This window comes from Osmerus eperlanus, chromosome 1 (assembly GCF_963692335.1).
Source record: "Osmerus eperlanus chromosome 1, fOsmEpe2.1, whole genome shotgun sequence".
Lineage (NCBI taxonomy): Eukaryota > Metazoa > Chordata > Actinopteri > Osmeriformes > Osmeridae > Osmerus > Osmerus eperlanus.
The window spans coordinates 11,767,603-11,838,430 of record NC_085018.1 but is presented as its reverse complement, the minus strand read 5'-3'; the positions used below and the strand labels follow the sequence as shown (position 1 = coordinate 11,838,430).

The 70,828-nt window shown below is 45.1% G+C and overlaps 3 protein-coding genes across 9 annotated transcripts; 1 reads left to right on the top strand and 2 right to left on the bottom strand.

The window, feature by feature from the left end:
• Window positions 1-25,342: 25,342 nt before the first annotated feature.
• On the bottom strand, window positions 25,343-36,294 carry tfap2c (transcription factor AP-2 gamma (activating enhancer binding protein 2 gamma)). Of its 5 annotated transcripts, none has more exons than XM_062460058.1 (8): window positions 36,148-36,294; window positions 32,240-32,701; window positions 31,980-32,031; window positions 30,668-30,751; window positions 29,824-30,046; window positions 28,305-28,423; window positions 27,087-27,228; window positions 25,343-26,918 (listed from the first exon to the last, which is right to left on the bottom strand). In XM_062460058.1, exons 1-8 carry the CDS (start codon window positions 36,175-36,177, stop codon window positions 26,627-26,629), a joined length of 1,404 nt encoding a protein of 467 aa, XP_062316042.1. In that variant the 5' UTR covers window positions 36,178-36,294; the 3' UTR covers window positions 25,343-26,626. The 5 variants fall into 5 exon arrangements, with proteins under 5 accessions (XP_062316042.1, XP_062316020.1, XP_062316031.1 ...); XM_062460036.1 differs by lacking the exon at window positions 36,148-36,294 and adding an exon at window positions 33,611-34,025; XM_062460047.1 differs by lacking the exon at window positions 36,148-36,294 and adding an exon at window positions 33,611-34,025 and having other exon boundaries at window positions 30,680-30,751.
• Window positions 36,295-37,103: 809 nt separating this feature from the next.
• rtf2 (replication termination factor 2) lies at window positions 37,104-54,594 on the bottom strand. The gene is made up of 9 exons (XM_062460095.1): window positions 54,431-54,594; window positions 53,984-54,078; window positions 53,691-53,784; window positions 53,381-53,520; window positions 52,443-52,521; window positions 42,089-42,199; window positions 41,920-41,974; window positions 38,303-38,380; window positions 37,104-38,090 (listed from the first exon to the last, which is right to left on the bottom strand). The coding sequence occupies exons 1-9, from the start codon at window positions 54,497-54,499 to the stop codon at window positions 37,897-37,899; spliced, it is 915 nt and encodes a 304-aa protein (XP_062316079.1). The 5' UTR covers window positions 54,500-54,594; the 3' UTR covers window positions 37,104-37,896.
• Window positions 43,383-48,887, top strand: gcnt7 (glucosaminyl (N-acetyl) transferase family member 7). Of its 3 annotated transcripts, XR_009929988.1 has the most exons (6): window positions 43,383-43,651; window positions 44,677-44,924; window positions 45,097-45,853; window positions 46,164-46,259; window positions 47,813-48,129; window positions 48,161-48,887. XR_009929988.1 is itself a non-coding variant. In XM_062460010.1 (5 exons), the coding sequence occupies exons 2-5, from the start codon at window positions 44,715-44,717 to the stop codon at window positions 48,061-48,063; spliced, it is 1,314 nt and encodes a 437-aa protein (XP_062315994.1). In that variant the 5' UTR covers window positions 43,383-43,651; window positions 44,677-44,714; the 3' UTR covers window positions 48,064-48,887. The 3 variants fall into 3 exon arrangements, 2 of the variants coding, with proteins under 2 accessions (XP_062315994.1, XP_062316007.1); XM_062460010.1 differs by having other exon boundaries at window positions 47,813-48,887; XM_062460023.1 differs by lacking the exon at window positions 43,383-43,651 and having other exon boundaries at window positions 44,755-44,935; window positions 47,813-48,887.
• Window positions 54,595-70,828: the final 16,234 nt, after the last annotated feature.

Here is a 70,828-nt window from a genome sequence, read left to right as displayed (position 1 = left end):
AGCAATTCAAATTAGCAGTGATAAGAAAAGAGCACAGTAGCTTCCTGCTAGGGTTGAGAGCTGAGAGTAGACATGGCCCCGTGCTACCATTAATTGACGAAGCAGTCCTAATGAATGGGGCAGATCGACGCCAAAGGCTTCGACAACAATTACCATTGCTACAAACTGAAGCTCTCTTGGGTTCGTGGGTCTGGATGTACATTTACATTTAGTCATTTAGCAGACGCTCTTATCCAGAGCGACTTACAGTAAGTACAGGGACATTCTCCCTGAGGCAAGTAGGGTGAAGTGCCTTGCCCAAGGACACAACGTCAGTTGGCATGACCGGGATGTACTGCAGGCCGTGTTGACAACCCAGTGAAGTCACGTTGAACGAAAGCCATCGGTAGCATAGCTCATCGTTGTTATCATTGGCCTGTCTGAAGTCTGTTCTAAATCTAGCCCAAGTGAACTTGTTAGACATTGAGAAAAGGGTTCTTAGTCAGTTCGTATTGTTTTGCTTCCTCTCCCCTCAGTCCACAGGATGACTCATACTACTAACACTCAGTGACAGACCGTCCTCTCATTAAACGCAGGGTTTTGCATGAAAACATGTAATCGTTGATGATCAGCCAGCTCTGAGTGGCATGTCAAACTGTGAGTTTAAACAGAAGACCTTTATGGGAATGTTATTCCTGACTGACGGTCTTCCATCAGTTGAGGTTAAAAGAGTGGGTTACAACTCGAAGAACTTCTCAAATGTTTTGAGGAAATGCTCGGCTGGGGGTCCGACCTCGTTGTTGTGTCATTTGCCTCAAAAGACACGTGATCATTTGCAACTTCGGTTATTATATTTGCTTAGTATTTTGCTTCTGGCTTTAGTTCCATGAAGTTGGAACCTGTTCAGCTTTGTCGTAGAAAGGTTTCCTGCCACCCCTCTTTTGCTAGCAGTAGTTAGTCAGTGTGGTCTGAGAACACTTTCAGTTTGTGTGCTTTGTGGAGCGTAACAAACACAGCAGAGGATTCCTTCAGTGTGATCTCCCTCAGGCCCCCTGCCAAAGCACCAGGGCAGGTTACACACTTTGCCTGCCTGTAATTCCCAGTGACAGCGTCAATGCTGGGGGCCAGACCTGTAACCCTGTATGCAACGTTAACAAACAGGCCCTGGGAGGTAGAAATCCCACAACCCCCTTCTCCATCTCCTCCTCTTCTCCCTCCTCCTCCTCTCTCCACCCTTTGACCTCCACCGCCCTCTCATCTCCCCAGAGACGGCAGCTGTGAAGTGATCCAGGGTCCTTGTTCAGATCCGAGACCTTGTCATCCACCCGGCCTCCCCACCATAGTATGTCAGTGCGCTGTGTTCACTGTCCAAAGGTATTTCAAGACACCTGAACTTGTAACAAGAGATCTCCTCTTGTTTATGTTTTTTTTGTTTTGTTCTGGCTACTCTATCTGTCGCTGCACATATACAGAGCTCTGGGCTAGAGAATCATGTCAGCGGTTCATTATTGTCCGTGGGCGTCATACTCATGGTTGCATTGTGTTCTCAGTTTACCATGAAGGTACATCGGTGTTGTGTGGAAACTATGCGCTAATTATTGTGTCTGGAAATTTGGAGGAAGAATGTGTGTCCTTTGGGCAGTGAGCAGTTGCCTGTCGAGAGTCATGTTGTTCTGTGAATCAGCCTACCTGCGCACTGTGGTTGACCCTGTGACTGCCTGCTGTAGGCCGTGTCCTAGTCAACGCGGCAACGAGAATGCAGAGGCACAGTTCACTTTCTTTTTTTTAAACAGCGGGAGTGTGAGTCAAAGCCTGACACTCTTACTTCTCTGACACTAAACAGCATTTTTTGTTTTCGATTCATGAAAAGAAATGCCATCAACCACACCTCCTAGCCTTGTTAAGTTAGCGCCAACAGTACATTCCACCCTCTCTAAGCCGTCTTCTACATATTTTAAGGAAACTACTTATCTGAACCACCCGAGGACACTGGGAGGTTGTTGATGTCACAGATGAATATGCAAATCTCATCCAATGTCATATCACCAGTAAATCAAGGGAAAGACAGCGAGGAAGTCATCAGTGTTGCTTAGTGGCACTGAGAACATACGTTTTGTCATTGACCAAGTCTGGAGGATAGGATTTGATCTAGAATGTTCTACAGGAGCCTTAGATAGTCCGAGCATTCTTTTTCAGTCGTAGATGTGCTGGGCTGTCTGGCAGGCTGCTGCAGGTTGTTAGTGGTCAGTTTCAGTGGTTTCTGAATAACAACACGCAACTCCCTATTTCCATGAAAGTTTAACTGCAAAGTGACATCTATTGAGAGACCGGCTGAAAGAGGGAGAGAATGCTCTCTTAATAATCATATATCAGTAATGTATACAGTGCATCATATCATACAGACATACTGTACATCACCATACATGTCTGTATATATACATATACACACACACACACATATATATACACACACACATATATATATATATATATTATATATATATATTATACACACACATATATATATATATACAAGGATATATAGAGCTTATACTCTTTTCTCAATGAGTGTCACTCTGCGACTAGTATGAAATTAGAAAGAAAGAGAGCTGGGTTGCATACAGTATTCACCACCCCACCATCATTAGTGACCCAGTTCTCGTCTCCAGACTAGGCTCCCTTCAGGTCCTTGCTGTTCCATGTGCCTCTGCTAGACACAGAGATCCCCTTTCGGGCGTGACACCACAGATGACCTCACTCTTTCTTCCCTGTGGGAGTTGACCTCTGACCTGGAACTGAAAATAGGCCCCATTAATGACAGATCCTGATAGAGCACAGTTGAGCATATCAGCAGGTTTGGGCATGCTGATGGAGGGACAGACAAGTTTGTCAGTACCGGTTATGTAGAGCACCGCAACTTTATTATTAGGAACGCACTGTGAGTAATGGTTGATTTATTTGTCTACTTAATTTTCCTAGGTGAAGCAAGACGAAGATGAGTTGTTCAGTTGGATGAGATCCAGTCCACTGAGACAGGAAACCTTCTGAGAGAGGACTGTGTGTGTATGTTGACGATCAAAAGAAAGAACATCCAGTCTTCATAGACACTAGAGATTTGTCCAGCTCTATCATTCTTTTGATTTACAGCATTATAAAGTATTGGAAGAAAGCTGACTTTTCTTGGTTTTGTCTTACAAATATAGTTGTGTACAACAAATGAGGTTGAATGGGATTTGTTCTCGGCTGAGGGTAAGTGAGTTGTGGTGTAAATAAGGATCAAGTGGTTTTACTGTATGTTGTGATTTAGACAGCTTGGGCTTCCACTCTTGTAAAGTCTTTAGACTTGACTTGTTAACACACTGGAGTGAGAGTAGAGCTCCAGAACGATCTCTCCTCATTCACAAGCATGTGTTCAGGCACATACACTCACCAAGCTCTCTCTCTCTCTCCGTGGATGGAAGCAATTAAGGGAGAACAAAGCAACAACAAAAAAGCAACAAAAAAAGTGGAGAGGAAATGTTGAAAATACAAGTTTAGTAAATTACCTCATAAACACCAACCCTCCCCCCATTCAGTTTGTGCCCCTAACCACTACGGCCATAGTCTGTAGACACACACACAGGCAGACACACACTGTCTATCCCTCTCTTTTCTCCCCCCTCTTTCTCTCCCTCCCCCCATCTCTCTCTCACCCCACATGTCCTGCTTAGCTACTCATTCACTTCATCTGGAGTTCATATGGGTTCCATTCCCCCCCCCCCCCACTGCCAGCCCAAAACTATTTCTTTTTCAATTTCCAGGGGAAGTTGTTAACTGTTTCTGAACCAAACAGAGCTTTTTCTCTTTATTCTTTGCCTGCTCTCTCTCCCTGCTTTCTCCCTGCTTTCTCCCTGCTTTCTCACTGCGCTCTCTCTCTCTCTCTCTCTCTCTCTCTCTCTCTCTCTCTCTCTCTCTCCCTGCTTTCTTCCTGCTTTCTTCCTGCTTTCTCACTGCGCTCTCTCTCTCTCTCTCTCTCTCTCTCTCTCTCTCTCTCTCTCTCTCTCCTCTCTCTCTCTCTCTCTCTCTCTCTCTCTCTCTCTCTCTCCCTGCTTCTCACTCTCTCTCTCTCTCTCTCTCTCTCTCTCTCTCTCTCTCTCTCTCTCTCTCTCTCTCTCTCTCTCTCTCTCTCTCTCTCTCTCTCTCTCTCTCTCTCTCTCTCTCTCTCTCTCTCTCTCTCTCTCTGTCTCTGTCTCTTCCTGTCTCTCTCTATTTCTCTTTAGTTCACTTTCTTTGTATTTCTCTGTCCCTCTTTCCCTGCTCTCTCTCTCTCTCTCTCTCTCTCTCTTTCTCTCTCTCTGTCTCTCTCTCTTTCCATGCTTCAAATGACTTACTATCAACACTTGTGTTTCAACACTCAATAAACTTCATAGGGATATCTAATAGGCAAACTGATCACATGTTTCGAATGTACGCAATGTTAAGTGGTATGTATAAACAACTTGTTCTTCACACAGTCCCATACATGCTCACACACACAAACTGGCTCAAGCTGCACACACACACACACACACATCCTCTTTGTCTTTAGTATGCAACCATGCGGGCAGTAGCCACAGGCTACAGAAGCATGCTCATCTGAAAGATGTACGCAGGCCAAGCAGACTTTCCCAGCCCCACCCCTCCATCTCTCCATCCCTCCATGCCTGATTCCTTCACTCCTCTCCCACAGCCTGCTCTATGCCCCCTAACCTTGCTACGAGTACAGAGCAGAGAAAGAGGACTCTAACCCCCCCCACCCCCGTCCCAAGTGGAGGAGAGGCGAGGCTGGAGGTGGCGAATAGCAGGTCCTCAGAGTAACCCGTGGTGACAGGTGTCAGGGAGTCTCATGGGCAGACCTGTGACGAGTGTCCTGCTCACTTACAATCCACAGTTTGGCGCTTTTCACAAGTCACGAACTGATGAGTGCCAAAGAGGTGGTACGAGGCTTTGCCCTCACTCTAACACAAACACACACACATACGCACACACACACACACACTCACATCCTCCCTCAAGCCTGGCACTCCACACACGCCCGCTGCCAGGCCAGCTTAGCGTAGTCCAGGAGGGCTCCTCTGTCTCAGGGCTGAGGCACAGAACACAAAGCCGATAGGCCGTTACGCAGTTGGTAAATTATATCTGCCGCGAGAGATGAGAGAGAAAGAGAGAGAGAACTCACCAGGACATCTCTGTTGTTTCCCGTGAAGCACAAAGGCCGCCTCGCCGGCTCACACTCTGCACGTCTCGTTCGTGCACTGGGAACACGCCGAAGCATCCATTACATCATTTGTTGCTTCTAAACGCATGTACGCGACCGGTTCTAGCCTCTCTGAATATGTACAAACGGCTCTGTGAACCAAACTAATTGCAGACATGGTTTCTTGTTGCCACTGGTTGAAGTGCCAGGGCTTGGAAATTACATGATGTCATGGTGGATTTTTGTCATCTTGGAACTACTGGCCCCTTCATTCAGTTTTTTAACACTTTCAGCCTTGGATGTCTCATGAATGTGAATGGAATTTTATGAATTTAAGTGAAATTCCCTTGAACCATCCCTGGGGTATCATGATTGTTTTTTGGGGTCTCTCAAATTAATGCTACAATCTGGCGTAAATGTACCATGTCTTCAGTTTTGGACAGACCAAGCTTTTGAAAGAGCAAAGTAATAGAGCTAGGATGGCTGAAGAGATCCGATACTGAGGTGTTCATTCACTTTCCATGTTTTCTTTCTCCAGCACAGCCATGCAATTGACTCACCCGAAACGGGGTGACAATGTCCCCTCTCTCCGCTCCAACCCTTGAGAGCTCAGAAAGCAAAATCCTCAACGACCTCAGGCCTATTCATCACGCTCTTCTGTCCCCCCATGAGAGAATTCCGCTGAACTTGACCCTGGGTCATGTCACCTATTCTACGGCAACGGGTGGAGCTGGCCCCGGGGCTCCCTGGGAGTGCCCCCTCCTCCCTGGTCTCCTGCGGGCTGCCTTCTGATGATGCCAGCCCAGTGGGGAGCGGCGGGGAGCAGCCAGGGAGGAGCCGTCATTAGATCACAGCAATTACAGCATTTCCATGTAAGTGGGTCCTCAGCAGGCTTCCACATACTCATCAAGACCTCTTTTATACCTCCACCAGGCAGTCAAGACCCCCTTTATACCTCAAAGCAGGCAGACCTGGGCTATAGGCAGCTAATGAGAGCAGCCTCCGTCCCTCTATTCAACAAGCAGTCTGCCTATTCAGCCAGCTCTCTATAAACTCCCTGTATTCACTGTGGGCCAAGCCTGCAGTGTTAGCGCCAAACTGGCTTCTCTGTACCCACCTCCCGCCATCCTCCTGCCCTCCCAGCCCAGCCCCACCTTTTCACACCGAGCCGGGCTCAAAGGGAGGCCAGGAGGGGGTGTACAAAAGAGCTGTGTTTGTTTAACATCTCTTTAAAGAGGAATACTTGTCAAATGTGGGCTGGATCTCCACTCCTCAACCTCAGCTCTCCTGCTGCAGCTGAAGCCTCTGTGGAAACAGCACTGCCCGTTCATTCCCACATTAGAAGTCCTTTAAGGGTTAATACACATCTACTCTTTTTTATTGTTTTATTTGGAAATTCGTTTTCATTTAATCCTGGTGTTAAAATATTGGTGTTAAGTTAAAAAAAAGTGGTAAATACATGATGAAATTATTCTATGTGTTACTATCCTTGAAATGTAAAGCAGTTATCAATTGTCTTAAATAAATTGCACAATTAGTAGCCTAGTATTCAAACCATTTATTTTATTATCATGTCAGGAGTAGACTAATAACCAATGTCAAAGTAAAGAATATACACCTTAGAATTTCAATACGTGATCAAAACAAGCCAGCATGGAAAATAAGAATTAAGTTTCTTATCCTTTTTTTTATCAAGTATACGTGGACTAACTAGGACGACTCCTTTCACTTCTCAATCTGCAGAACATTTCTGTTGGTTTCTAAGAATAGCTAACCGACCTAATACAGTCAGTGACATTTTCACCATTCACTGAATACAATTAAATTATGTCTCACCAAAATGCCAAACATTTACAGGCCTCTTTACATAACGCACCAGGACACGGTAACATATTACAGCTTGTTCATGCAACCGCGCTAAAGTTTTCTGTTCATGAAAAGGTATTGGCAAAATTAGCAGTAGACCTATTTCGATCAAATACAATGTTCTCAGCATTATTAGAAAGGTGTTGTGTTAGTCAGTACAATAATACGTTTACAACCCAACGAAGTTCAATTCTATTAGGCTACAATTTTAATATGTAAAAATGTGTGTGAATGAATCAGACAAAGGTTTTCTTACTGCATGTGTGCCTTCCCCATTAAGTAGGCTATTTTCAGGATACTGATGGAAGTTATAATTTATAGTCTTATTTTGCATGCAAAATAATCGAGGCATTTTATGGTTAATTCATTTTACAACGTCAACGCATCTGTCGCGTTCGTCAAGAACAAGCTTTTTTTCTGGACTTGACATGCTTTGATCTCTAACAGCTAGAGCAAGAAAAGGGGACACAACGAATTAGGTTAATTTGCATTAATAATCAGTGGATATTTATCGACTTAATGAGGTTCATATCGACGATCTCAGTTTTAATTGAAACCAAGTGTTCATTGTTTCAAACTAATTAGGCCCAACTATTTAACTCGTCTGCATAAAAAAAAAGAATAGAGAAACGAATGTTAGTCCAATCATCTCAATTACGAGATTAAATAACGAAATATATGATCATACTTTATTATTTCATTATTTTTTATAAAATGTAAATTATTGTAAACTATGACATTTCGGATTAAGGTTTGCGTTTGATGACAAGCTGTATCATGCTGTCCTGTAAACAACTGCTTGACGCTCAAAGAGGACATTTGCATTTATGCAGATTAAATTAATCTGTTGATCTCCTTGTCTAACTGATGTAGAAGGCAGCATCGTGTGTGGATATTACGTCTGTATGCATGAGGACGGGTTAATTAGTGATACTTCGCCTAGGATTCCCTAAAGGTCATACTTAGCCAAAGGCTTGAATACATTCCATATTCTTGACATGCTACAAAGTGACAAGTGCAGTGACAAAATTCCTTCTTGTTTTTTTATGATAAAAAAATAATTAAGATCTTAAACTCTCCAAAAGGAAAAAAAAAATCATTATAATTGTTTCGAGAAGGAATGATTCACTGCTTTTTCATCATCACTCATTTTGCTTAACCCATTTGTATTAAAGGGTTTTCTTGATGTCCTCCCCAGTCACAGAACCCTGCTTAGTTTTGGATTGTAGTTTTTGAATAATTTCACTGCAATCACTTTTGTGGTTAGGGTTACTATTTTGTTTTAATGTATTTGTGTGAATTGTCTTTCTTTGTATACATCTTTTGACTTCCAACACCTATTCTAATGATCATTAGTAAGATGACCTTCAGATCTGTCAACACATTGCAGCATTTTGCTGTCTTTGCCTAGGACAACAGTCTACAAATAATTGATGTGCATAAATGATATGCATTCTTTCAGTTATAGCAAACTGCCAAACTGGCAGGCAGGCAGGCAGGCAGGCAGGCAGGCAGGCAGGCAGGCAGGCAGGCAGACAGTCTTTAAGCTCTGCAGGCTTTCTGACAGGCCACAGAACATATGAACCCTCCTGACCAGGCTGTTCTCAACAGCCAGTGATGTAATTCTCTGTTCGGATGCCTTGTGTTCTTTCCTTCCTCTGTAATACATCTTCCATGGTCTGCTCTTTATGGCCACATGATTGCTTCTAAAGACCTGTGACAGACAAACGCTTCCAAAGTAAATGGCCCGTTCTTTTACAAGTATACTGCCTCTATTGTGCTGTGTTCTTCATCTGTATTTGCTCCAGATAATGTTGTTTTTGTTGTCGTCAAAGTGGGTGACACAGTGTGAGCATCAGATAGAAGATACGTTGGCTCAGGAATGGCCTGAGATGATATCCTGCATAAAAAGTGACCGAAATAACATGAGGTAGCCAAACTGAAAACAGATTTTTCCATCTTGTTCATCGCATTTGTATTCTAACCGGAATGGATCGAGGCATGAAAGGCCACTGCTGTCTCTGAAAAGTGTGGTGCCTGACAAGCAAGAAGTAAGGCGTTGATGCAGCGATGTGAAGAGATCAGGGTCCTCCCTGTTTACTTACGCCCCCCCCCCCCCCCCTCCCCTACCCCACTTCCACTGACGCTGTTTACAAGAGTGAAATTGACAGTTTGGACAGGCGGGTGCTGCTGGTGGCGTCATATCAGGTTGTCACCAGAACATTAGGAACAGGGCAGGGGAGGACTGTCAGGGATGTGGGGGTGGTGATGGGGGCTGGTGGGGGGCGAGGGGCTTGGGGCTAGTGTGTGTGTGTGTGTGTGTGTGTGTGGGGGGGGTGGGAGGGGCGGGGGGGGCGGCGTCATTAGAACCAGATGAAGGTGATTGACTGTCTTTCCTCTATTCTGGGGAAGGCATTTCTACTCCCGGTCTTGCTGTCAGTTTCGTTACAAAATATCAAGTCAGAAGCAGTCGTCTTCAGACATATCTATTTGGTAAACTTATGTTCCATGACTTCCAATCCAGAGGGTTTGAAGATACAGATAAAAGACCTTCGCTGCCTACATGGATTTGAATGACGAAATACGGCACAATACTGCCACAGACTGTCGGCTGTTTTTCTTTTTCAATTTATCCAACAAGAACAGAAGCTGCAGAAATCCCTCTCAAGATGACCGGGTGCTTGGACTGACCAAAGCTCGAGGAGCTGATCAGCAACGTGCACTTCTAATTATTGTCTTTACCATCTGAGAGAAAACAAAGAGATCTCAATCAACCGTTGTTGATGTTTGTCTTGCGTGAAAAAAAACCCCGAAACTAAACAGAGAGCCAAAAGATGGGGTCAGGAGATATGGTTAGCTGAGTTGACCTCTGGGCACAAACATCCAGGGTTCAAAATAATTGTGAGGGGTGGGGTGTATGTGTGTGTAGGTTCCTGTTTTGTGTCCAGTCTTTGTCTTGTCCTTACCCTTGTTACCATGTATGTTCCTGTTTCAAGAATAAACCCTTTGTTTGACGCAATGCCTGGCCACTCTCCTGGGTTTGGGTCCTACCCCACCACTCCACATAACAACAGTAGCTGGTAGAAGTAAGTCAGGCTGCTAGTCCACTGAAGTCATTCACAGTGCAGCACACAAACTTTACTGACAGAAGAGCAGCTTTCTTGAAGGCATGGAATGCTCTGCATTTTGTGAACAACAGGCTTTTAACGCAACCATTTCTGAACACTGTACGCCATGAATTCGTTCTCAGGTTTTTGCCCGGTGCCTAGTGCCCACTACCCAAAGACTGTGGATTAAGTGATTTGGGTTGCTTTGTGGTGCATTTGAATGAGGTGAGCCACATTCCTCCCACCCAACCAAACCACTGGCTTTCACTGCACCACGGAAAAAGAGAAGGGTTTGTCCTCACGTTTAGTCAAAACAAACAATCACAATGTTAACGGCAAAGCATGATTCCCAAAGCAAACACACGTGACTCAATAAATGGATTACAAGCTCCTCTTAACAAAGCAGCCTTCTGCACCTCTGGGATTTCGGAGTTTGCCAAGTGGTGAAGGCCACGCCCGGCCGTGGCTGGGATGTTGGAAAGTCACGGTGGGGCATTCGCTCGCTGATCCTTCAAGGTTTGAGCATCGACCTCAAGTCGTCAGCAGCAGCCATTTCACAGGTAGTTGAGCTGAAGACTGTTCAACTGGTTGTGAGCTGTCTGCATGGGAGGCTGTCAGCTTTCTGGCTGTTCCACTGATGACAGCAGAAGGCTGGACATGCAGGGGCATGCCCCAGAAACGTATGCATTACAGATTTGTGGGAATTCAAAACCAGGATCTGGCCTGACGCCCCTCGCTTCCAATTATTGCCATGTATCGGCTTGATCAACGGAAGCACATCCAACTTATCAAAGAGTTACAGCTGTGTTGGTGTGAGAAAGTGGAAATGTTACCTGGAATGTGTCAGTGGAGTGGACCCGGCTGTTAACTTTCAAAGTCGAGTTCCCCCGACACAAACACTTGCACTGACACGCACAACCAGACCCAGCGACTTCCTGGTGTCATCTCATCCACCTGCGAGTGTCCTGGTATCCTGCCCCCCACCCATCCTCGTCTTTACATTTGGATGTCTTCCCAGCTCTACCCCCCCCCCCCCGCCTCCCCTCACCCACTGCCCTTTGATGTAGAGACCTGGCAGTAAATTCCTGGGTCTTTTATGCCCGCTCCCTTTTCTATTAGCAGGGTTAACAAGCTGCTGCATCCCTAGCTAATGAGACTGTACCATGTAGAGGGGGTCACCTGGTGGGGGGGGGGGGACTTGGGCTCTTACAGGGATGTATGTGTGTGTGAGGGGGGGGGGGATCCTAAAGATGGGCCCCTGAGCCCAACCCTTTCCCGTCCGGGGCCCCGCTCAGCGCCGGTCCCGCTGGGGACAGATGGGCAGAGAAAGAGGGGGGCCTCATTAAGACAGGATGTACCAGGACGCCGTAAAAACTCCCTTTTCCCTTGCTTCGTCCGTTTCCCTTTTTTCTCTCTCGCTCTCCCTCAGACCAGCGAGAGCTCCAGGAGATCACTTACAGATGTAGAACAGGACAGCACAAGAGGGGAGAGGAGAGGAGAGGAAGGGAGATGTAGATGCTATTTGGGCTCGAGATTGCATCAGGCCTGCAAAGGAGTTTTTCCTCATTTCTTTATTCATTTATCACAATTTTTGGAAATATGTCGTGTGAGGTCACATCTCTTCTCCAGGGGTTGAGTTCTCGACTAACACACGCACAGCTGGGGTCGACACCCTCACACACAGTCACATGCACTCACACACTGAGGGGTTAAGTGTGTTGACCCCCGGGGGTCAGGCAATCATTTAGACGGTCCTCTGAAGACAAGGGCCATGCAGATCAGCTGTGAAGGCTTGCCAACCGTGTGACAGCAGGGGGGCCATCTTGTCTGGCTGTGACCCCGCCCCCTCGCAGTCTGGGGCCCTTTCTTAATCAGCCCAGTCACCGCTGACACGCAGCATACACACCACAGTCCACCGACATCACAGCACCTGTCAATCTACCAGGACAGACTCACCATGCAGGCGGAAGAGAGAAACACGTCTAAACCAGTGTGCTTGTTTACCAGCCGCCTCACACAACCTGGACGAGTTCCTGACATTGTTCAGTCCTCAGCACCTTTTTTTCTTGATCTATCTCTGTCTTCTATCTCACTCCCTCTTTCTTTCAATTCTCGCTAACACACACAGAGCACCATGCACACACACAAGGGTAAAGAGAGTGTGAGATCGCCGTCGCCTACAGGTATAGAATCAGACGGAGGCTGCCTGTGGTATGGAGTGACTATGAACACTGCTTAAGGACTGTTTGTGTGCGCGTGTGTGTGCTGGGGAAGGAGGCACCCAGATCCTCCTCCAACGGGGGTCTCCTGCCCCTTTTATCAAGCTCATCAAGCCGCGCCCGGCGGGGGCTGACATTCCATGGCGTCGGGACTCCGATGGGTCGGGGGGCACATCAGGACTAATGATAATTCAATTAAAAGGTTGCTCACTCAGGGGGGGGATGAACAACACCGCTCCTGTCCTGCAGTCATCCAGCCAGCCATCCAGTCATCCAGCCATCCAGTCATCCAGCTATCCAGTCATCCAGCCAGTTGCTTAGACAGTCTCCAGCATGGCCTAATTGAGGCCTGCCTGTCCCTCGGTGTGGGCCACGATGAGGGGTCGCCCCCGAACGCCCCCCAGAGGCCCCTCTCCTAATTGGTTAATTAATCCTCACAAGGCTGCAGTCTGCGGAGCCAGAGGCGTCAGAGGGAGGGAGGAATGGAGGAATGGATGCGAAGTGATGGAGAAGCAGGGGAAGGGGAAGGAGGGGGGGTTACTGAGTCTGACAATGACATCCTCTTGCACGGTAGATACATGAGTATCTGAAAGAAGAGCCCATCGAGCAATGTCTTCTGGTCTTGTTTGAATTCCAATTACAAACTTCCAGTCGCCTATTACGAAGGCCTTTAGATGCAATTAGGCAAACGCGTTCCAAATAGGAAAATGATCCGCGCTGCAAGGATACACAAAGGAGTTAGACCCATCTCTCTCCAGCTCTCTCTTTCTGGTCTCTCTGTTTTCTGTTCTTCAGGGAGGGGTTACACTGAGCTGGAGGGAAGGGCAGATGTTTGTAGTGTTGGTCTGGGTGACACTCACTGGAAGAGACAAGTACGTAATTTGCCCTTAGTTCCAACACAGCACACTCTTGCATAATCTGGCCAGCACCATTTGGAGAGAAAAGATGAAATTGACTTCAGATTACACATCCAGAGTTTGTGAAATCCTTTTTTTCAGAGGTAAAATCCACCCTATCATATACGGACAGCGTGTCCTTTTCACAAATCAACGTCTGTAAAAACACATGACACTTTTGTCGTCTTTTGGACTCGTGTGTTGGTATGTGTTGTGTAACGCGTGTACAGGTTGTCTCAGGAAGAAGACGTTATGTGCTGTGCCAACTTCTGGATGGATTCTTGTTTGACTAATCCCCATTGAACGGTCTCACTCTCTCCGTCCAAGCGTTGAATCAACAGCAGCCGTGTTTGTGTGTGCTGCTCAAGGCGTAAAGCATCCCACCTGTCTGTTCGCCCGGGGAGAATGCAGCTTGTGAACACAGCCCCCGTCCACACAAACGGGTTCACAGAGGAAACTTCAAACTGTCTTGATGAAGGAAGGCCCCTGCACACACACGGTCTAATCCCGAACACGGCGCAGGTAAAGACAACAGCGCGCGCGCGGTGTTAACACGCGGGGCAGAGCTGCGGGGACGCTCCAGTGAAACAGGGAGGGGATGGTGCGGGCGATTGGGCGGTTCTGTTGAAACCGGGAGCTCGTCCACCATCCCCACAGGTACTCTACATCTCCATTCCGTGGGCTGCCCGTGGGTTCCTCTTTTTCCTAATCCTCGCTCAGTTTCAGGTACTGTAGCATAATGTCTTGATTTGGCAAGTTTCAGCATGCCACTGTGGTCCCCATTAGGAGCCAACTCAGTGTTAAACCCAGACATGAGCACCAAGGAATATGTAACTCTAGTAGCAAGACATGGTAATTTAGCAGCAAGCATGGCTCAAGTCAGACCTATTATTTGTCTTAGACATATCCAGCCTGAGGCAAGGACAAACTCAGCACACAACAGACTGTACATGACATGACAGCGACTCAAATAAACTCGAAGGGACACATATGGACTCCCAGAATGTGTGTGTGTGTGTGTGTGTGTGGCGTGTGTGTATGGGTGGGTGGGTGGCTTGTTACAGCAGGTCAGTTCAAACCTATGCAGTAAACAAACAACTTGAAAGTTTCCGTCGGTTGGCGCTACAATGCACTGAATGTGTTTCCAGCATATGTCCCAGCGCTCATGAAAACCCAACACCTCTCTGCTAAAATGTCCTCTCAGATTCTCATCTCTGCATCTCTGTGTGTGCGGCGTGCGTGTGTGTGTGTGTGTGTGTGTGTGAAAGTGCTTTATCCGGTGCTGTGTGTGTCCCTCTTCTCCTCTGTAGAGACATCTAAGAGAAGGCGAGGAGTGTCAAAAGGCATTTGGCCCGGATGGAGCCGTGCGGCGCGCTGCCATTCACATCGAATCAGACGTGCGGGGAGCCCAGCTCAGCCCGGGGGAACGTCCTCCGCCCTCCACAGTCCGCCCCGCTCCTCACCTCCGCGCTCAACACACCCTCCCTCCCTCCGCTCCCCCCCCCCCTTCTGGACCGCAGCAGAGACCCACCAAACACGGGGTCTCCACCACGCCTCATCACACTGCCCCCGGGACACCCCCTTGACTGGCCGCACACACACACACACACACACACCATGCCTGTCCTGTCCTCTCCCATTTATTGCCATCCTGGCACCCACCACTCTCTCTGTATCTCTCTCTGAGACTCTTCTCCATCCATACTGACTGTCCTGCCCCCTGTCCTTCCACCCCCCCTTCTCCCCTCCCCTCCCCTCTCCCTCCATCCCCCCCTCTCCTTTTCTTCTCCTCCCCTCCCCTGGATTTCAGAGCAAATAGCTGAAGGCCAGATTAGAGGTTGGCTGCCTCTTTGTGTTACCAGCTAGGATAAATATTCCCAGGATGACTCCCCATTGCCTGGAGGTTGTTTACCCATGTGCATGCTGCCCATTCCCCCCCCCCCTCCCCCCACCCTGCACACACACACACACACGCGTCAGGTTGAAGAGAGTGAGATCACCTATAATAGCCCTGAAGTCCTACATTCCCGTTACCTGTGCGGTCACAGTGAGCCCATATCTGAGACAACAGACACTGAGGCAGCCCCGAGGTGACAGGCGACAGCAACCATGTTCGCCTTTCAGGCCCTTAAATGGCCCCACACTCCAGCAGCAGTACAGAAAGACATTCGCTAGCATCGTTTATTAGCCATCCACAAAACTGGACTGATTCAGATGTGCGACAAAGCCTCAGTGCTTGATGGCAGAAAACTCGAGCAGGTTGTTGATGTGCAATAAAGAAGCTGTACTGTCCCTATACGTTAAAGCACGTGTGATTTGTGGTGCTTTCTTTGACCTGACAAGTTAATGGTAGGGTCCCCTTCTGAAGTCTTGTGAAGAGGGTTAGATGGAGGTAGTGAGGCTGTAGCTCACGGCAGCAACGACCTGTGGACAGGCGGAGGAAATGGACTCCTATCTGGGATCAACATTTCTGAAGGGTTGATTTACACACACACACACACATACACACACACACACAGAGACACACACACACACACATACTTTCACCACGAGAAACTAAAGAAGATACCCTGTAGCTGACTCCACATAGGGCTCATTGTCCCCCGTCACAGTGTTTGCACATTGTATAAAGCGCATCATGTAAACACAATTTCCAACTGTCACTATTATTGTCCTGCTACGTTGATATTTCACTTTATTAGAAACTTCTCGGAAGGCCTGTGTTTTGGTCGATTTTTTTTTAGGTGTGGAGAGAGCTTGGAGCGTGCCTGAACAAGACAGATGCTGACAGGCGGGACATATTTGCTGCTGGTCGGAATTCTTGCCTTTTTATTGGCTTATGGTGAGGGAGGGGGGGGGGGGCGTTGCAGCTCTGGATATGTGAGCGACTCGAGGTCTCACTATTCAACACTGAGGAGCAGAGAACACAGTCATCTCAGGTTTGATGGAATGACCTTGATTGAAACTGTTGCAGGAGGAGACGAAGATATAAGTCAGATGTACAAGAGTGATTTTTCTTGCACAAATTTGGTGCAACCCTCGATGACACCATCAGAGGGTTGCTAAATGCAATACATGTTCTCTCATGTCTCAAGTACCTGATGGCAATCTGTTCACAATCTAGTTCCACTATTCTGTTATCTATAAACTCACTTAAAATTCTCAAAATATCCGACACACTGGTCCAAAGCACCAGTTTTCTGTTGGTTACCATGGTCATCTGACTAAAGACATGCACACACAAAATATACACACACTCTGAAATCCACAACAATATCAAATTAATTTGAATCAGGGAGAGCAGAAACCCCCACAAACACACAAGCCAAGGGCAAACATCTCTGCTTGTCCCTGCATTGCTGTGAAAGGGCCACTTAAATGATTCAGATGGTCAAGCTCCTCCCATAATAAACGTTAGCTGCACCTGTGGACACAGTTTGTTAAGACTTGCCCTGTGTCACCATGAGATCTCTGCCATTCAGAAACATGCTGAGATAAGAACTTTATCACCCTCTGCATCTCTCCAATCTGCCATCTGCGCTCCCTTTTTCTCTCTCTCTCCCCCCAACTCTCCTCTCTCTCTCTCTCTCTCTCTCTCTCTCTCTCTCTCTCTCTCTCTCTCTCTCTCTCTCTCTCTCTCTCTCTCTCTCTCTCTCTCTCTCCCAACGCCCCACCATGCCTCCCCCATGCGCTGTATTTGTTTATTCTTTCCTTAGCTGTTCTCCAGAAGTAGCTGCATCAGCAGAACCGTTGTCTGTGGTAGTCACGCTTGTTTTGCCTCTTTTTTACCCTGGACAGACAGGTGCACGGCGACCTGACACACACATGACTCACACACACACACACACACACAAGTGCGCTCAAATCACACACACACACACATGCACTCGTACATAAACAACCTACCCAGGGATAGGCTCATCATCCTGCATATGTTTTCGGGTGAACGAACATGCGTGGTATTTTATACGTTTAAAGGTTCTCTCTCTCTCTGTCTTGTGCTGTTTAATGAAGGGGAGGCAATCTGACAGGGTGTCATTGACATCTTTCGTCACCAGAATTCCTCTTTATGGACAAACCTTCACCATGGCTGGCTGCCAGTGAACACACTGTAAACACTGCTCCGTCTCCCAAAGAAGATGCCCCACCCCGAGAATATGCAGCTTCGACGGAAACTGGAACGCAGGCTAGGTGTGTGAGTGAGAAATGTATACCAAATGATGTGAAGGGTCAGGCCAAGCCCTGTCTTAGCGTGACTAAGAGGAGGTCATAAAAAGACAGCAGATGTATGAGAACAACTTGCTCATTCACCTTGAAAGTTGCATGATGTCTTTTGGTTTATTTGTGGTGTGTGTGTGTGTGTGTATGTGTGTGTGTGTGTGTGTGTGTGTGTGTGTGTGTGTGTGTGTGTGTGAGGGGGGGGGATTGTAGCTCAATATTCAGTGGCTGTGTAAACGTGATAAAAGTACATTTAACTAAAGAACATATTTGTCAGCCGCAAATGGCTTTGGTAAGAGTGAACACGGTGCATCTTTCTCCCTCCATCCTACACACTGCAAACAAGTCTGGACAGCTTGTATCTCATCCCCTTGAATAAACACTTGCAGGAAATGAATGTTTCCACTGATTCACTCCATACTGGAAGCATTTATTGTAAGAGAAATTCATTCAAGGCAGCTTTCTCTTCACATGTTTATCATTTTCTCGTCCGGCCGATACATATCTTTTCATTTACTTTGACTTCACTTCCGACTTAGCGTTATCGTAAAAAGATTCAGGTTTTTGGGGGGGTTGTCTGGCTGTTATCACATTTTTCTAGTACGTTTTTCCATTTTCGGTAAAATAGTGGAAGCTTCAATATTACGAAAAAGGCTCAACAACCATTTTCTTTCCAACTGTGTTTGTATTATTCACCAACTCACCCAGCTCAGTGTCTAGATCAGTGAAATGACAGTTATGTGTGGTGTCTCTTCTAAAGTCCTAGTTTCTGTGTTTCCCTTCTGCTCAGCTATCTTTATTAGTGGAAAGTCAAAATGCCCGGGGCCAGTACTTTAACCATGCAATACAGCTGGTTAGAGACTGTTGGTGGGGGTAATGAGCTTTACCTTTAGCTGAACCATAAAGGCTGGTGCCTGCCTATGGGCATTCCAGCTCTGAGGCTTCATCCCCCTCCATCACACGCCCATACACACACATACACAACACACACACATGCACACACAGACAAGCATGCATGCGCACACACAGGAAAGCATGCATTTACACACGCATGCACACCAGCAGCCGCACACACCACATTATACACACACACACTCTCCCTCTTTCTCCTAGCCTTCCCTTTCCCCGGGTTCAAAGACCGTAACTCTCCTCATTGCAGAATTCCTGTCTTTCAACCGGGACTCAGAAACGACTCAGTCACAGTGCCTGACTACTGGTACTTAGCTTCAGCACTCCAGTAATCCATGATAGAACATTTCTGCAACTGGAAGGTGTCGTCCATGACAGCGCAAAAGTCTTCACACGCAGTGTGGATGACGCGATGTCACCGAGCGTCGAGTCGCGTAGCGCGCTGAGAACACAGACAGGAGCTGACGCCACGAGCCACATCCAGGCCACATTTGTTCTGCCGCGTTCAGGGCCTCACCAGCCGGTGGTCGTGTTCAGCTCGGGCCTCTTGTGATGGTGAGCCTGCATCATTGCGCGTGGAATGTGTATCAGTGTATAACATTAAACCATGAAGCCATTAAGCCTCAAACTGCATCGCTGATGTAGTGAAACCTGTCACATATGTCCAATGGCATTTCTTTATGCACTTGGAGGACAGCACTCGTTGTTTATACTGTTTTAATTATTTGGGGGGAAAACAAGACATTAAATGGCCATCACAAGAATGTTACCGTTGGTTCCAAAGTTTCATTTGAAGACTGGGACTCCTAAGTGTCACGGGCCATTTGATTTGAGCTCAAATACATCCCTTTAATAGAGCAAATAAAATGTGTGAAGAAGGGTGACTTGCTCTGAATGATTTCCCTGTTTAATTGGAAAGACAAGCACTTTATTGCACACTTCAGTATCACTTTACATGAACCCCCTTAAGCAAGGTTTATACGTAGTTTAAGGACTGTTGACGATTAGTTAGGAGCCGTTTTAGAGCAGCAAGAAATCTATAGGTTTACCAGACTTATCTCCACATTTTAGCCATGCACATAAAATAAATTTAATTCTATACATTGTCATCTCATTTCCCTTTTACTCCCTTTTACCAGCACTAAAAACTGTCCCTCTACAAACTAATGGGATGCAACCACTTGTAACAGTTCTGTAAATAGTATGTAAAACTACAGCGAAAACACTCCAAAAAGCTTCCTAATATGTTCACTGGACTTGCAGTATGATTATGCTTCAACAGTTCATTTTGCCCGGGATACATTTTTCATAATCCCCTTCAAAATATAAGTCTGTACTATTTGACTGACAGGCAGTTGGAATCCCCAAGCGGACCCATGATGCATGTTGAGAGCAGGGAGAGGTGAGCAGCAGCAGGTGGTTCCTGGGTGGCTTCTCCCCTTTTGGATCTACTCAGGGGTCGTTACTGCAGCATTAGGGCCACCTCTAGCTGTCAATAGGCTTGGGAATCAGCCATGTGCTCACAACAGATAGAAAAAGGAGAGGCAGTGAGATGGAGACAGAGGCTGATCAATTATCCCATCCATCCATCCATCCATCATCTTCCGCTTGTCCGGGGGTCGGGTCGCGGGGGCAGCAACCTAAGCAGGGAGGCCCAGACTTTCCTCTCCCCGGCCACTTCCACCAGCTCTTCCTGGGGGACCCCGAGGCGTTCCCAGGCCAGCCGAGAGACATAGTCCCTCCAGCGTGTCCTGGGTCTTCCCCGGGGCCTCTTCCCAGTGGGACGTGCCCAGAACACCTCACCAGGGAGGCGTCCAGGAGGCATCCTTATCAGATGCCCGAGCCACCTCAACTGGCCCCTCTCGACGCGGAGGAGCAGCGGTTCTACTCTGAGCTCCTCCCGGATGACCGAGCTTCTCACCCTATCTCTAAGGGAGAGCCCGGACACCCTGCGGAGAAAACTCATTTCGGCCGCTTGTATTCGCGATCTCGTTCTTTCGGTCACTACCCACAGTTCGTGACCATAGGTGAGGGTAGGAACGTAGATCGACTGGTAAATAGAGAGCTTCGCCTTTCGACTCAGCTCCTTCTTCACCACAACGGACCGATGCAGAGCCCGCATCACTGCGGACGCCGCACCGATCCGGCTGTCGATCTCGCGCTCCATCCTTCCCTCACTCGTGAACAAGACCCCGAGATACTTGAACTCCTCCGCTTGGGACAAGATCTCCTCCCCGACCCGGAGATTGCACTCCACCTTTTTCCGGTCGATAACCATGGCCTCAGATTTGGAGGTGCTGATTCCCATCCCAGCGCTTCGCATTCGGTTGCGAACCGCTCCAGTGAGAGGTCACGGCCCGATGAAGCCAACAGGACCACATCATCCGCAAAAAGCAGCGACCCGATCCTGAGGTCCCCAAACCGGACCCCCTCAACGCCCTGGCTGCGCCTAGAAATTCTGTCCATATAAGTTATGAACAGAATCGGTGACAAAGGGCAGCCCTGGCGGAGTCCAACCCTCACCGGGAACAAGTTCGACTTACTACCGGCAATGCGGACCAAACTCTGGCACCGGTCGTACAGGGACCGAACAGCCCCGATCAGCTCCGGGAGTCCGGTACCCCGTACTCCCGGAGCACCCCCCACATGAGCCCCCGAGGGACACGGTCGAACGCCTTTTCCAAATCCACAAAACATGTGTAGACTGGTTGGGCGAACTCCCATGCACCCTCCAGAACCCTGCCGAGGGTATAGAGCTGGTCCACAGTTCCACGGCCAGGACGAAAACCACATTGCTCCTCCTGAATCCAAGGTTCGACAATCCGACGGACCCTCCTCTCCAGCACCCCTGAATAGACTTTCCCAGGGAGGCTGAGGAGTGTGATCCCCCTAAAGTTGGAGCACACCCTCCGGTCCCCCTTTTTAAAGAGGGGAACCACCACCCCGGTCTGCCAGTCCAGAGGCACTGTCCCTGATGTCCCCGCGATGTTGCAGAGTCGTGCCAACCAAGACAGCGACAGAGCCTTAAGGAACTCCGGGCGGACCTCATCCACCCCAGGGGCTTTGCCACCGCGGAGCTTTTCAACCACCTCGGCGACCTCAGCCCCAGAGATAGAAGGGCCCCCCCAATGTCCCCAGACTCTGCCTCCACGTCGGAACGCGTGTTGGTGGGATTAAGGAGGTCTTCAAAGTATTCCTTCCACCGATCCAGGACGTCCCCCATCGAGGTCAGCAGCGCACCATCCCCACCACATACAGCGTTGACAGTGCACTGCTTCCCCCTCCTGAGTCGCCGGATGGTGGTCCAGAACCTTTTCGAAGCCGTTCGGAAGTCATTCTCCATGGCCTCGCCGAACTCCTCCCACGCCCGGGTTTTTGCCTCCGCGACCGCCAAAGCCGCATTACGCTTGGCCTGATGTGTATCAATTATCCCTCATAATCCATAATCCATAGTGTGTGACAACAATGGAGGACAAATGTTGAGTTTTCCAAGACAAGAAATACTTGCAATGCAAACATGGGATCATGTCTCCTGAGACAAAAAAGCATGCAATTGATCTCGAAACTCTTTAAAGTGATAACTCGTTGAAGGTTTGGTTGAGTGGTTCGGTTGTGCTACAGTGCTGGGTCTTTGTGTATGTGTGGGCCTGTTTGTTGAGCAAACAGCTTGTTCTAATTATCGTTCCTCACAGGGCCAGATAGGTGGACAAGGCTGCTTGTATGTTTGTTAGAGGGGGACAACAGATGCTTTTGATTTGGCTGGAGATGTGGCATCAACCATCCTGTAATTTATCTGTTTTTGTGCCGTGCTAAAAGAGAGGACCAGTCTCTTGCAAAAGAGAGCTGTATCCTTCTTGAACAGAGGCCTCTTTGGCAGTAAATCCTTTTCTAGTTTGTTAGCAGTTCTGGGAAGAAAGACTCTTCCTTATTTTGTCCTTGTAGTTGGCTAGTAGGGCTGGTTCCCTGAGAAACCAGGACATCTGTTGTCTGTGACGGAGTGAGGGAGGCTGGAGGAGAGGAGAGTGGGGTCCACACTGCCCCGTCTAATTGGGAGTATGTGTGAGCAGGAGAAGGGAGGGGTGTTTGGGTGGGCGCCCGAGGAGGAACGAGGACAGGCCACTACGTTCCCACAGTATGAGAGAAAAAAAAAAAAGAAAAAAAAAAATAGATGAAGCATTGCCCCTCCCCCCTCCCCCCTCCCCCCTCCCCCCTCCCCTCCTCCTCCCATTCCAGACTCCAGACTAAAGCCATCCTTGCAATTTAGATTAATTTCTTCCACATTTTCCTTAGGGATTAGAAGTTAACCCTCACCCCCCACTCTACCCTCCCCAATCCCCCTTAATTGTTTGGCATTTTCATTATGGGACGTTGACCACCCCCAAGTTCTAGCCAGATCCCAGGTTATGAACATGTTTTATTGATTTAGCTGTGTCTCTCCTTCCATCTCCAGTTTAGGTCTTGTTGCCACTTTGTGGGAGTGACATGGCTGCAGAGACACATGTGACGTGGGATGTTTCAAACCAGGACTGAACCCATAAAGTGGTTTCGGTGGTTGGGAACTGCGACATCGATTAGTGTGACTGCAAATGACTCTTAATGCACACCAGACTGTTGAAAGTGCTAAGTACGCTATGGATGAAGACAGCATGAGAACAGTTTGGGCATAAATGTCACTCATGTAAATTGTCAATGATATCCTCAAGTTAAACACCGAGGTGTTGTATCAAGTGCCACTGAACCATTTCTCGACTGAACTGTGCTTGGAAATCATACCACAGCATAACTCTAAATAGATCTACTTATGTAATGGGATTCTTGTTTCTTTTAAAGACAGTAAAAGTTCCATTATTAACTGTCCTCCATGTTGTAAAAAAAACTGCACATCATGTGACTATTCAATGGCCTAGATAGAAAGGTCACAGTCACAGCTAACATGAAATATGACTTTGGCTCAGTGAGTCAAGAGATGACAAGTAGCCTTGGGCGTCTTAATGAGATCAAATGATCATTAGTACATCAGTACTAAAGTACTAAAATACAAAAGTTTTACTTGGCAAAATCAGATAAAGGTGTGTTTGAGCTAAGGCAAGCTGAGGCCTATGTGTGTGTGTGTGCAACTCTGATCAGAAATATGTTGAAAGGTAGTTTTCTTTTAGTGATTGCTCACAATGTAATAAAATGTCCTGCCTCTGGCAGCAAAACTATGGTATTGGTTATAACTCATGCTAAACTCAATCTCAATTGGCTGGACTGAAAGGCGGATTTCCCTAACCAATAATAATATTAAGATGCTGATTGTGGGATTATGCAAAAGATGAGGGTGGTCATCATGGTTGCTTGTTCTTGTTTGTTTGGAGTTGGTGACTGGCCTTGACTGCTAACAGGAAGAAGACTTCAAACGTCCTGCATTCAACACCAGCATGCAAGAGAAATTTGTTCACAACCCATCATGTCAGAGGTGTTGAGACAAAGGTTAACCAGCCCTCTTCAACCCTGACTGAAACACATGTACACACCTGTATGTGGCTCCACATACAGTATCCACCATAGCATATTATTAGCGGGACCAAGTCAGCCAACAGACTCAAGGTGAACCATGTAAACAGATGGCAGGCTCTGTAGCTCTCGGCAATGGCTTCTTAATGAAAGCCACGGGCCGTCGAAAATGGACAAACTTCCTCGCAGCAGAGAGAGAAGAAGAGCACCTCTGGTCAATGGCTCGGAGGCATGGAAGTGTCGCGGCAAACGTGGCTCGACCAGTCATCAAAGACAGACCTGGTAGAGCTTCTCATCTCAGGTTACACGGCCCTGTGGAAAAATGATGTGTGTAACTGAAGGCAGTTAGAGTCAACTGCTGGCAGGGCACTAAGCCACAGACTGACAGGTCTGGAAGAACCGGTTTCGGAGGGAGAGGCTGCTACTTGTTGAGCTGTTAGGCATGACACTGAGTCAAGCAAGTACTGGTAAGTCCACCGGGGCCCTTTTTCCTTCCCAGCACTGGGGGGGGGGGGGGGGGGAGTGAACTGAGATAACAGGACAACGCAGATGATTTGTGAGGGTTGGGAAAGGTTTACTGCACGTCCAGGGCTTCACATTTCGTTCGAAAATGTCAGGCGCAGTCACATACGCTCTGTGCTCCGAAATGAACGGCACCTGGACGGAGTCGTGTTCCAGGGACAATTTGAGTGCAGGTATGACACATTTACTTCACAGGTGTCTGCGTCAAACGGCTTGGGTTGCTGAGACATGTAAACAAAGACACATGAATCAGTTGGCACGGCGTGAGTAAGTGATGATGAAGCACCCTTTCTCAACACACTGGGTTCCTCGGTACTGTCCCTGTTCATCTTCTCACACACCATATAGGAACTCTTCTGCTATTGCAAAACACCAAGATACGGTCTCTGTAGATTGCACAGGTATGAGGTTGTCGTTATGTAAACACTGGATCTAAATATCCATTGGGTTACATCATTCGAGAGGCTCGTTCTGAAAAAAAACGAAGAAGAGGAAGTGAAAAAAAGAAATGGCCAACAAAGAGAGCTGCTTGTCTCGTCGCCTACACGGGTACAGTTTGTTACACAGAGTGAAAAACACAAAAGTGGTCATTTTGCTTCAGTGCCCTCTTCCTATCACACGGAGGGTTTTGTGATCTCTTGATTCACCGAGCCACAGTGCTTGTTTGTGTAGCTAAGTTACAGCACATAATGATGCCCACTGTTACTTTTAGTCTGGGGGGGGGTTTTGTTTATAATTGGGAAAATCTTCAAACACATGACTTGCCCTTTATCCACCAAAATAATTAATTAATTAAATACAGCTGAAGGAGGGAGGAAGGCTGCAGTGTCGTACATGTGGACGCCCCTGTTCGTCTCTCTGTGAGTGTCCATGTGCGCATTATCAAAACTGTTCAATAATGGAATAAATAACAAGTTTCTTTTTTTAAGAACAGGGTTGATTTTTTATTATTTTTTGCTATAACTTTAAAACAGTTTTACACATATTTCAAAATGCATGTCATACCCATTTCCTAAGTTCTACATGATAAAAAAAAAACCATTTAGAAAAGTTTAACACATCATAAAAAGATAAGCCAGACACCAAAATTAAACCATTATGTACATATCCCATTAAATTACAACATAAATTAAAAATATTTACATTCAGGGGTAATATAACAGACAGAATTCTCAGTTTGCAGTTCATTTTCTAATTAAAACACTTTCAGAAGGGCAATATATACACTTTGCATACACAGGCACACTCACATCATGTAACACATACACTCTCGCTGAAAGGAATACAATTTCGATTAAACTGAATGATTGTGGTTGAATACAGTTAACATCAACAGGGACTTGTTTGTATTGAGGGTAAAGATGATCTAATATGGTAGAGTAGTCAAAAGGAAATGGGTCCCTAAGGACAGCTCTAAAAGTAAAAGAAGAGGAGAATAATTTCTAAGCCTTTGGTGTCAACCCACAATAATGATTCAACAAGAACACTGAAAGGCTTCTATTGCAAATTGTCTTTAAGGTTTGTGGTTTCTGGGAAGCACAGACAAAATAACACACTTTCATATTCTGACGCACAGTATGTAAGAATCTCCTCCCATGGACAAATACAATAACACTGAACCCATTGAAGTCATTATGAAAAGTCTAAGCAAAAAAGTAAATAAAATGGATGCTCCTCTCTCCCATAACAAGTGTCCTTTGGTAGTCCAATGGGAACCCTGCACCGCAGAAGAGACACAGGAAATCACCGGATTTGCCTCCAGACAGACGAAGAAGAAAAAAAGGCTGTGAGGAATTCACAGCCACAGCAACTCATCTTGAAATGATGTCCTCTGGGGAGAAAAACAACGTCTGTTTTCTGTCCTGTTACTATGTCAACAGAGTCCAGGGCCTGTGGCTGGAGAAACCTACTGTATGGCACCAAGGTAGGTTGACCTTGCACTGAAACCAGCCAATGGGGACGACAAGCCTTTGAAGACTGTACTTTTAGAAAGCGCATGGGTAGTTGTAATTTGTACGTTCAAGTGTGGAGCAACATAAAAATAAAATCTAAGTTCAGTACTTGATGACCAATTTCAACAACTAGATAGGAATCCAGAAGAGGCATAGGGTTAGAGGGTCTCTACAGTCTTTTCGAAGGGTGGAAGGAGGGGAGAGGAGGGGGGGCGGACGCGGGGGGGGGGGGGGGGGCGTTGGGTCCTTATTTCCTGTGCTTCTCCATTTTGTCGGCTTTGCTTCCGCTGTCGGACGAGCCCTGCGTGTCGCTGCCGGAGCTCAGGTACATCTTGTCCACCTGCTTGAGGGCCTCGTTCAGGTAGTTCTGGAGGGAGGTCATGGCAGCGCAGATGGCAGGCGAGCCGAAGCCGTGAGTGATGAGGCTGAAGTGGGTCAGGCAGCCCTGGATGCCCTGGTCCAGGATGGGCGCTGGCCGGGAGTTCCCCAGAGGAGAGCGGTCCTGGGTCAGCAGGTCTGTGAACTCCTTACAGATCTGCCTGAGGAAAAACACGTTGCGATTGATTATTTGTTTTGGAACACCAGACAAGTGAAGAAGGATTTATGACATCGCTGAACCCTCACAATATTGGAATTAAATAAGTACCACACGTAATTCTGATGATTCTAAACACAAGCCTGTTCCTGTAACTAGCCGAGACACTTACTTGGCGGCGAGGAGCATGTTCTTGCGAGAGTTGGCCTCATTGCGTTCTACGTGCGGTCTGCCTAGGTACTCAGCGATGGCTTTCGCTGGAAACTCCGTCTCGCAAACATACCCAAAATCCCTGGCCAAGTGAACAGCTTCGCCTGGGGGGGGGGGGGGGGGGGAGAAATGAAGAAATTATGTGAATCTGTCATACAAAAACTACACTCCAAAAAGGTACAGAAACCCAGATCGAAGAATCCCATCCAGACAGCCACTGGGTGAACAGAGAAGTTGACTAACGTTCATAATCAGCTGAGCCCAGACTCTTTGCTCGAGGGTGGAAGAGCCAGCGAGATGAACATATCCCATCTCCAGGCTACTCCTCTGCATGGTCATAATGGGCTTATCTGGCTAAATGCAACCATGTAGCCTGTGGCACCGACAGAGCCACTTATTGATAGACACGCACATCACTTTAGGACACAGCTATTCAGAAGCGCTGGCTTTAAGGTCATTCTCTCCTCTTGGCAACACGTACACGTGATAACAAGCCTTAATTCAGCTTTGAAGGTCTCTAAATAACACAAGCCCCGAGTCATTCCCCAGCACAGAACCATCAGCCCATTTATAGCGATTCGGCTTCAGAAGAAAAATATATATTCCACAAAGCCTGAGGCGGTTCGATGTGATTCGAAGTAAAACTATGGTCCCTGCTATGCATCATTGTCTAGTTGAGACTGATGGGAGTCTGAATTGAGGAAAGTTGAGGTGTACTCACTGTCTGAATAAATAGATGAGTAGACATCTGGCAAGATAACTTAATGGAAAACTGTGTGTGTCATTGGGTGTGGTCATTGTTCTAGCTGTCTTAGACGCCATACACAAGTCCATCGTTTTATTTCTCCTTTGGTTGTGAGTGTCACAACTATAATATGGAGTTAGGATGCATAGATATGTCTTTCGGGCTTTTCTGCAACGTTCCAGGTCTTGGACCAGATGGTAGCTGACCTGAAAATGTCTCACTGGAAGTCATGGTAGATAATGTCAACACTGCCTTGATGGTTAAAGGCAGAAGGAAAAGAAAATGCCCGGATTCAAACACACGCTACGTCACGTGAGTCCTTTAAAACGGATATTCCACCGATATTAAAATCATATGGGTGACCAAAATAACCCAGAACCAAGGGATATAACACAAAGTCTAGTTGTATCTAGTGTTAGACAGGCAGCAACCTACCTTCAACTAGTGCAGTTAGCAGGGTGACATTAGCTGCCTTCCTTCTCCCGGCAGGCAGGTTGAGACCAATCTTGTCCAGCTTTTCTCTCAAAGACCGGCCACCATTTTTTGACTTGGCCCTGCAAAAGAGACAGAACCGGATATTCAGCTTTGTGATAATTGCTTGAACTAATTGCTGCCAGCTACAGAGGGGACCGGCCTGAAGGGAAGGCTTAGGAGGAATTCATGGCATTCGCAGTGAGAGAGTGGCATACTTTATCCTCTGTGTTGGTACATTTTGTTCTTAGGAGTACAGATCAGAAGTGAGAGGTTGTCTTCTTCAACCTTCCGATCATTAGTTAGACATAATCTGTCCAGTTCCCATCTCTTTTCAGAGCCCATAGGAGGGAGGGACTTGTTCAGCGCGTTCATCCTTGAAAGAGGACTCATCACATACTTTTGAAAACACATAAATCAAAAGGAGAAGAGACTTTGAAATCCATCCTGACCTAAAAAAACACACAAATAATGCTTCGTCCTGAGAACATTGCCGGGAAATCACATGCATACATACACACTCGCACACAAACAGTCAAATTCCCCACTTGCTGTAGCCGAGTCAGTTTTACGCATGACTGGCGGGCAGGCTTCACTCTCTTCGTGGCGGGTGAGAGAGACAGCATCTTTGGGGAGGCGAGTGTGTATGCCCCCCTCTTCTTCCCTCTCACTCCCTCCCTCCCTTTTCTCACTACCCCCCCCCCCCTATCGCTCCATGACCTACTTAAGGGTATCTCAGATTGAGTGTTAGTGTGTGTGTGTCTGTGTGTGTGTGTGTGTGTTTGTATGTGTGTGCGTTAGCATGAACGTGTGTGTGAGCGGGGACACATGGGAAGTTTCGAAACATGCATTCCTTGCACAAAACACAGCATTTCTGGTTTCGGGGTCTATCCCCCTACTCCCTTAGCAGACTGCTTGCTGACATATGGGCCACAAGGTCAACTGCTCAGCGACAATTAAAAACAGCTCTCCGACCCCCCGACACATGCAGACGCACATACAGTACGCCCAATGTAGCTGTCACACTCAAGTGCTAACTGCATGAACACAGCCTAACCCCAAAGCGAGGGGACGGAAACTGCAGAGCAAACATAGGTTGTCACGAGCCTTCCACACCAGAGCAGTGGCTGAAGAAAAGCCTGAGTGGCGTTTAGTGTCCTCGCTCGGCTTCCTTTCAGACAGCACACGTCCAACTACTGTCGAGATAAGCTCCGGACCTCTTTCCCTTTCGACTCTTGAACATAAACCACGTGCGAGTTGGATATTGTATCAGTATCCCTGTGGCTACGGCGCTGAGTAAATCTGCCGGCAGCTGTGGAATACCAGAAGTGCTGCTAATAATTGAAATGTTTGTTTTTTTGCCTGGTATCATTGACAGCATCGAGGGGCTGAACCGCACCAGGTTAAGTTACATCCGTATCGCGGGGGGTGCAAGTATAAGCGAGCTCTCGTCTTAATCTGTGTATGGAGGTTGAACTCTGACCTGCGTAGGACTCCACCCAGCAGGGAGGCGTTGAGGCACTCTGGAGGGGAAAGGCGTCTCTGCACCTCTGCCACGGTGACCTTGTACTTGGAGGTGGAGCTGAGGAGAGAGAGGCGGCCAGGCACGGAGCAGAACACCTCCGTGGGGTTGGACACCATCCCCAGCAGGGACTCCTTCTGGAAGGGAAGGCCCAGCATGTTCCCCTTAGGGAGGGAGACAGGACCTGGAGGGGGAACAAAGAAAATAAAAGATTAAAGACAGAAGAGGTTGCAAAGAGAAATGGAGTTGAATAGCCTGGTTGACTATGTTCATTAAGGTTGGAGATATTGAGGGCTCGCAGCTTTGGTACATAATTATAAGACATTGACCCCCCCCACTCTTTTATACCACAGTCTTACAACAACTTTCTTTCTTAACCGCCTTGTGTTTTTTCCTTAAGTTCCAATACACACTACTTGTGTTCCCTTGTACTGATGAATGTTCCCAAGAGGCTGGCCCCTTTTCAAGGCCCAACATGCACATTAAAATGTTGAGTTGCTGGTCAGAAGAAGCCAGGAAATGTGGAACATGACCACCTTAGGTCAAGCTGAAAGGCCCTCCATCCTGCCATCCACAGAGGGCTTGCAGAGACATCACCTAAACTCAACTGATCGACAGTTACATCATCCCTTTCCAGACAGACAGACCCTGGATTTACAGAGCAGATGACTAAATGTACCTGAACAGAGAGTCTAGAAACATTTGGTGAACAGATTCAGTCTAAAAAGGGGATATTGTGGGTCACAAATCACAAAGCACTGACAACGCCAGTCAGACAAACACATAGCACACTACATATAGCTACCTTCATCCTCACCCGCAAGTATGCCCCCCTCATAATAAGTCCTCTGTAAGCGATCAAGGTTCCTGCCACCTCGCAGTCCTAATACTGAGACAAAAATCACAGAGGAGGAACAGGGGTGATTCAGGGCTCATCTGAGTCTAGGCAGCTGAGAGACACATTCCATGGTTTACTAGCATACACTCACCGCCTGGCTTTGAGCCTGACAACAACATAATGAGCCTTTACACATTACCATAACAATGACTATGGTTGTGAACAAACAGTTTGCTCCTTCAAACTATGGATCAAATGTTCGCATGCTTAAAATAGACATTTCTGTACTAATTGGGGATAAACATTCCAAATGTATCTATGCTAAGACAATTTTGTTATGAATCAAAGATGGCTTCCAAGGATGACAAATAAGTAGCAATTTTATATTTAGGCAAAAAATGATCCAAGATATGAGTCCTTTTGACATTGCATCATAATTAATTCTCATTATATCTAAGAATCTCGTGCATAGGCTTTATTTGACATTTTAAAAGTTGTGAAGCAAATCAGCATGTGAGCATAAGAATACAGTCTAGCTTTGAGTCAAAAAAATATTCGTGAAAACCAGAATAATAATCCAGAATAATCCTCCTTCAAAACATTTCAAGTCTCAACAAAATGCAGAATTGTCCTTCACATGCAAGCTAATGCCACACCCCAACCAAAGCTGGTTTTGCAAAAAAGTCATAGAGTGTCTAAAAGAAACTGTTCTGTTGCATAAAGACGTTGGGAGTACCAGCTGAGCCCCTAAAGACTGGCCAAAGCTTCCCATCAATGGCCAATTTCTAAGATTGCTTGACTTCTATATGGTGTCTTGTCAGCCAACCTGACATTTAGAAACGTTGTTTTTTTTTTACCCACTGAGTCAATAGACTATTGAAGCAAGACAGGATCAGACAAGGCTTGGTTAAGTGCACCTCATGAAAAAATCTAAAAACAAGCTTCTCCTTACCGCTTTCATAAACGCTGAAACTTGTCAATGAATTAACAAATAATTGAAAAAGCATTAAAGCCCCCTAGCAATGTTTGCAACTTGTCCTTTCTGCCATATGATTGTTGGGCCTGCTTATACATGTCAGTGCCACACTTTAAATTTAGATCTATGTATTTTAACATGCTGCAGTCAAGACCTTTACAATTTTACATACATTTTTACATTTGATTAATTTATCAGACGGTTTCATTCAAAGTGACATACAAATAATGCGTATCAAAATATAGCAGAATATCAAGGCTCAGAAGTGTATTGAAATTATCGAAAATATACAAAGTAACCAACCTTTTTTGATGACTGTCTGATCAGCCATTATAATACTGTGATCATCTCCATGCTGGGGAAAAAAAACAAGACAAAGCGGTGCAGCAGTGAGATGTATACTAATTAATACATTTGTAATTTGAGGTATTTTATGTATTTGAGCTATAGCATTTGAGCTTCTGTGTTTAAATACACATATAAAGTGCAATTGGCCCTGTTCATTATACTACGTTATGTCTAATTTGTATTTAAAAGCCAGTAAACTTCTTGAGATTACTCACTTGAACATCATCGAGACCGTGACCCATTTCGTGCATTCCTAAATTATCACCAATGACTGAAGACTCGATGCTGTGAACATGAGGTGGTAGAAGTTCTGGACGGCGGAAGCCTTCCCTTCTGACGCCCGATGAGCCGCCGTCCAACCCCAAAATCTGACTCGCCAGTCCACTTCGAGCATGAGGCCCCAGTCCATCTTGACCCTGCCTGCCAGGCCATGACTGCTGCTGGTTTGACGACGGGGACTGGTGTATGGAGTTAATATTGAAAGGGTCGCTAAGGTGGGAGTAGGGATCACCTGACTGAGGGTATGACATGGGCTGGTAGGGTGGTGGGAAATAGGGGGGCTGGAAGTCCGAACTGGCAGAGTGGGATAGGGATGGAGACGGGCTGTAAAGGTGTTGGCTCACCGCAGGCAGGTGAGGTAACCTGGGGTTCCCATTGCTACTGCCATCGTGCCTTTCCTGGTGACAAAACAGACATTGGAGTTTAGAAAGGCATGCTAGAATTTGTCAATATGGCCATAATTGGTTTCTTGCCGAAATAAATGTTCATAGGTGTCATGCCATAACAGAAATACCACATAATCCACAATAAACAGGTCTTGAACATGTGTGAGACATACAACACTGAATATGATAGGCTAAGGTAACTACTGCCAGCAATACAACTGCCGGCAATACCTCGGGAATCAGACTTTCGGGTTAACTGGGACTCATCCAAGATTGGAACACAATTTAAACTCGAATGTCTTAAGTAGAAATTTAATTATAGCGTATAATTTAAATCATATATGGTAAACTAATGTTTCCATTACTACTTGGAAGGAAGTTTACATTTTTTGAAATCGTATCATTTAAGCCGCAACTTTCCTGTGAACCCCGAAAGTCCCTATTGTAAAGCGTCACTTTAAATTAATAAAATATGACCATTCTTTTAAAATTATGCTTGGTATGATTATTTTAACACTATTAATAGGCTAGTAGTAGGCTAGTAGGTTAGTAGTAGGCTATTTTATTATGTTATTGAACAGTGTCTAATTTGAAGGTTGCGTACACGATACTATTTAAGCCGTTTTACAAACTCTGAGAGGTAGGCCTAAATACAACAACCCAAAAATAAACCTACTCCCGAAAATGTTGAAAGTTTGAGTCATCCAACTCGTTCGTTTCCTGAACTATTGACGCTTTCATAGATTAATAAAGTAGGCTAAACTAGGCAACTATGAAAAATTGCTCGCTAATACAACAGTCTACATGATTTGAAAAAATATTGTTGGTCCGCATAGGAGTCCCGTTAAATCTATTTTGAGTGAAGAAATGTGTGCATATTAAAATTTGATCAACGCAACATCTGATGCTGTCAAAACTCACCTCGCAGTCATCTTCGTACTTCACGTTATCTGCTAGCTTCCACAACATTTCTGTTTCTGATACAAAACCGATCAGTATAAGAAAGCTCTCGACCAAGTAGTCTACTGTCGCAATTTAATCCAGATAGGAAAGAAATAAATGCTTCCTTAAAAAGCAGTTTCTCGAACCAAACGATGGTAGTTTGAAGAGAGCACTGACGTTTAGAGGTGGATTCGGGCGGCTGTCAACGTCTAGGTCTAAACAGCAACTAGGGAAAAACAGTTTTTTTTGGCAATATCCCTTCTCATTCAGCCCAGCGCAGAAGTGTTATGGAAATTGGAAGAAGCGTTCAATAAAAAGAAACTCGACTCCCTCTTATGGTCAAAGTAGTGATGTTCAGTCCACTGATGTAGTAATGTTCAGTTCTAAACGTGTAGCCCTCCTTCAAATATGTGTGGCCCTACTATATTTGCATAGCCACTTTCAGTGGGCGTTAACATAACTGTGATGTCACGGTAAGAGTCAAACTTTGCCGATTGGTTATTGTTAGAATGAGGGACCAATATATGTTTTTAACCAATTGTTCGATAGTCTTGTAGACCAATGGGCGTTTGTTTTAATTATAATTGTAACAATAATAACATAACAATAATTTAGTTATGTTGATAATGATACAAAATAGACACCAAAATAACGAAGATAATAGCCTATTAACACCTAGGACTATAATAACAATGATATCATAAAATTATGGGTTGATGGCACAATTAGGTACTACAAACAATTTTGCCTAATAATAATGATAATAGCTAAGCTAATTGGTCATTCTTATAGTATTGGGCCTTTTGTTATCATTACAATAAAGGGTCTATGTTTAAGGATTGCAATTTGCCTAACACCGTTCATCATAAAGAAAACCAAGCTATTATCACTGCATCGAAATGTTCTTTTTCATTCATAAAATGAAACATATACGTAGCCTATGTTATCATTAGGCCTATATTTCTTTATGCGTATCTAGCCATCTTATAAACAGCATATGCATCATAATTAATCAGATTTTAATCATGATTCCTTAGCTTCTGAAAAAAAAATCAACATGATTTTGAGATATAGGCCTATTTGTGGTTCAGAGTTGAGTGCTTAAGCCTTAAGGCTCAACGTATCTCTTTTTAAAACCTCTTAAATCTCCCCAAAAATCGCACTCTTCATTAACATTTTTGGTGTGGCTACAATAGGCAGATCGCTCTTTGAAAGGCTTTATATTTCCCATTGTTATTCCTTTTTTGCTTTTTTACGGTGTTGTTTGTGATAGGCCTAGTTTACTGGGCCCCATTTTCCACATGATTAAATAAGGAAATATTGATCTTTATTAGGCTATGTCATATCCTGTTTGATTCTATTACAGAAACATTTGCCATCTAAATAAAAATGTGACGGTCTATATGGTCAACATTCATGCTGTGGGAATGAATGTAAGGTTTGATGCCTGTTGCGTGAACGTGGCGATCGGCTCTGGGAACATAACGACTGGGGGAGAAGCAGTTCAACCGTGTGGGACGCACCGGATTAACGCAGCGTGTGCTTAGTGGCTGGCGTGTTGTGATATGAACCAGAAATTAATGCTCACTAATTAAGTTATCTTTACGTTGCTATGTTGCACAGTAGGCTAAACAAGGTTAGACACGCAAGACCGACAGTTATTGCAGTTTTGAATGTGTTGTTGTGCATAGGCTATCCCTGAGCCAGTTCTTTCCAATAATTATTCGTTTAGGCCTAAGTGAAAGAGTGTGACATGTTTCAATCAAGTAATAAATTTAACCTAAACCTGTTTGCGCTACCTTCGTATAAAATTGGGTTCGGCAATCAAATATGCTACAAAACAATCAGGCAATAAACAATTTGTTTAGCTTGAGCAATTAACGTGGATCCTTTTTGTAATTTACGCCCAGCTGCTCTGTCGACACTGTAATTTGAACAATGGTGTAGCCTACAGAGGGCCTATAATTATGGACAGCTACTAGGCTTTAATGTATTTAAATTTCATCATAGCCTATTACAAAAACTACTCAAAATGTTGCAGTTTGATATTTTGAACCCTGTGGGGGAACATCGCATTTAATTGAAGGCATAGGCCTATCAAACTATAGCCTAACTAACGTTGTGAAAAGCTAGACCTTCCAAAAATGTGGCTATTCTGGGAATGAGTAGAAAATGCTAAACCAGCAACAGCCTATAATGTCAAAACATATAGGCTATAGGTATCTATAACTAAACAATAAACATTAGCCTATTATCCTATAGGGTACGTGTCTTTAAACAGAATTTCTTGCATATTCGTTTTACAGACAGTGCTCATTGCGCTTGTAAGATGTTATTGACCTTCTTTACATAGGCTATAGCCTAATTTAGTAAGTGTCTATTGCCGTTTCATGTTCCAAGGCCTACATGTCAAATAATCTAACGAATATTTTTGTAATAGGCTATGTCAATAATAGTTGCTAAAGCCTAGAGCTAATTGCTAATAATTTGTTGATGGAAAGGTTAACATAGCCTACCCGCCAATCCAGCCTCTCCAGTAAAGACATCAGAAAGACTCTGGCAGTAATTCCAGTGCAAAGGATTCGAAAGAGTGAATTCACAAGTGCTCTACAAAACCGACTACTCACCTGAAGGCCCTGAACTGCGCATGCGGTCTCGTATACACCTGCGCGATTACCTCCCTATAGTTATGTGATTGGAGCAGACATCCTCACTCTCTCTCTCTTTCTGTCGCTACAAGGCATATCCTATTTCATCTGGAAAATCTAAGATGATATGTGTGATGATGACGTCATAAAATAATTCTAGGATTTCGCTGTGTATTTTCTTAATGATTGGCCAATCAATTTAGGTTTATGATTATGGGTTAAAAATTATAAGGCCAACTGAAACAATGGTGTGTTCGAGTAGGCCAACTCAAACACAATCACAGGTTTCAGGCTTATGTTGAAATACTTTCAGATATAGAGATAGACCAATGTTCCCTACTGGCAGGGTGATCAATACGCGACTTTCAGTTAAAAGTCTTAACGTGATTGCAACATTACAACCAAAAACTGTTTATAGATCAGTTTTTAACTGACATTAAACGTTCAGTGTTGCAGAATCAACTTTTCTAAAGCCAGAAAACGCCCATTTTATTTCATTTTCCTTTAAGAAAATATAGTGACCAATCTTGGTCAAAAATGTGTGGAAGTATTTCACTGCAAGATATCTTCTGAAGTTTTTGATGAAACATTTAGTTTTTTACTGTAGATAAGTGCACCTACAAAGCAATTAAATGATTAATTTAATTAACATACATAGTTTATGACGCTTTATTTTAGACTGGTTACCATGCCAAGCCTGCAAAATAGCACAAAGTCTGGTGAGCAGTAACGTCTTAACCTCTGCTTCCATCTTGTGACCGAACTCAAGCACTGCAGGGGAATTGAATGCCTTCAACAATAAAAATATGCCTCAGACCTGAACGCATTGTGCAATAGTAGACCAATCATTTATTTTTCTATATATTTGTAAATACATGTTCAAAACATACTTACAATTCTACTTCCAGAGGTGACATTAATAGCATAACAAGTATGTGAGTTTCATTAAGAGTGCTGTTTAAGGAGAAAAAGACCAATACTAGTTCTATTAAAAAAAAAATCCTGTTGTTGATATCAATGGACCATACTCGATAAGCAAACTTATACATCATAAATGGTGGTTACTTTTGAAAGATCAACAAAAGTTATTTTAAAAGTATATTGCAGTACAGCCAACGCCTTTTTCCGGTTAAGGCCACAAGCATTGTGTTGCATCATAAATGGTGGTATACCTTTGAAAGATCAACAAAAGTTATTTTAAAAGGAAAACAGCTGACCCCGCATCCAACGATCCACAAATATTTACCTTTATTTTGAAGAATAGCCTAAGGTGTCTCCAAAATGAGAAGTGTGTAAATAAATGCTGTCAACATTCTAGTGGCATCCACATTTATATAAATGAAAATAAAACTTTCACTGACAAGATTCACCCCCCCCCCTCCTTCCCCACAATAGAGAAAACATTCCCCTGAGCACTGGTCATCTGAAAGATGTTGAATTTGAAACAATGAAAATTGAAGAGAAAAATGTGATTGTTCAAACGGCCCTGCATCTTATGACCTAAATAAACATATCTTCGCAAGCGCATACAGAGCTACAGGGAGAGCAGGTACAGGCATTAGCGGGTCTATATCCAGCCCCAATTGGTCTTGGGTTTGACAGGGCAACTGGGTCTATTTAGAAATGATACGGGGTGTGAGTGACCCAGTTGGAGGTCTGGGCTTTGGTGCGTTTGGCAGAGCTGTGAGAGGTGAAGAGGGACTTGTAGACCTCGGACTTCTCCTCCATTGCCTGGATAGACCTCTTGCTCCCAGGACCCACTGGGGACTTCACTCCGTTGGAAGAACTGGCTGATCCAGAGGGTCCTGCTTCTGCAGGAGAACAGAAGGAGCAGAGAGGTTAACGCCTAAGGTCAGGAGAGTCATACAAGTCCGTCCTGATCGGGGGACTAGTCATGTAGCTGTTGCTGGATGTGAACGTCCGTCCTGATCGGGTGACTAGTCATGTAGCTGTTGCTGGATGTGAACGTCTGTCCTGATCGGGGGACTAGTCATGTAGCTGTTGCTGGATGTGAATACAATACCTGACTGACTGCTTTCCCCGTCAGTCTGGGTTGAAGTCTTTCCTTCCACAGAATCAACTTGAGAGGAATCTGGATTCTCTAAATACATATAAACACAACAACAACAACCGTGAGACCAGATAAATCAAGAAATGAATGGGCAGGTTTTCACTCGATCCCATGTCACATATTTGTTACACTTTTTATCCTTGATACAGTTGTTTGTTGATGATTGCTGTGCATTGTAAGAGTTAAGTGGTGCTGAGGTGTTAACAATATTAGAGTAAGTAAATAAAACATTTTATGGAAAAAAAACTAGTTTGGGAAGGGCATCATAAATAAAAGGCATTTTTTTACATAACTTGCCTACATGCTTTTCTGACAATCGCTTCTCTGGACATCCACTTATCAATCCCTAATACAGAATGTTCCAGAAATGGTCCATGTCTACTCGTGCAGTGGGTGCAAATCCCATATTTACAAATTTCACTCTCACAATGCATACAAGCCCGCAATGTCTCCCTTGTAAAATCCAAGCGGCATTCATTACGCATGGTAATATTGTGCATGCAGAACACATCGCGCACCGGATATTTGATGACTGTATTGTAGTGTTTACCGATCAAAGGCGTTTTCATGCACCCAAATATTTTAGAAAAACTCAGGCATTATAAGCATTGATTGAATGTGTCTTGTCTCAGAGGCAGAGTATGTACAGTATGGTGTGGTAAGTCAGGTCTTTATTGGATTCGTCTCCTGACAGCGACCTGTCCAGAGCTTCCCTCTGGCCGTATTTTGTAATATAAACTAATCTTATGCTGAGCCAAGATTAAAACGGTTAAAACGTGCGCTCCTCCCCAACGCTGTCGTATGTTTAATTCCTCCACTCCAGCTCTGTTCTCTTCAGCTTTTATTGGTCTCCGTGAGCTAGACGATAACTCTAAAGCCTCTATGTTTTTGAATACTGAGGAGCTGGCATTGAGTTTTCATTCTATTTGTTTACAAACACTGGACATGATCGCTCCCTTGAAGACCCGACGCTCCAATTCTACGCCCGAGCCCTGGCTGAATGACGTCACTCGTGCTGCCAGACAAGAGTGCAGGAGGGCAGAGCGCAGGTGGAAAAAGAACAAGCTGCATGTTTTTTTTATGGTATTTTTAAAGAGAGCCTGTTTAGCTACTAGAGGATAGTAAAAGCTGAGAAAAATAAATATCTCTCTGAGATAATTGCTTCTAACTGTAACAACCCTAGTGCTTTGTTCAAAACCATAAATACTGTCCTCGATGCTCCCAAGTTTACTGGTTTGGTGCCTTCACTGAAATCTGTGAAAGATTCCTTCACTCCTTCTCTGATAAAATTGTGTCTACAAGAGCCTGCATCTCTCAGCCCTCCTATGACCCTTCGATTCCTTTGCCTTGCACATCTGTATTTGCTCAGTTTGATCCGGTGTCCTTCTCCATCTTAAAGGACACAGTTAGTCATATGAAGCCCTCTGGTTCCCCTGCAGATGCCATCCCCCCTCGTCTGTTTAAAGAGGTATTTGCGACAATTGGTCCAAGTGTCCTTGAGATTGTCAATAGTAGCCTCTCCTCTGGTACAGTACCTGGGGATTTTAAACATGCAACAGTACGACCCCTACTTTAAAAAAAACCCTCCCTCTGTTCTAACTTCAGGCCCATCTCTAATCTTTTATACATTTCCAAAATTTTAGAGAAGGTTGTCTACAATCAGTTGTTACCATTCTTAGAAGGTAATTACATCACTGAGCTGTTCCAGTCAGGGTTCAAAGCCCTCCATAGCACCGAGTCAGCACTTTTGAAAGTTTCAAATTATTTACTTCTGTCAACAGACTCTGGAAAGTTTGTTGTCCTTGTGCTTTTAGATTTGTCTGCTGCATTTGACACTGTTGACCACAGCATTTTAATCTCTCGTCTCGAGCACTGTGTGGGCATCAAGGGTGTAGCCCTTGACTGGTTCCGGTCATACTTAACCGACAGAAGCTTCTGTGTAAAACTTGACAATTTTGTGTCTTCAACAACTCCTCTTCCACATGGGGTCCCCCAGGGCTCAATCCTCGGCCCTCTTTTATTTGCTCTTTACTTACTCCCCCTTGGTTCTTTTTTTAGGAAACACAGCATCTCTTAATTTTTATGCCGATGATTGCCAGATCTATCTTCCATTGGCACAAAATAATGCCCACTTAGTCCATCCACTCATAGACTGTCTTAACAACATTAAAGCTTGGCTCTCTTTTAATTGTCTTAGTCTTAATGAGAACAAAACTGAAGTAATGATGTTTGGACCAAGTTGTAATTCTTCCCCCAACGTTGACCTTGGCTCTCTGTCACAGTATCTTAAGGACTGTGTCACTAATCTGGGGGTCAAGTTTGATACTGATTTTAAATTTGAGAAACAGATCAGTGGTGTAGTACAAAAAAGCTTTTATCAACTACGTCAAATAGCCAAAGTAAAACCTATTTTATCAAGACCTGACTTGGAGAAATTAATCCATGCTTTTATTACGACTCGTCTTGATTATTGCAATTCCTTGTACATAGGGATCAGTCAGACTTCCCTTGCCCGTCTGCAGCTTGTGCAGAACTCTGCTGCACGCCTGCTAACCCAGACCCGCAGGCGTGAGCACATCACTCCAATCCTGGCGTCCCTACACTGGCTCCCTGTGTACTATAGAATACATTTTAAACTTTTGTTATTTGTTTTTAAATGCCTGAACAACCTTGCTCCACCATATTTAACTGATCTGCTTCTGCCCTACTGCCCATCTCAATCCCTAAGATCAGCCGACCAGCTGTTGCTGACAGTTCCTTAAATAAGGCTGAAACTCGGAGGTGACAGAGCATTTGCCGCTGCTGCACCCAAGCTTTTGAACAAACTGCCGTTTAATATCAGACAGGCCTCCTCGCTCCCTGTTTTTAAATCTCTTTTAAAAACGCACTTTTACTCCCTTGCTTTTAACTTACCTTAAATGTTACGTCATTCCCTAGAAATCACTTGCAGTGAGCTTGTTTGTTTGTGTTTTCAATATCTATTTATTTTATGTATTTTTATGTCTCAATGTAAAGCACTTTGGCTTCCCCTGTGGTTTTTTAAATGTGCTATATAAATAAAGTTGATTGATTGATTGAAGATAATTGCATCAAAAAGAAATATGATGTCAGCCAGTCCCATTTGCTCTATAAACTCAATGAAAAATGAAATACTGTACATTATTCAAGCAACCCTGCTGCTAAGTTCTGTACTGTAGAATTTGAATGACTGGCGTCACTGTATCAGTATATTGCTGTAAATTTAACCGGCTTCATTTTTTTCATGATTATTTTGCTTACAAATGAATACTCCGTACAACCAACGCCTTTTTCCGGTTAGGTTCACAAGCATTGTGTTGAAAAGAGTTTGAAACAGGAAACCCCCAGCGAGGTGGCTTTCGAGGTGAAAACTGTCAGCAGAGAGAAGTAGGACTGAGTATGAGTAAATTCTGAGAGAAAGAGGGAGGTGGAAAAAGTGAATGTTCTAGAAGTAGGCTACCACTCATACTCGGAACAGTGAAAAGGATGTGAGCAATCCTTTATCCTGAAGTTGGTGTCCGAAGTGGGTGCAAAGTCTCCAGAAGGCCTACCTTTCGAATCCGACGTTTTAGAGACACTCTCAGACCCCTTGCTCTTCTTTGATTTCTGAACAAGAAGAAAACCAGTTTATACGTTTACAGGGTGCTTGAAGAGGAGCGGCCCTATGTCCACTAGCTGGACGGCTGGTTGGAACTCCACTTTATTTAGTCAGTGGTGTACCTTGGTTTTGGCCTTGGCCCTCTTTTCCACCATCCTCTTCATCAGTTTGTCCACTTCATCTTTGGGGCCATTGAGCACCACCATATCTCCATCTTGGAACGGGTCTCCACACTAGAGCAGAAAAGGACTGAATGAATATCAAGATATTTCTCCCCGAAAGGAAGTCACAACCAGATTAACTCATTATTCACAGAAAGTAAAGTCACAGCAAAGAAACCCACAAATGGTATATTTTGCAACTGCATCATCAGGTTGTGGGTACACTAAAGCACGGTGTTAACCCAATTGTGACTCACACTACCATCAAGGTCTAGCCTTTAGGTTTCAGCTGACAGTTTCCTATGGTCCCAGGTAGAGCTTGAAGTTCTATGGGTGTAGAACTTAACATAGTATGTTAAGAATTCTACTCTGAGGCATTTAAATGCTAATAATAGCCTACTCCTAATTCCTTTAGAACAAGATATATTTTGGGTTCTATGCTAAATAAGTCTCAAATAACCAAATGTGAGAGTTAATTATTACATCTTGGTGTAAAAGTATTTTTTTGGAGTGGACTTTGAACAATGACACAAATCCCTGCACCACTGGATTCAAACTGTGGAGATTTAGGTTGAAGACAGGAAAATACTTTAATTTATTTAGAAACGTGGAAAAAATGCAAATTTCTTCTGAGGTCTCATTTTCAAAAGCAGAGATACCAGTTACACACACACATCTATTGTGTCCCAGTAGTGGGTCACTGTGACCTCTAGCCATGTGGTATGTTAACACAAGAGCGCTAATCTCAATCGCTGACCAGGCAGCCAACAAACACGGCTGTCGCCATTACTACTGCAAGCCAAACAGCCACCCAGCCAGCCATACGGCCAGCCCGCAAGCCACACGACCAGACAGATTTCATCAAACAAACCAAGACACAGAGACCTGCTGCTACCGAAGAGAATACGTCCATTTCCTACAACCCCTGCAGCATTACGGCAAAGGAAATACACTGGGTCAGTCGACATAGTTACACCGCAGTTTATAGAGGGAGATAGACAGACATTACACCGGATGAAAAGTGGGAGGGGGGAAAAAAGCGAGAGAAAGTAAGAGGAAGGGAGAGACAGTAAGAGGAAGCGGGTGGTGGGTGGAGACTTGTCTGTAAAAAGTGTGAATGTGTCAGCAAGGCAACCAGGCAGAGCCAATCCCTCCAGAGAGATGCACAGCGAGCACCAACGGTTCCAGAGAAGAGCACGACCACACGCACGCACGACCGCACGCACGACCGCACGCACGTCCGCACACGCCCCCACAGAGCACGGGCAGTCTCCCGGGCCGGCCCCCGCCTAAGACAACAACAACATAACCCAGCCTGGCAACACACACCACTGTTTCAGCTCCAGCCCGTCCCCGCTGCTGCTGCTGCTGCCACTGACGACCATGGCTCCTGTCCTCCTGAGTGTGCGTCTGGACGGAACCCTCTGACTCGGACACCGCGCACCATGGTCGAGGCCGTGGCTACAGCTCATGTTTAAACCCCCTTTTTTGCATGGAAGGAGCCAGGGATTAACTGCCGTTGAGGTGAGTGGCCGTGGGTCTTTGGGTGTGTACAGTGGGGTCAGTTGCTTTCTATTTGTTCATTTTGTCCAAATCAAAATGGAGGAGGCATGCTGTTTTGTGTTTTGCGTTCACGTGAGATAAAATGGAATTATTAATTCTGCTATTTTAGGAAGCAGTGCATACTTGGGTGCACTTCAGAAAAGGGTTTGTTTCGACGCTCACTGGCTTTATTTAAATGACAGTGAAGGGAGTTTTAATAGCCTCTTTCTCAAAACAACATTTCTCAACGTCAGTTTAAAAGTTTGATATCCTGGGATTACGTCAAACATCAACTTCAAATAAATAATTATTACAGCAGCTCAATGATTGAAATCATGCAAACAACAGGCTTCTTTGTCCTTGTGACAAAGTCAGCCAACGTTCAGATAAATGACCGATGCTCCATTCTTCCCCTATCTTTAAAACCATGTGGATAGTGGAGATGAAATCATGTCTGTGCCATCTTGTCATGTCATTAGACCAAGATACATCATTTCATCACTTCTATAGCAGACACAGTGTCCAAATCTCACCCGTGGGTTAGGCAACGGGGTTTGTGTGAATACAATTCTCCAAGGTGCTATTAGTCAACTCCCTTGAGTAGTGTTGAGACCCAACACGGGGGGGGGGGGGGGGGGGGGTATAGTCACCCTCTTTTTTTATAGAAAAGGAATAGTCTGTCTGTGAGCAGTATTAAACTGCAGGTACACTGATTTGCAAAGCTTCAGCTGTGTCAACAAAGATAAATATTATTATTATTATTATTATTTCCAATGAGGATGTGTTTGGTCAGGGGGAGGTGAACAAAAGGAAAAAATGTTTAAAGAATTCCAAGAAACACCTCCTTCCTGGTTGCTGCAACTTCCGCCACAACCATGATTCATTTTCAAAGCTATGAGCAGGTTTTATCTTGCACCGTCTGTGAATCAAGATTGGAATACTGTTCCTGAGTACTCACGAGTCTTGTCTTGATTGCGATACGGTAACTGTGGCCGTCATGGTTACAGGAGGTTGCAAGAAGGAGTTGGTGTCGAGCCGGACTACTATGCTCCAGCTTGAGGGCACCAAGTGCAGCTTCTTGTTCTGCCTGGGAATCTGCATCCTCCTCTGCTCTGTCATCTACCTGAGGACCCGGACTCACGCAGGCCCCCATGCCCAGAGCGGGCCTCTCAGCTGCAGGGCCTTCTCCCCCTACTGCCAAACCTTCCTCCCCAGCACCACCGACGAAACACAATGGCAACACCGCGACTGCAAGGTTGTATGTCTGTATGCCTCCATTTGTATCGTCTGCCTGTTTTCATTTCATTCGCCTGAGGAATGCCTGTGTGTGATAGTACAGTGAATATCTATTCTAAAAGAGATTTGCATGGTGTGCCATTTTGGTTCACTAGCTGAACCGAGAGCTGTTCCCCCCCCCCCCCCCCCAGGTGGAGAGTGAGGTGGGTCTTCTGGAACATGTCAGCGGCCAGGTTCTAGACTGCCCACAGCTGCTCAGAGACCTCCACTTCATCACCAGCTCTTTGAGCCGCGAGGAGGAAGACTATCCCTTAGCCTTCATCCTCACCGTCCACAAGGAGCTGGCGCTGTTCATCCGCCTCTTACGGGCCATCTACGCACCCCATAACGTCTACTGCATCCATGTGGATGTCAAAGCCTTGCCGGAGTACCGGGCCGCCGTCGAGCATGTGGTGGGCTGCCTTCCAAATGCTTTCCTGTCCAGCCGCAGCGAGACGGTGACTTACGCAGGCTTTTCGCGTCTCCAGGCCGACATCAACTGCATGAGGGACCTGGTGAAGTCGCCGGTGGCCTGGAGGAAGGTCATCAACCTCTGTGGCCAGGACTTCCCCGTCAAGAGCAACCTGGAGCTAGTACGCTACATGCAGAGCAAGGAGTGGAGGGACCGAAACATGACCCCTGGGGTCAAGCAACCCCCAGTCATGAAGCACAGGACCGAGTTCCATCACCGGGAGGTCATGGGCTCTCACGTTGTCCAATGGGGGAAAGACCAGAAGAAGCCCCCACCCCATGGCCTGGAGGTTTACTTTGGTACAGCTTACTACGCCCTAACCAGGCCCTTTGTGGACTATGTTCTGGAGAACCAGGTGGCCCGCGACCTACTAGAGTGGTCCAGAGACACTTTCAGCCCCGATGAACACTACTGGGTCACACTGAACCACATCAAAGGTAAGATTGTGAAAGGAAAGTAGATTAGTACATTTTGGCTCGGTGGAGGGGGAATTAAGATTAAGTCAACATAGTCTCTTTTATCATAGACACTAACCTTAGAGACGCTAACCTTTGCCTGGAAGCCAAAATGGAACATAAACAGGTTTCAAAGCACCAGATAAAATCTTGACTTACACAATACAAGTCAACCATTGACTTGGTGGCTATTTCGATCTGTTGAGTGGTCAATGACTGTTCCAGCATTATTAACGATGACTAATGTAACCCGAGATTGATTTCTGGTTTGGGATTGATGATGTTCTTCAAGGAGTACCAGGAAGTGACTTAGATGGAGGCTGGGATGGAGCGATCCGGGCGATAAAGTGGAAAGATCAAGAGGGAACCGCACATTTTGGATGCAAAGGTAAAATGCTTGTACAGCAGCCTCCATTTTAGCTGGGCTGCTGACTGTCCCATCATCGTCTGTTTCAACCAGCTTTTCAATACATGTAACTCTCCATATTCTTAGCTAATCTAAACTCTGTCACTGCTGTTCATCTCAAGTGTCAGTGTAAGGGGGCCCCTTAAACATCACTGATCTTGCATCACTTACTTACAGTTTGACAGTTTAACCTTCAAATGCATAATGCAACCCTTCTGTCTGCTTCTTTCTCAAGTAGCTTTTTCGTTTTTTCCAGAAATTAGACAATATTTATCCAGGGAGTACAGTTAGACAGTGGCAGCGCCATAGATATAGCACTTAAGAGAATAGTTACGAAAATGGAGAGAAAATGTAAATCGGGCGCATTAAAAAGAAAAGAACGAGATAGTAGGAGAAGTGTGGTAGCATCCTGTGCTCCTCTCACATCGTACTTCTTATCATCTGATTGAGCGCACTTGGCCTGTTCAGCACCATCACTGTCAATCAGCTGTCGTTGTCTGTGATGTTGAAAATGTTTTACTTGACTGGCAAACTGTTTTCTGTGTTCGTAAATACAAATTTGTCAAAAAATATGGTTTTTCTTTGTGTTTTATTTGACATATAGGCTTACTTGACTCAACAAGTGACACGTTATAACATGTGCATTCATCAGATATTTAACAGTTTTTTTAAATAGGGCCCCGTGATGAAGCTCCGCCCCCACTGTACTGAGAGTCTAGCTCCGCCCCTGGTTAAGGCCGAATCCCATTTCTCCGTCTTACCCCTACCCCTTAGTTTTGTGCGTTCTCGTGACAGTAAGGGCTATCCCTTACCTCGTTTTGATCGAGGGGTAGGGCTAAGGGGAAGGGGTAGATACCCCTTAAAACCAAGTATTTTCAGGAGCTTACTTGAAACCAAGGGGTACCCAGAATACACTGCGCAACCGGCAACAATGACAAAATTACGACAGTCTTGTTTTGTACTGTACATATATATTTGCAACCATGTTCTTAATTGAAACGTTTTTTAAAAATCGCTCGTTTGCTACGCTAACGTTACATTGCTGATTGGCACATCAGTCCCGCATTTCTCTGACTAGCTTTGAATGGACTCCATGCATGTCTACAGTTTTATTCAGTTCCATTAGCAGCGAATTTAGTTTGAAATCAGGGCTTAACACTACTTGCTTTGGAGACATCGATACGTGGTAGATGACGTAACCGTAACCAAGTGGTGTCTCATTTCATAGGGTATGTTTTCACCCATAGCCGTTACACCCGGTTTCGAGGAACACGGGCTAGGGGTAAACGAAGGGGAAGGGGTAATCTCCCTGCTCAAGCTCTAGATTGGACTACAGATTAGAATGTTTATGCAACCAGAGATAATGGGCCTGCAGCATTGCGATTTTGTTTTAATAGTGTTTCCCTCCTTCCGTGATGATGTTATCGATCCTCGTTCCTCGCTCCTCAAGCATTTCTCATCCAGTCCAACTGGATGAGAAATGCCCCCCCCTCTCAGTATTTCTTTGTGTTTACGAGTGAAAGTGTCATTGGCAGGTCGATACGTCAGGGACATCTGCATCTACGGTCTGGAGGATCTGCAGTGGATCATCAACAAAAACAGCATGTTTGCCAACAAGTTTGAGAGCGGGAACTTCCCCGTGGCCCTGGACTGTCTGGAGCTGTGGCACAGAAACAAGGTCCTGCAGCAAGCCTCTGTTCCCATAGAGCCCTCCTGGCTCCTGATCGCACTGGGCAACGGCACTGTCTCCACCAGCAGTCCTTCCAACGCCACCGCGGGACTCTGAGACAGCAGCAGGTCATCCGGCTGGAAGACTGCGGAGCTACTATTAAAGACATGGCCCTCCAGAGATTGAAGCTACGTTTTCTCACAGGTTTGAAGATCGACCCTGCGCTAGTGAAAGCTACTATCAAAGGCTAGACTTGATTGTATGTGTGGTAGGATGGTCCTTCAATCTCAAATGTCCTGATGATGGCCATAATCTGGGAAGGTGATAGAGGCAGTTTGGGGAATCGGGCTTTTATGAGACAGAAACCCCATCTAATCAGGATACTGGCAGCTAAAAGTGGACCCAGGCTCCAAATGCTAGCATGAGCAGGCTTATTACAACACAAAAAAAAAATATATCTATTTTCCTAAATTCACAATATACTGAAATCTTGCACAGATGATTAGACTGTGAGCACCGACATATCTTGTTTGGTTGAGACGCTCTGTGCTAAAAATAGGCTTGGTGTATCACTAAGGGCAGAGTGGCTTAGGGGATGGCGCAATAAGAGATTCTCCAGAGTTCTCACACACGTCACAGGGGGCTATGGGGCATGTAGTCTGCGCTCACAGAGGCTAACTACAGAGCCATGTAGTCTGCGCTCACAGAGGCTAAATACAGACCCATGGGTATTCAGTCTGCAAAGTCCAGCTCATGTCATCTTTTTTTTCTTATTTTTTCATATTATAAATGTACTCTCTGCTGCTAGGTTTGATCCCCACTGTAAAGAGACCTACGTATTGTTGAATCCAGTGCTACATTTTCTGGTGTTCGTTTTCAACGGCCCATGGCTACAACTCCTGTCATAAGAATTTGTCCTTGTTTTAAGGATTCAGCCATTTTTTTTTAAATGAGCAGTAAAAACGAATTGCTCAGGCAATGCCTTATAGCTTCTGCTGCTAATAACAATGGAAGATTGCTGTGACAAAGGTGAACATAAATAAGATGTCTTTATTTATTGTTTTATTTATTGTGAAAGTAAATCACGTAAACAAAAGTCCACTGAAAGTAAACTATGTTATGAGGTAAAATACCTAAGCTATATACTATTTAAATAAAAAAAAGTGAGTCTTTGTAGAAAATGTACTGTTTTTGTTTGTTACATCGGTAGTCGAATAAATGCATTTTAAAAGTGCGTTACCCCTTTCTGACACGCATGTGCAACAAGGTAGTCCGTTGTATCCTATCAGCTCACAGGAGGTCTGGGAAGACGCAATAGTAGATTCAGTGGCTATCTGGTTTCCATGGCATTCTGTATCAAAGCACTGCAGGCCAGCTGGAGCTGGATTTTCCTGCCATGTTGCCAAGACCCATTGATTGTCGGAGTGTGCTCAGAGACGAACCTTCTTGTATATCCTGTACCCTTTTATCCAAATGACCTCTCACCATAGTTACTGATTATTATGAATAACCAAACTAGCTGGAAAAGGAGGAAACAGCCTTGTCCTGGTTACAGATTTATTCATCAGTAACGTCCAAATAAAAATAATACTACTTTTGCTCTATTTCCAGTAAAAGCACAAAGACTGTGCGGTTCACATTAAATCATTGTATACTGCGTAATGTAACCCTAATCCTAAAGAAAATTATCCATCTGAAGGTATTTCTTCATGACGAACAGCATTTCCCGGTTTTAAGGGTTTTGTGTTTGTCTGAGAGACACATGGGACATGAGAACACACAAGAAACTCAGATACCAGTCGTGCCTCATAGCATTAATCATTCACTACTGTGAAAAACATGGACTGGGGTCTAGATAGGCCTGAAGTTAGTGCAACAGAGCATTGAAAATGCCTCACTACCACCCGCTTCCTCTCCACTGGAGTGACCAGGAACGTGACCAGGGAGAAGGATACACTCGCTACTTACAGTCACAAGCACAAGACCAGTAAGCCTTCATAAGCAAACACCGGGATTTTATTATTTCATTATACAGTTAGGTCCATAAGTATTTGGACATTGACACAATTTTCATCATTTTGGCTCTGTATACCACCACAATGGATTTGAAATGAAACAATCAAAATGTGCTTTAAGTGCAGACTTTCAGCTTTAATTTCAGGGTATTTACATCCAAATCAGGTGAACGGTGTAGGAATTACAACACATTTTATATGTGGCCCCCCCCCTTTTTAAGGGACCAAAAATAATTGGACAAACTAACAATCATAAATCTAATTGTCACTTTTAATACTTGGTTGCATATCCTTTGCAGTCAATGACAGCCTGAAGTCTGGAACCCATAGACATCACCAGACGCTGGGTTTCGTCCCTGGTGATGCTCTGCCAGGCCTCTACTGCAACTGTCTTCAGTTCCTGCTTGTTCTTGGGGCATTTTCCCTTCAGTTTTGTCTTTAGCAAGTGAAATGCATGCTCAATTGGATTTAGGTCAGGTGATTGACTTGGCCATTGCAGAACATTCCACTTCTTTGCCTTAAAACTCTTTGGTTGCTTTCGCAGTATGCTTCGGGTCATTGTCCATCTGCACTGTGAAGCGCCGTCCTATGAGTTCTGAAGCATTTGGCTGAATCTGAGCAGATAATATTGCCTGAAACACTTCAGAATTCATCCTACTGCTTTTGTCAGCAGTCACATCATCAATAAATACAAGGGAACCAGTTCCATTGGCAGCCATACATGCCCACGCCATAACACTACCTCCACCATGCTTCACTGATGAGGTGGCATGCTTTGGATCATGAGCAGTTCTTTCCCTTCTCCATACTCTTCTCTTCCCATCATTCAGGTACAAGTTGATCTTGGTCTCATCTGTCCATAGGATGTTGTTCCAGAACTGTACAGGGTCTTTTAGATGTTTTTTGGCAAACTCTAATCTGGTCTTCCTGTTTTTGAGACTCACCAATGGTTTACATCTTGTGGTGAACCCTCTGTATTTACTCTGGTGAAGTCTTCTCTTAATTTTTGACTTTGACACAGATACGCCTACCTCCTGGAGAGTGTTCTTGATCTGGCCAACTGTTGTGAAGGGGTTTTTCTTCACCAGGGAAAGAATTATTCTGTCATCCACCACAGTTGTTTTCCGTGGTCTTCCGGGTCTTTTGGTGTTGCTGAGCTCACCAGTGCGTTCTTTCTTTTTAAGAATGTACCAAACAGTTGATTTGGCCACACCTAATGTTTTTGCTATCTCTCTGATAGGTTTGTTTTGATTTTTCAGCCTAACGATGGCTTGCTTCACTGATGGTGACAGCTCTTTGGACTTCATATTGAGAGTTGACAGCAACAGATTCCAAACACAAATACCATACTTGAAATGAACTCTAGACCTTTTATCTGCTCCTTGTCAATGAAATAACGAACTCCCATGAGGGAATAACATACACCTGGCCATGGAACAGCTGAGCAGCCAATTGTCCAATTACTTTTGGTCCCTTAAAAAGGGGGGGGGGCACATATAAAATGTATTGTAATTCCTACACCGTTCAACTGATTTGGATGTAAATACCCTGAAATTAAAGCTGAAAGTCTGCACTTAAAGCACATCTTGATTGTTTCATTTCAAATCCATTGTGGTGGTATACAGAGCCAAAATGATGAAAATTGTGTCAATGTCCAAATATTTATGGACCTAACTGTATATTGAACCCTAGATACTCCTTGATACCCTAGAACCTGAAACATAATTGGGTAAACCTTTCATTCTCAGTTCGGGGTTTCCCGCAGCACTTTTCAGTTAAGGCGGTCGCCTAAACAGCACACGCCTGACGCCTTAACTACGTTGTCAAAAAAAAAATCAATTTCTGTTCAGTTAAAGGTCGTATGCAGGATGTTTACGTCGACCGCATGTTGATGCATGACCTTTGCTTGTCGCCACCTGCAGAGATTCTTTTGAATAGGTAATTCACAGTGTAGCATATGGTTAAAAGACCTGTGTTGTGGAACCTGCTATAATTCGTATCATGCAATAGGACACACTGAACATAAGATGTGTTGACTAAGTGATGACTCCATCTGCGTTCATGTCCTTTTGGCACAAAATATTCCGCCATCTAGTGGACAACGAGAATACAGAACGTGAAAGGCACAGATTTGTGGTGGGGGAGGTGTGTGGATGATTGTAATCCACCATTATGTTAAGAGGTACACTGGCCACAGGTCATGTAGAGATGAGGGAACAGGAGAATCCTGACAGAGCTACATCCCTTCCTTTTGTGAGGTGGAGAAAAGAAGGGGTGTTTCTTTGTTGTATGTCAGGATAGCAATTAAAGGGAGACCGCAAAATGAAACACATTCCTCCCTGTTTCTAATACCCAACAGTAATACTGAATACTTGAGTCTTCATAACCTCCCTGTGTAACAGGCGGCACCACAGATGAATGACAGCCGTGTGAGAGGCGGGTGGACATACGGTTTGTGACCGTCTCATTGAATGTCCTCACCTTGTGGCAGATCTCAGTCTTGACCTCCTTCAGAGCCCGTTCAGAGAACACACAGCCACAGGTCTGCAGGTAACAGAACCTGAGAGACAGGACATCACAGAAGAACAACATTAAAATCAATATTTATCCCAATTTAATGTTACTATACATACTTACTATACCTTATATGCCTCATATTTTTTGTATACTATTAATCAGTAATTAAAAGTATGCAGCTAGGAACAGTCTGTTTCAGTCTTTAAAAGGAGATTAGAGTCCTGAAAGAATGTCCATTTGTGTTCTTGAGGAAATTTGTAAAAATGTAAACGAAATCTAGGCAGTTTACAGTTGTATGTCCTCACTTAAATAGGAAGGGATGGGAGACCATTCCTCCACACAGATACTACCCAGAGTCCTTGGTCCTGCTTGTCAACTCTTCAGCTCACCCCACAAGCTCTCCATAAGATTTAGGACAGGGGACTCACTGTGATGGCCTTTGTAAAAGCTTATATCTATAGTAAATTAACCATCTTCCTGTGGTCCCAGTTTTAGCCTTTTAGTAGTTTATAAACATTTAAAAAAAATTGAACATAAATAACAAAGCTAATAAAATTATATTTGATCTGGCCAACCATGTGTGATGTGATGCTTTGCTCTATATGCTCCGGTTTTGTTTCATGTGTGACTTTATGCCTGTGCTCAAATACTACATTGATTGATAATCTAGAATATCCTGGAACTCTATGAAGTACATGTATCATTGCAAGGTCGCCAGGGCCTTCAAATGTAAAATAGCCAAGTAACATCAAAGATCCACCACCACCCCTAGTCTAGAGCCTCGAGACACTTAAGTTAATGGCTTGTGGATCACTTGAATGTCTCGTCTTTGAGATGAACATCGGAGCAGGGTACGGCACTGATATACAGGCCAGGAGGAGAACAGAACAAGGGAGCCTTACTTGTGTTTGCCATTCATCTCCAGGCCCACCACAGGGCATATGAACATGGAACAGTGCATGTCTTCATAGCGGTCTCCCTTGGTGTTCCTCCCCTCCCCCTCCCAGGAAGGGTTATCAGTAAGGTTCAGCTCTGTCACATCCTAGAACGTTGGTGGAAGAGGGGGGAAAAGCACATACACAAACCTCATGAGCACAACCTGAACCATAACAAACACTATGGCTTGGTTGCAGACATTGGATGGTGTGTCCCTGCCCGGGTGAACAAGGGGAGGTGGATAGAAGTGTATACTTGATACCACACAGAGCATACCTTGATACCACGGATATGTGTTGCAACCTCAGTGTTGGGTCTCTCTGCTGTTTTGTCTAAAAGATATTCGATCACTGCATCTTTGTTGAAAAGCCTATAAGCACATATACAACTTGTTAGCTTGGACAAAGAATGTGAGAATCCTAATGCAAATAAAATATTAACTCTCAAACCATTTGAGTAAGTCTCAAACGGATCACTTTATTGAAAAGGGCTGTGAGGAGGCAAACACATCAGGAGCGTCCAGTAATGGGATGATGTAGCTAGGCTAGTCAAATGCAACAGAAACTTACCTTCCGAGATCACAAGCAACAATGGGACGCCGCAATTTTTCCTGGCTTAGGGCACAGTACTTCCACTTGGCAGCAAGCTCTGCGTTTTTATCAACCTAGAAGTAGTAGTGAATACAATATTGCAGAAGGAATTACTCGCATACGTTTTGGTCGAGGCAGCCAACTTAAGTTTAGGCTAGCTCCACTGGTTGGAGCAAAGCTAGAAAGCTAGTCAAGCTCTATGGCTAGTTACTAACACAGCTAGCTAGCATGGACAGGGTGTATCTAACTCCAATACATATTTAACCTCTACTGTAATTACACATTCATTTTATAATTTATAATTTTATATCGAAGAAGAGTTGATAACAAGAGTTTGGTCTATGCTGTTAGGCTAACACCGCTAGGCTAGTGATAGTAGTCTAACTGATGACGACACAGACACGTTTTGATGGCCAGCTAACTTACCTTCTCAACTTTCTTCGGACCTTTTACCAGTTCGTGCCTTTTGGGAATAGTACCTCCATCACACCCCATGCTGACAACTATCGTTAACTTGCTATCAATGTTATTTTTCTGAGATACGCTAGCCAACCGCTTGCTCAAAACTCAAACAGGAAGTCCGCGAAAACTGTAAACAAACAAAGAAGCACACGGTAGGTTGTATTGAAGGGTCTAAAAACATGACGAAATCTGGATATCGCCCTCTAGAGTCAGGTTGAATTGATTCAGAGACAAGTGTGTAGTTCTCCATTTTTACCACAGTGTGACAGCATAACTGTAATTTTAGGAGGTTGCACCAAGTGTTTAAGTGGCAGTAGTTCCAATTCATTTGAGAATAAGTAGGCTATGTAAATATGTAAATGTTTGGTTGGTATGTACTTTTCTTATTTCCAGAGGAGAAATGTAACTCCCATGGTCACAGGTAGTCTATTTCAGTTTCAGTTTTTTCTGCATTGCGGCACCCCAAATGGATCATATGTATATTTGCTCATACATGGGCCCATGTGGACCAAAAGACCAAGGCGATGCCACTGTGGTCTAAGGGCGACATTTTCAGCTCACCGTTTTTAGGCCGGACTACCTCACCACAAGTGTGGTTCCAAACCTTCAGTTAAACATTCTTTAAAATTACATTTCCTTTCACAAAACCACTTATATTGATTGGGTGAATTGAATAATGTTCAAAGGTCCATCCAATGCATCATCTCTCTATGATAGTAGCCTTCAATGCATAAGGTAAGTGTCCTCATGCTGGCTCTAAAGCCTATTGTAACAGCGTTTGAGATGAAAGTTTCCTTGGAAGATAGCTCAATGAGTGCTAATGAGATCTGTTTCCTGTGCCTTGCAGCTTTCAGATTAGTTTACCATCGACGCTCCAGTCCGAGAGTGACCATTAGTTGGAGGAATGGTACCTCAGTGGAGACATCTGTGGCGGTGTGATTGATTTGCGATGGTAAAGTCACACAAAAAGAAATAAGTAGCTGAACTTCATTTATGGCAAGAAATAGACCAGCTGGGACATGCCTCGGTCTTAATAATCAATACAGATATTTCGAATATGCAAAACAATCTGAATGAAAGACACAAAGTACTGTATTTAGATAATAATCCATTAGGTCGGGTTCGATTCAGTCCTTCCTGTAATTCAGAAATTGTGTTATGTGTCTTATTGGATTACCTCTCTCTCACACAGCTAAATGTTTTGAGGTATGGATTTTCATTAAATGCAATGGAGTGCTATCTCTGTTAGTAAACTATCTTTGTGAGAGTGGCAATCCCCAGGCTAGGCTAGTGCAAAACAACACCTTCAAAACTCACAATCCACGGTGATGCCGAGATGAATCATTGTGTGTGCTTTGCCACAAAACAATAAGAAAATGCCACCCAGTCGTGGAATATAAATGCAATTACAAATACAACATCAACCACGAGACCAAGAGGTCATTCACAGGGTCTGTCAGGCAGGACTATGGTAAGAGTATGTATACCAACCACTGCTAAATACATCTGCACTGGGTGTTCCTTTATAGGCGACCTCAGAGGTCCACAGCACCAGACAGTCATTTCAACTCATCCTCTTCGATTGAGAGTCTGCATGACTCTTGCATCTCACTGAACCCGACCTTAAAGAAATGCATGTATGAAGTGCATTCCTGCCCCACGGTCCACCCCCCCACCCCCACCCCCCCCCACCCCAACCACCCACCCCCCAAGTGGCCAGGGTATGTTTGTGAACTGATGATGAATCAAGCCTGTCCAATCAGCCGTCTTCTGGCCCCACACTGTAACACAATCCACCTGAAGCATCCCACCAGTTTACAGAGATGAGGGCAGCATTAATTGCACACATCAGACCTGGCAGAGCACCGAGTCAAATGCATTTAGCGTTTCTAATTGGGGAGGAATCGCTGTGTTTGGATTGGCACGGGTCACTAGTTAAAATCCGGCTCCAGCTTCCTAGAAATTGTAAAGGACTGTTTGAAATTCCGAGGCCGCTCCGTTCCTGGCCTTTCAACCCCAAGACACAGTTACCAAAATACTTGATTACATACCTGATTTTTATATGGGTTCAAAAGGGATGGTCCATGAAATGACACCATGCTGGGATGACACCATGCTGGGCACAGGCGCTTTCAAGAATATGAGACGTTTTAAAAAACTATTTTATTGCTGGGCACATTTTCTAAAGCTTAAAGTATCTCCTACACTTTCCCATTGAAGCAGGCTACTATAACTAACAAAAACGATAAATGTATTTTTCCCGTTTTTTTCACATGAATAAATCAAGCAATTGTATTGTATGCTGACCAGATTCAAGTTCATGAACTATACAATAAACACAAATATTCAGTCTCTTCATGAAGATTTTAGCTACTGTGCACAATTTAACCACACTCCTCGTGTCAACCCTTTCTGTGTTTACTTTGAAAGCTATACTCATGTCGTTGAGATGAGCTCATTTGGAAACTCATTCCTGAACAAATTTTTCTAATCTCTTGGTCTAAGGAAGATTTCATGTGGTTGACCAAAACTCACTTTCCTCTTCTATTTAAATGAAAATTAACGACTCAATATCTAGAGAGTTTTCTCTGTCCTGTAGGTCTGTTTATTCACCCATTTCATTAGGTTAGCTGCTTTGTAGGTCTGTTTTTTGCCCTTCAATTCCTTCATTTCCATGTTTCTGTATTTGAATAAAAGTGGGTACACTCCTAATGATGTGTCTGCAAAGACAACCCAGGTCTTTGCAACAATATTTACTTGCCAGACGAAGGCATGGACAGTCAATGGAAAATCAATGGTGTCTGTGGCCAGGACACACTTTCCCCCACCTGGCCACATTTTCACCAGCCTTCACTTTGTCATACTTTTCCACTGTGACAAACCACCAGAGTCTGTGCCACACACAGCTTACTGTCTATCAGAACAGAGTGGCTGAATGGAACAAACCCTACAGCTGGCAAGCTGCTGAGCTACAGTCAGGTCTCGTTACTCTGACAAGGGACCAGAGGGCTCCTGACAGTCGATTGGCTGGGATGTGGGTTCCCCGGGGAGACAGGGACATACCTGTGGCCATCCTGTGTATTCTGCGGGCGCGTGGTGGGAATCACCCATCGGAGGTCGTTTTAGCCAACGTGTCCATGCCAACCGCCCCATACACCTCAGTAATAACAAAGATCCTCTCTCCTGCCACGGGATGATGGGGGCATGTAAATGAGCCTGTCCTTCTATATTTAGGTCAGCCTCAGACACATCGGACTGGGACGTTGGGGGGATTCCATGTACTCTGGTGTAGCATGAGCTCAGCGCTAACTTTGACAACGGCCCAAAAAAGCCATTTTGGGTAGCTGAAGTCGCGTGTGTTTTTCCCCTCCAGTGGGTCGTTGAACGCGAGCTCTGGAAGCCTATTGTGCGATTGGGTCTCCTGAGTCACATCCACTTTACTCTGTTTATTTCTCCTCGTGCCTGAGCCATATGAAACCAACCACTGCTTGGCTTTCCGCGTCCTGATGTTCTTACCAGTCCCAGCCCGCCCCTCGGAGCTCTCCCGTCGGCCGCATCCCCCTCCGACTCTCTGCCGAGACCTCTCTCCACGGGCTTCTGGAGGAACACGTGTTTTTCATAAGGGTCTTTGCGTCTGGCCCTCGCATAAATGTTTAGCAGCGTTCCTTCTGGGAGAGGGCCTGTCTTTACTGAGGAGCCTAATCAGCTGTAAATTCGGTTTTAAAAAGGCAAAGGAAGGGATGGAAAGAGTTAATCTCCAAGGCCCATTGCACAATTCTTTTCTTCAAGTGGAAGGAGGGGATGACGAAAAGAGAAGAGAGAAGAAAAGCTCTTGGGTTTGACAAATGATCTAATAAAGAGGGAGGGAGATTATAGGCTGGGTGCCCGCCGGGAGAGGAAGTGGAGCAGTAAATATTTTTAAAGGCTGTCAATAAATTTGTAGTGTTGAGTTTAGAGTGGAGTACAAGGCAAAAGCCAGAAATGGGAATCTGTGCAGGGACAATTGAGACAGTGTACACACAGTGTGCCCAGTACCCATACATTGGTAAATTGGACTCTTATGATGAGATTGAGCGGTGTTAAACTCACAGATACTGCATAAAGTGGTCACCACAAAGCCTTGGGACTGTGACACGTTTGCACTTTTGCTTTGACGTGGCGACAATGACTGCTGGTTACAGTAAAGACAGTTAGCTTTATTTGGATTCATGTGATGGATTTGTTTGGATTCATATCAGATGCACCATTAAGGAATTCCATCACATTTTGTACATAAGTCCTTCCCTTTCCCTGGAACTAGAGGTTTTTGGTAATCTGGCGCTACAGCATTGTTTCTTTAGGCAGGTGTATTCATTTTTAAAGCACTTGTCAGAATGTTTCACATGGATCAATCTTTGTCCAGTGTAAAATGACTCACTTCAGAGGAGTCATTTTACAAGCAATTGCCTTTTTCCTTTGGCACAGAGTCATTCTGTGCTCTGTAAAAGAGTCTCGTCTCACTTTCCCACACCTTTCAAACAGGCTTGTTAGTCATCAGCCAATTAAATCTGATTTAGAGGTTCACCTGCATGTCTCGTGGCAAACGTGGCCCAGGGCGGTGATTTCCAGTGGCTGACCCCGGTGATTGATATGATGATGAGATAATGACGGACAGCCACAGGTCTTACCTGCAGCCAATCCACACCGGCGCTGCAAGAGTGATTGTCTAAATACCGTGACAAGAAATAAGTTTATGAGGAAGGTCACTGTTTTCAGGAATCATTGGTTGATTGTGCAGAAATATTAAGTTGTATGATAGTACATGTAGACATGGCAGTATTAAAGCTTGCATTATCTTTGTGTTTTTCAGAGATTATGCTGACTTTTAGGACGGCGACTGATGTTATATGATGTCACCAGTCAGGTTCGCATATAGGACATCATACTCTGTCAACAAATCCCTGAAGTTTGGATTTGGGCGAGAAATCCAGCCCCTATAACTACAGTGCACACTAACCCTGCTTGTTATCACTGATAGACCCAACATAATAAATCAGATTTCCTAGACCTTCCACTCTCAGGACATGAAGATTCTTTCAGTGCAACTCCCACTCCCATTAGTGCACAGTCATTCAGTCATCTCCTCAATTAGATCTGCTCTGTGGAGCTATAGTTTGTCTCTGATAAACAGACAAGGACAGTCTGCTGAAGGATGAATCCAGCTTGTCCCTGAATGACGGTTATGGGTGGAGTGCAATATACAGTATCCTACCAGTGCAGTCAAGTTGGAAACATTTACATCCTGTGGTCTTGGATACATAATTGTGTAACAGTGTATTTGAAGGCTTGTGTTAATTACGCTGTGATATCAAATGACAAAGGGAAAGTGTACACACACACATACACACACAAATCCACAAACGCGCACACACAAATCCACACACACTAACGCAAACAAAAGAATTCCCTGAAGGGATCAGAGAGGTGCCAGCTTCCTGATATTAACTCAGATTTGGACTCTCAGAATCTGCTCAAGTCCTTGTTTGATAAGCAGGGGCGGAACCTCACCTTCACACTCACCAGCTGCCTCTCAGCCCCCACATCCTGGTTTCTGGGTTTCTCACCAGGCCTGTGTGGATCTGCTGTTGTCAGGGTAGCGGCCTGGCCAGAGGATTGGCATCTCCAACTCATTTAATATCAAGACGTATGATAGGCTGATAACAGGCCGAGGTCAGGGGACCCTCTGTGTGACACGTCTCTGTAATCCTTATTTACATAGGGGGTCTTGCTCAGATTCATGTGTACGTAGTTATTGGGAGAAATGATATCGATTTTCTTTCATGACTTTCTTCTCAAATTCAAAAGTAACTAAGATTTGTGTTATCCTCTTATCATAATAGTGATAGGAATAAAACTGAAACAGTCCCGGTGTCTCCATCTATAGGCCTCCATCTGTGTATGTGGTCAGGCCGGCGGCAGGTGAAGTGTGCTGGGCCCGGCTGGGGTCCTGGCCTGGGACCTGGCTGCCTGCTGCAGCTACCAAATACACGTCCCAACCAATCAGCATCACAGCCTCCGAGGCCTGACTGAAGCCTGACAGAGAAGCCGTGCTCCTCATCTCGAGTTTCTCCTCTGCTTCTCTCCTCACTTCCCCCCCGACCTCTCTCTCTCGCGTCCTCCACTCTCCAGGAATGTGGGGCCGCTTCATACGACGAGATGGGAAATCGGAGGCGGTGAAAGTGCACGCGGAATGATATTCTAGATGCACAAGTGTAATTTTTGATGGGCAATTGAGTTTTCGCTAGGCCAGTTGTCTGTTTGCCAGGGTGGGCTGAGTGCCTCATGTCCTATTTCTCCCTGATCGTCATGTGTTGAGTTGAGTTTGGCTGCTCCTGCTGATCGTTCCTTTTGGATTGAGTGGAGGTTTTCCTCTGTGCCAACGGAGCTCTCTCAGTCCCTCCCTGGAGGAGAGAGCCGAGGGCTGACTCCCCGACGTGGGAGAAGGCTTCGTGAAGCGGAACTTCATCTCAGGTCGAGTCCATGTGTCGAAATGTTGCCTGTTTGTCGAAATGTTGTTCAATTCAATTTGACCGAGGATGTGGCGGCAGGATTGATTTCGTCTTTGACGTCGTGCCGTTTTCATCGGAAACCAGATGATCCCACTGGGAAATATCGTTTGAATCCTGTTCTTCCTGGTACCTTGACTTTTTCGCACTCTACGCACCCGCGAGCACGTGCACGCACGCACACTCACGACACAAGCTGACCTCTGAGCGGGAGTGTCTCCTCCCCATTTGTGTCTGCACCCTGTGTTCATCAATTAACAGTCCACTTGCTATGCAAAAACAAACAAGGCCAGCTTGCCCAGAAAGCCCCGTCAAAACAAACAGAGCCTAGCATGTCCACGCAGCCTCGTCAAATCAAACCCAGATGTCCGCTTAACCATTTCGCCTCTCTTTCCGTACCCCCCACCCCCATCCCCTACCCCCCCCTCCCCTTTTTCCTGTCTGAGATTCCTCAGCTCTTGGATTGGAACGGCTGGTCCTCGATGGTTGTGATTTGCCACCCGTGTTCTCCCCTGCTCACCAAGAATTTCCATTTTTTCGTTGAGCCGGCACGTACCTCCACGGACCCTCCGGAATGATCCCAACCGTTTGAGGTGCAAAACAAGAACCAAATGGTGTGGAGTGGGCCCAAGAATTACACCGCCTGACAAAATAAGTGTGCCTCGATCTGATGGTCCTCTTTGAATCGTTGCCATGGGCTGTCTGTGTTGGAGGAGCTGAGCTGCACCTCTGTGTTTACCCTAGCAGAGCTGTCGTACCCTCAGCTACCCTCTCCAGGATCAGCGCAGTCCTGTGGCCCTATACAAACCCTGTTCAGTTTTTAGCCAGAGAGAAACAGACAGCAAGAGAGAGAGAGAGAGAGAAAGAGCCAATTTACTTTTCCACCCCAGTGCACATTCTAGAGTAGCAAAACAATACGAGGCAGGCTACTTTCCTTTCTCTGTGGAAGAAGAAAAAAGCGCTGCCGTTCTCACCTAGCCTCTTTAATCTGAGAGACAAATAGCCTCCAGTGTTGTCCTAAGAGCTTAGGCACAACTCAGGACGGCTGAATGGGTCCTTGGAGACCAGCAACAGAGAGCATGAGTCAGTGTTTGAAGTCTGGATCTTGAGGGGCAGTAATTTACAGCCTTTTTTACCCCTTTGTCCTTTATTCTGGCATAATGGAAGTCATCTCCCTCCTCTCCTGGCCAAGTACAAAGTGTTGTGCTGTGATGGGGGTCAACTCCTGAGATCCATGGGACTCATGAACCATGGTTTTGAACAGTAACAGAGAAAATGTAGTTCTGTTTGATTGATTTTAGCGAACAATGACAGGTTTGACCTCTTTCAGTGTGGAAAGGTGTTGTAGTCCGCTAAATGTCGAAACCAAAAAGAGAACCATCGAAAGATTCTGTTGACCAAGTATTGACCAACCCTTACCTCTCCCCCAAAACCGTTCATGTCCAACCTGGCTTGCTGTGTGTTGCTGTCCAGTCTGCGGTCGGCATGGAGTACTAGGTTTATGAAAGGGGGGCTGGGGGGCTGCAGGGCCTTGAAGGGGACACTTGTGGGAAGGAAAAGGTCTGATGGCGAGAGATCAGCTTGAGTAAACATTCAGGTTAATGAAGCTCAGTGGGCCTAATCCCCCCTCCCTCAACCCGCCATAATCCCCCGGCAGGAGCAGGACTTGTCAATCATGCAAGGCCACGGGGTGGGGTGTGTGTGTGTGTGTGTGGGGGGGGGGGATAGGAGGTGGCTGGGGAGGCGGGGAGGGGGGTAGTGAGGGGTGGGGGGCAGGGCGCAGGCCTGGTAAGACTAAGGAGGAGAGTGAGGGGAGATGGGTGGGATCAAGTTGGGGTTTTCAGAGAAAGGATCTTTGCTTTAAAACATACGAAGGGAGAAGGTGGGAGCCCCGGGTCTGGACCAGGGCTTGTGGAAGGGGGGGGGGGGGGGAGGGAGGGGGGGGGTAATCAACAACACATGAGGAGCATGAGGAAGTTCCAGCTAAAGCTCCCCAAACACTGACATCACATAGTGTGGTGGAGTTATCAGATATTGGACACGCAGTGGTGGAAGCTTGGCTTTCATTCAGTGAACATACAGAAATATTGCAACAAAAGTAAGTATATGATAGGTGGGTATTCCATAGTATTTTCATATGAACATGCAGTCTGTATGGTTCAAAGATTCTAGAAAGCACTGTTCAATATGGACTAAAATGTGCTTTTAATTCAGAAAACACCAGAACTCTACCAGTGGCCACACTGTGTCTCTCTTAGTGTCACTCGGCCCTGCAGTCAAATGAAAGGCTCAACACCACCTCATACTTACCCCTGAAGTGTTTACAAATCAGCCGGCGAGTGGCTTCTGCCACTTCAAAAGAGCCTAGCTGGGCCCAAGCAAAAGGCAGGCGATGGTGAGATTGCCATCTTTTCTACCTCAGTGGGATTTGTGCACCGTGACATGACAGCCACAGGGAACGGGCGGACCGCTCCACTCTGCTGGGACCACATGGATGTGGAGCCAGTGGCACAGTGGGCTTCCTTCAAAGAAACCTAAAGATATTCACACCGTGTACAGTTTGTTACAATAATGAAAAGTGTTCTTTCAAAAGTTTGTCAGCAACTTTTTCTAGGATAGGAAAATGGCAATAAAGACATTTTTATTTATGTTTTCAGTCGGACCAATGAAAATGTTACTGGATAACTAAAGTACGTGGAAAGCATATTTAATTATTTTTGTATCCAAATCTTGCGCAAGCTATGGTTGAATATGAAATGTATCACGATGCATCCTTGCATGCCTTGTGTGGGGGCAAAAAAGAGTGAGGCCACATTAAAGAGAGGGACATGGTGATTCTGGTTACTGGATACCATACCATTTGAACCGGTTCATGATAGTTTTTCATTTTATCATGGACAAAAACATCACTAAAATGTACAGTTATTGAATTTTCATCCCCAGACTATGATAGAAATGGCAACAAAAAAAAGGTCAGATAACTGAGAGAAAAATCAATGCCAAATTTAACACGGCAGAGAAGTGGGGGGAAAATAGTGTACAACTTAATAACAGAGACAATGGCTTCTCAGTGGACAGCCATCGCTGGGTGAGTGATATTGTGAGGGGGGATATATTAAATGGTCTATGGCATAACACTGGGTGAAGGAAGTGTGCGGAGGTATTTTATAGGCCATTGATGGCATGACTAATTGTGTAAGTATTGGTTTACTGGCCATATCTGTCCTCTCTCTGTTCTCACACTTCTCCCTTTTCTGTCCTTCCTCTGGTAAAACGGTTTTTTTTCTCCCTTTCTTGCCTCACCAGAGAGGTAGAGCTGCTGTTTTACTACAGCTTATATAGTGATGATGGTGATTTATGCCCCATAGTCTCGCCTCTCTTCTTATCCCTGCTCATTGGGTTCTCATAAATCAGAGATATGTAGTCAGCTTGGCCTCATGCCACTTGTGCCACAGGCACACCTCAGGGGACCCGGAGTGGCCAAAAAGCACGGGAGAGGAAGAAAGCAAGTTAACATTTTGCCTTTTCGTTTTTTTTTTCTCGACAGACTGTCAGTGACTGCCATCCATTTCTGTCTTTGTAAACCAGGAACAATCTCCCTACAAAAAAAAGGAAAATCTGCAACTATTTATTTCCTTCATACTTTGCGGGAAGGGAATGTTGGCTTCCATGTTCCTGCAGTGAGATATTTGTGAGTAAAATAATCCCTCTTCACACCACAAATACCAGTAAGACTGGGTTGTCTGAATGCTTCTGTCAGTAGACTGTTTACTAGAGCCAGATGGCAGTAAGAGAGAAAGAGCTTGGTAGAGAGAGAGAAATTGATAGTGAGTGAGAGGGCAGAAAGAGAGAGAGCGAAAAACAGAAAGAAAGAGAGAGAAAGTCAGTCGGGTGGGGAAAAGAGAGAGAGAGAGGGTTTCCCTGGCATTGGTTTGGACTAAGAGCCTCATCCACACACAGACACCGGAGGGTTTCTGCCAGGGCCCCCACTGCTGGCACTGGGCCAATGTCAACATGGCACCATCCTGGTGCACGTGTGGCACCATGGACTCCCCGCCCCGCCAGCCTGCTTCTTCTTCTGTGGTGGAGCTGTTGTGCACAGCGACAGGACTGTCTGGGATGCTGGAGGCCCTTCACTCACAGAATTATCTCACCGGGGGCCTTTTATTATGGCCTGTGCAGTTATTATTTTTATAAATGGCCAGTATTTTCATCCCAAATGCCAACGTTCATTGCGCACAGCTGTTTCTCCTCAGCCCTTGTGTTTTCTTAACTTAAGAGGAGCTTTCGCAAAATGGCGTTCCGATATTTTCTTCAGCATCCCCCTCCGCCCTCCCCTGTCCTCACTGTCTATGCTTCAGAGACATTTTTTCCACTTTAGATTAAACCATAACTTTAACAACCATCGTCTCCCTGTCGGAGTGACAGGCCAGTACAATATGTCCATACTTATGGCTTTAAGACAGTCTATCACTTATACATTTAGAGAGTAAGTTGTAAATGTCTGGGATTTTCGCAGCAGCAGTCCACTCTCCACAGTGTGTCTGTGTCTGTGAAGCAGGACCCCGAGCAGAGAGGAGCTGTAATGCACCTGCAGAGTCCAATCAATAGGACAGCTCTGGTTACCAAGGCAGAGGGCAGATAGGCAGAGAGCGATGGAGAGATAGAGAGATAGAGCGCTGAGGAGATAGAAAAATGGAGAGGCATCGAGATATTGGGAGAGAGAGAGATAGAATGAGAGAAAGAGAGACAGAGATGGTGTAAGAGCACTAGCTGAAGGCTGAGGTCCAAGATAGAGAAAATAATGACAGAGAAGATTAAACTAATTGGAATGTTTGATAACAAACCGCTAGCACTTGATCTCGTAGAAAAGTCACTGTGTTTACACTTTATTGTGTACCACCGCGTTTCACGACAGTGGTACAACAGGACCAGTACAAACATACATTCGAAACAGTTTTGACTTTATTGTCCAGCGGAGCCAGACAGAAGGCCTCGATGGTTCCCTCTCCGACAGAAGCCAGACAATGTTCAGAGTTGAAAACATGATTCACACATTGAGACATTCAGACACCATCAGCGCAGTCGGCAGGACTTTACTGGTCCCTGTCGTCCTATTACGACAATCCAGGAGTCTGACTAGACTCAGCTCTCCTATCCACCTCATAAACCCCAGTCGTGGTCCAGTAGATCCTCTCTGCTGTTGCTGGAGACTCAAATGTTCCAATATGTCAAATTCAGTTTGTGGTTTGAATACCCAGAAATGGTTACGCTGGCAGAGCTTACGCTTGCAAGAGACGAGTCATTGTTTCGGAGATGTGGTCTTGAAAGGGAGCATCGGGAGGATTACTGTCAGACGGAGAGATCCTCTTGGATCTCTCCGAGAGAGAGCCGATCGAGAACGAAAGACGGGAAACAAAGAAAAACGAGTTGATGACAGCAATGACAATAACGTCTTTTCTAAAGTCAAACATGATGGAAATTTGTTTTCACCATCTATTAAATATGCCCTGGGCATCTGGTCGTCCATGCTGTCCAGACAGATGTGTTTGGAACCGTTTGGGAAACAGATTGAACCAGTTAGCCATTCATGTCCGATCATGTTCTGTCAATCTAACTCTCTCTCTGTCCCTTCTGTGAAGACATTGGTTCCGGTTTGGGGTAGGGGTTTTAATGCACGTTGTCGCTAAGTAAAAAAAAAAAAAGCACTTAGCATCCTTCAATGATCCATGGTCCCCTGGCTGTTGGCATTGCTACCCGACCTGTAGGTTTGTCAATAAAGGGATTATTCCAATAGAAAGACCTGGGCCTTTTAAAACCCTTTTTACTTGTCAGATAATTAAATCAGCCAATAGAGAATCTGTTCCTGATCGGCCAGACTTGAATTATTGATAGGCTACTGGAATCCTGGAGACTCTTGGGGTTATCTATAATGGATCCTGTCCATCTGGTCATCTGTGTGTGTGCGTGCATGTGTGTGTGTTTGTGTGCACACATACATTCAGGCATGTGTGTCTGTGTGTGTGCAGGTGTGAGGGAGTGTGTGTGGGCGTGTGAGTATCAGTTTGTGTCTCTTTGTGCAAGTTAGTCAGTACGGGGATTTTATCCCCACCAAGGTAACCTCACCTAACCTAAAACAAGATATTCCTCTTCATTGTTAAATGGGAAAAAAACAAAACCTTTTCTCATGTTCAGCCGGGACTACAGTGTGATCATCAGCAGGGTAATACAGTAGTCCTGCAGTCTTGTTCTAATTAGGTGTGGTTAAGCAGTTTTCCAACGTCTGTCAGCCACTTGTAGACGTGGTCGTAAACACAGAGGGGTTCTGGGTGCTGCTAGCCTCGCTGGAGGCCCGCAGGCAGGCAGGCAGGACAGGGATGCAGGACAGGGATGAATCCAATAAGGCCCTCCACCACTGTGAAGACCAGACCACAGAGCCAACAATCACAGAGGAAGGTCAACGCCAAACAAAGGAGAGGGAGAGACAGGGAGGGAGGGAGGGAGGGAGGGAGGGAGGGAAAGCCTAACCGTCACTCTGATACTTGAACCCCGCTGCACAGAAAGACAGTTCTGCGTTACGAACAGACTGGATGATATTTTGGACGACTGGGACACGGGACACAGTTTTTTTGCGGAATGCAGGTCGAACAGGAGGAATATTTATGAATGATGAGGCTCTCTGTCTTTGTCTCGTTCTTGGGCTAAGTCTCCAGTCCTCCTTCTCCAACTCAACTCTGAGTGGGAGGAGTTTTCACACAGTTTAGAGTGACAAGACAATGAGGGCCAAGGTGAGGCAGAGAAATCTACAGCCTGGAGCTTAATGGCATACAGGAGAGGAAATGAAGACTGTGCTCCAGTTTTTCTCACCTTTCTCTTTCTTTCTTTCTTTCTTTCTTCCTTTCTTTCTCTGTCTCTCTCTCTCTCTCTCTCTCCATCCCTCCCTCTCTTTCTCTCTCGCCACATTTACTTTGACCGTGTCCCATTCCCACCTAAGACAAAAAAGACAGGTGTGTTGTCTTCTTGTTCCCTGTCTCCGCTCGCTCTCACCTCCCTGCCGTCTACTCTGCAGCCCAGATCCTGCTTCACCCTGGCTCCACAGCTCTCTCTCTCTCTCTCTCCCTCTCTCTGTCTCTCTCTCTCTCTTTCTCTCTCTCTCTCTCTCTCTCTCTCTCTCTCTCTCTCTCTCTCTTCTCTCATTGTTCAGTACAAAATATCCACTTATTTGATATGAGTCCATACTGTATGATTGTAAATGATACCTCGGGGCTTTGAGGTGGAGAGGGGGGAGAAGTTACTAGTTATTTAACTTAGAAGATATATGACCAAAGACCGAAGGACCCCCCCCCCCCCCCACCCACACACACACACACACACATACACACTTGATTACAAATCAATCAGTGTTAATGCACCCCAAGGAGATTTGTAAACTAATGAGGCTGAGATGTCCCCCCCTCTTCCGTTCCAATATCCAATCTATGTAAAGATGTAATGCATGCTGCATATTGACAACAGTCACTTAAGGCTGAGTATTTTATCATTGACTGATCTTATCAACTATCAATAACAGGTGAATGGAGGTCAGAGAGATGAGATCTTACTGCACCATCAACAACTTTTTTTGTTTATTTATTTATGGTTCTTGAATAATAAAAGTATAAGAACAATTATTTTGCGGATTACAAAAGCGTATCAATCTGTTAGTCAGACAGCCTTCCAGGCCATTTAAAATCAGTCAGAAAGACTGCATGTCAGTCAGTCACTGAGCCAATCAGTTAGCATGCAAGTCATTTAGTCAGCCATCTAGCGTGCAAGATAACCAGCCTTCTAGGGTGTGTCTGTCATTTGGCCTGACATTACAGGGTTTGTTTAATGTCCCAAATAAAACATTTCATATTCTGAGACAGACATGACAATATTATTTAATATCCCTACATTACTCAAGCCAGCTAAAGCAATGAGATTACGTTTTTAATTGTATATTTTAAATGTGTGTTACAGTAACTAAATGGACTGACTTTGCAACCACAATGACAAAAAATTAAATTTGGAATATAATGTAAAAAATAGATGTTTTTATTCAACTTTTTTCATGGTGTTGTTGACTCTAGAAACCTTTTCCAACAAATTATGGGTGTCAAATAAACCTATAAAAGCAATGGACAGTCACAAAAAGATTTGCAGTTCAGCTCAAAAGAGGCACACCACATTACACGTAGGGTTTCATGGTGACCTTGCATTCAGATTATGTTTTGCCGACCTCTGACCCTTGTACAGCGTGACTACGGGGGCAGGAGAAAGGGGGTGACTGAGGAGTTCTACCTTTTTTGGACGCAAATCTGTTTCAGATTGAGAGACAGCAGGGCTTCTGAAACTCAGGAAGCCTTGGTAGAAGGAACCAACATTGTTCTCATAAAAACAAGACACTCTCCTCCTGCGTCTCTCTCTAACTCCCTCGTCTGTCAATCTCCTCATCCCCCCTCCCCTCCCCCGTTCCTCCCTTTCTCTCCCTCCCCCTAGCACTCAGTGGAACCCACCCTACTCCTCTCTCACCTAGCAGAGTAGTGCTCGCAGGCTGAATTGTGACAGAGAGCTAAAGGCCTTGAGAGAGTGAGGTGTGTATGTGGTGAGACCTAGGGCCCTGATGGGACAGCAGGTGAACACAGAGCAAGAGAAGAGAAAGTTGTCATGAATCTACCCTTTTACTGTGTTGCCACAGTCACTAGCTGGCCATTCTCCTGTTATTTATTTTTCAAAACCCATCTCTCAGTTTACTTCAATGAAATCCATATGTCTTCTCAACAAATGCAGATTTTTTTAATTAAATTTTATTTTCTAGTTTGCAGGCAGGGGAATCCCCAGCTCTGAATACATTGTTATATGTACAATGTTGCCACAACAGTAATTCATGGAAACAGTTTACCAGTTGTGCTATTTACTTAGAATGCCCTTTTCTAGAAGTCAGGGCCATGCCCATCCTCATAGCAACTAAAACGCATTAGAGATTCTTAATAATACAATGCAAATGCCACGGGGCCAGTTGATTCAAGCCCTAATTTCAAAATAACACATATTTGTGGAAACTAAATCTTTGTGAGATATGTATATGAAAATGTGAGGTTTCTCCCTAGCAGACAAACTGTAGCTACAGTACAGACCGACTTGGATGATTAGTTGGTGGTTGAGCTCGCTCCACTGTGGCACTGTATAGTGTGTCATGGAATACAGCAACCAGTCTCGTATTGTTCCCAGGACAATGGTTTGCTCTCACTCTTGTTTACCTGTGGGGCCACTACAGCTGAAGAGCAACAGCGACTGACAGGAGAAACAACAGATACACTCTTAGTATCAACTCTAAGCCTCAGTATCAACCCTAAGGCCACATCCAGGAGTGGGCTATTCTCAATGTTCTCACAAACCATTACTTTTGTCCCCAGTTCCACCCCCCCCCCCCCCCCGACTCCCTCCCTAACTATGTGTATTGTCGTAAACAAAGCTCACGTTGTTGTGAAACTATTTCATGATGTCCCACAGTGACTTGAGAAATGTTAGACAGAGACACGCCTTGCCCTTAAAAAAGGGGAAAATTCCCCACCGTGCAAGCATGGGCCCTCCAGACTTGATGCATTCTGGTCTGCCGTGGGAATTTTCTATCATAGGACAGGTTGACTGGTGCTCACCTGGTTTTGTTAACATTCGTGATGGGCTTGTAAATCTAATAAGGCGAGAACAATTGTCAATCACGACAGTCTGACAAAAAAATATAGATTCATCAACAGGCCTCACAGGTTTCTTTTTTAAAGGGGGGTCATTTTTG

What these genes read in the sequence shown, in the direction of transcription:
- rtf2 (XM_062460095.1), bottom strand. Translation starts at nt 54,499, where the DNA reads ATGGGGTGTGATGGAGGTACTATTCCCAAAAGGCACGAACTGGTAAAA. An exon ending in GTCCGAAGAAAGTTGAGAAG is followed by an intron (nt 54,079 to 54,430) that starts GTAAGTTAGCTG and finishes TACTACTTCTAG; the next exon opens with GTTGATAAAAACGCAGAGCT. An exon ending in CGGGGAAAGCAGTCAGTCAG is followed by an intron (nt 38,091 to 38,302) that starts GTATTGTATTCA and finishes GTTCTCCTGCAG; the next exon opens with AAGCAGGACCCTCTGGATCA.
- tfap2c (XM_062460036.1), bottom strand. Translation starts at nt 33,658, where the DNA reads ATGTTGTGGAAGCTAGCAGATAACGTGAAGTACGAAGATGACTGCGAG. An exon ending in AGTACGAAGATGACTGCGAG is followed by an intron (nt 32,702 to 33,610) that starts GTGAGTTTTGAC and finishes TTTTGTCACCAG; the next exon opens with GAAAGGCACGATGGCAGTAG. An exon ending in ACTTGCGGGTGAGGATGAAG is followed by an intron (nt 30,047 to 30,667) that starts GTAGCTATATGT and finishes TTCCCCCTCCAG; the next exon opens with GTCCTGTCTCCCTCCCTAAG.
- gcnt7 (XM_062460010.1), top strand. Translation starts at nt 44,715, where the DNA reads ATGCTCCAGCTTGAGGGCACCAAGTGCAGCTTCTTGTTCTGCCTGGGA. An exon ending in GGCAACACCGCGACTGCAAG is followed by an intron (nt 44,925 to 45,096) that starts GTTGTATGTCTG and finishes CCCCCCCCCCAG; the next exon opens with GTGGAGAGTGAGGTGGGTCT. An exon ending in CACACTGAACCACATCAAAG is followed by an intron (nt 45,854 to 46,163) that starts GTAAGATTGTGA and finishes ATGTTCTTCAAG; the next exon opens with GAGTACCAGGAAGTGACTTA.